Source organism: Suncus etruscus, chromosome 6 (assembly GCF_024139225.1).
Source record: "Suncus etruscus isolate mSunEtr1 chromosome 6, mSunEtr1.pri.cur, whole genome shotgun sequence".
Classification (NCBI taxonomy): Eukaryota; Metazoa; Chordata; class Mammalia; order Eulipotyphla; family Soricidae; genus Suncus; species Suncus etruscus.
Window position 1 is genome coordinate 58,409,692 of NC_064853.1, and position 55,735 is coordinate 58,465,426.

The following is a 55,735-nucleotide window of genomic DNA, read 5'->3' on the forward strand; positions in this document are numbered from 1 at the left end:
CCCAAAAACCAAAAAAAAAAAAAAAAAAAAAAAAAAAGAAACACACACGTTCTTAAGTTCTTAAGTGAGTGCTGGAAATTATAAATGGCATTGAGCTTCATAAGAAGGAATGGGTAGAGTTTCTGTCCCTTTTCCACTTTTTCCATGCTTGAATGACTTAGCATTTTCTTGTCTCAATTCATTTTGTTACTGGGACTTCTGTTGCTTGAATTAAGTTCATGTTTCAAACAGAACTCATTGCTCACACATCAGCAAAGATTTATTCTCTGCTAGTAACCTTGAAAATGTTGAAGGACACTTTGGAAAAGACACAAAAATATAAAAGGCATGAAATAAAGGAACCTTAGACATATGATTAAAATAAGCTGAAAATTCATAAAAGCCAAATTAGATATTGGATGTGGTTTTGCTGTTACTTTTCTTACTTTGAGTTTTTCCAACTTATCTGCATAATGTGTTTGTGTGCACAAATAACATGCTGTCTGAAATTCTTGTAAGACTTCGAAATTTTAGGGGTCTACAGCGGTAGAGCATTTGTCTTGCACGTGGCTAACCTAGGATGGACCTCGGTTTGATCCTATGTTCCATATGGTCCCCCAAACCACAAGTGATTTCTGAGCGCATAGCCAGGAGTAACCCCTGAGTGCCACTGGGTATGGCCCCTTCAAAACAAAAACAACAACAACAAAAAGACTTTGGAATTTTAGAAAACAAGGTAAATTTTCTAAAAAATTTCACTTTTAGATTAAAAGGGAAAATTTGTCATGCTAGCTTTTTGTTTTGTCAGAAAGAATAGTTCTGATTCCTTTCTTCATGAATATACAGGTATGTTAGAAGAAGATAAGTGGAAATATTTCAAAGAAATATCTGTTAGAGGCATAATTAGACATGGGCCAATGGCTTCTTTTCACAGATCAGAAGGTGAAGACTTGTCAGGGATGGAATGGCACATTAATGCACTCTCCTTGCATATATGAGGTCCTGGATATGATCATCAACACACATACCTAAAAGGAAATTTCAGAAGATGAAAGTATAGAGAAGTAAAATGAGAAATAAAATGGCCCATTAAGAATTCAAACTTGGATTTTTTTCCAGCTCCAAAAGAAGAACTGTATTTCACTTCTGGATTAGTATTTTTAGGAGGGATTTTCAAAGGCACAAGGAATAGTAGTTTAGCTCAGTGGTCTTCTTAGGGTCCGGAGTCAAAGGACAAGACTGCACAATTGAAATAAGGCAAAACTTTATTGCATCTATCAATGAGCTACAAACCAATCAATCAGGGCCACCTCCCACTGGAGGCCATCACACCCAGGTGTCACAAGCCAGGTTCTATAGGGCTAGAAGCAGAAAGTCTTGACCTTTAAGTTTAAGTTAAATGGCTGTTGCTTAAGGTGTTTTTAGGGTATTTCACCATGTCCTTTTATGGCTAGATATCTAGGATGGTATATTGAGCTTTATAGAGCTATCTATATCTATATCCATATCTATATATTTATATAGAGGTTTATAGAGCTTTGGGGTCTGCATCATTATTGGTTGTTTTTTTTTGGGGGGGGTGGGATTTGGGTCATACCTTTTGGTGCTGAGGGATTACTCCTGGCTTTGCACTCAGAAATCACTCCTAGCAGGCTTGGGTGATCATACAAGATGCCTGGGATCGAGCCCAGGTCCCTGGTCGGCCACGAGCAAGGCAAATGCCCTGCCACTGTGCTATCGCTCTGGCCCCCTGCATCATTATTGTTGGGGGAGGTATATGGTGGTTTATAGGGCCTTGTGGTCTGTGTCATTATTGTTGGGATAGAAACTTAGCCCTTACATGAAATTTAACCTTGTGAACCTTAAATAGAAACTTAACTTTAGGTTGACAAAATGGAGTCCCTTCTGCTCCAGGCTTCACATTCTAGCTAACTGCCTTGCATCTAGATATAAGGCAGACTTCAATTTCTGGTGCTGCTGTACTGCAGTCTATTGTTTGTACCTGGCAGCTCTGCTCTCTAAGCCGGAAACCTCACCAAGCCAGGTGTTTGTATGACCCCTGCTTGTTACAACAATAAAGGGTGGGGAAGAGAAAGGGGAATAAAGGAAAAGGGGCAGAGGAAGAACAGCGAATGGAAGGAAAAGGAAGGGGAGGAGAGCAGATAGAAGAAAAAAAAGGGAAGGAGGGGGAAATAAGGGAAGAGATAAATGAGTAGATGATAGGGGAAAAATCCTGCTTTGGAAAAGGGGATTTCTTGTAGCATTTCTGTGGTTTCTAAATAAGTTCTCTTGTTGGGTGTTGCTTGTGCACACAACAGGAAAGGAATAGAGTGGCATGCCTGCACTGCTTTAAGTCTGGTAGCCAATGGAAAAGAGGCACTGGGCTGGACATTCAAGGCTTTCTTCCTTCACCTAGTGAAGCACTGGATTCAGTTCTGGGAGTGCTGAAAGCTGAATAGAGTGAACCATTTGTGAAGATTGTCAAAATGTAAGATGATTCTAGATAGGGGAAGGAGTGAGTGGGCTTCAAATATACAGCAAAATGTTAATCATATTGGGTTTCATTTTACTGAGGGTGTAAATCCCTCTCATTCTCCCTCCCACTTTATTTTATTCTACTGTATCCTGAATCTATATTCTGCATAAAAAAATTGTTCTGTTTGGTACGAGAAATAAAGGAGTTTGTTTTTGGAGGGGAACCCACCTGCTGGTGCTCAGGACTTACTTCTGGCTCTGTGCTCAGGGATCATTTTTGGCAGGCTCTGGGGACCATATGGGGTTCTGCAGTTCAAGTCCAGCTCAGCATACAATGGCCCTCTCTGTTGTACTATCTCAATGGCACTCAGAAAAAAAGTCTTTAACATAAGAAATCATCCAAGAATCTACCTAACCTGAGGCTAGATTGTGTCTTTAGTTTCCAAAGCTGTGGATAGGTAATAACATGTATATAAAAGTAATCATGTGATTTGATCTTAACCAATTCACTACTTCTTGGGGGACAAGTGCTTTGTACTAATTCTTAAGGTCACTTGACTTTCTTGTAAGTTTTCTGTCCATTCTGAAAGACATCAGAATGTCTTGGCATCACATGGAAAAAAGTCACACTCATTAGTTAATTAGGGAAGAAATAAGTGAGAAATGAGCCAACAATATTTTAAAATATTTTTCCAGAGTCTGGACACATATTATATATATTAAAACTCTTGCCTTGGCCATGCCCCAGCACAGTCCCTGGCACCAATGTGGGCCCCTCTAGGTGTGATCTCTAAGCACAGAACCAGGAGTAAGTCCTGAGACAGCTTTCTCAAGGTGTGGCCCCAAATTCCTTCTAACTTAAAAATTATAAACGTTTGTTTTTGAGATATCCACTGTGTTAAGTCTCATACAAGTATGTTAATTTTTGTTTTTGTTTTTGTTTTGTTTTGTTTTGTTTTGTTTTTGTTTGTTTTTGGGCCACATCTGGTGACACTCAGGGGCTACTCTTGGCTATATGCTCAGAAATTGCTCCTGGCTTAGGGGACCATATGGAACTCGGGAGGATTGAACCACAGTCCGTCCTAGGCTAGCGGAGTTAAGGCAGATGCCTTACCGCTTGCACCACCGCTCCGACCCCAAGTATGTTAGTTTAATGGGGTGATTGTTCAGTGTTACAGAGAAAACAAAAGGAAACAGTTAAAAAGACTTTGTTATCACATTCTTTAGCTTTTACTTTATTGAGCTATTAGAAACACTGTATACATATGGGCCAGAGTGATAACACAGTGGTAGGGTGTTTGCCTTGCACACGGCAGACCCCGGACTAACCCGGGTTTAATCTCCTGCATCCCATATGGTTTCCCTAGCCTGTCAGGAGCAGTTCCTGAGCACAGAGCCAGAAGTAACCCTGAGTACCACAGGTGTCTCCCCCCGCCCCCAAGTAAAAGAATCACTGTATACACAGCTTGAATTTTCACTTAAAAAATCAGTACCGTGTTATGTTTTTTGTCTTAATTACTATCAATCATTTACTGGTAGAGGCTTTGGATTTTCTTTGTCCAATACCCTAATTGGCAGAACAAGTTAGTAAACATTTCACCTGAAAGATCATTTGGACTTTCCATCATTCATCAACAATCTGTTAGGACTGTGCTTTATATTGTGAAGAATAAAAATTGATGGCAGTGATGTATAAAGATATAAAATGGTAAACCAGAGACTTCTTTTCTCTTTAGGTTCCATATTTTTTCTGCAGAGTTAACTTTTGCTTTGGACTGCTGAAAGTTTGTCTCAAATGTTTGCAGAGTTCTGGAATAGGATTCAGAAACAATTGGACCAGTAAATCACTTTATTACCTCCCCCTCTTCCTCCTCCTCTTCTTCTTTCTCCTCCTCTTCCTCCTCTGCTTCCTCCTCCTCTTTCTCTTCCCCACACTTGGTGTTGCTTGAGGCTATTCATTTTTGTTGTTGTTTTGTTTTGTGTCATACCTGGTGATGCTCAGGGGTTACTCCTGGTTCTTCACTCTGAAATAACTCCTTGGGGACTATGTGGGATGCTGCGAACTGAACCTAGGTCAGTTTGCAAGGCAAACACCCTACCCATTGTGTTATCACTCTGGCCCATGGGTCCTATTTTTGACTGTGTATTTGAGGGTTGCTCCATACAGTGCTTAAGGGATCATGTGATTCTGGGAATGGAAGCAGGGATTCCTGCTTGCAGAGCATATACTCCAGCCCATTGATTGACATATCTCTCTGCATGGCAATATGGGTAAAAAAAAAATAACTCAACAAAATTATATCTTTGGGCAGTTTGGATGTGACTTATTCATTTTGAATTAGCTGAGGCAATTTCAAAGCCACTTTCTTTTAAAATGAAAGTTGAGAGAACCTTCTTTGCTTATTTCCTTTGATTTAGGGCACATCCAGAAATGTTCATGGATTATTCCTGGCTCTGGACTTAGGGATCACTATTGGCAATGTTTGGGGAATGATACGAGACTCTAGGAATTGAACCCAGGTTGGCTGTATGCATGACAAGCACCTTATCCACTGTACTATCTCCCCAACCCCTGTCTGTTATTTCTTATTTTAGACCTAGATCCAAAGTGAAATTCAGTGCTATTTTTTGGTGAGAATATATGCAATGGTGACATTTTCCTGAACAACACTGACACACTTCTGTTTAAGAGAATTAAGTGACTCATTTTGCAAGAAGGCATTCAAAAGCCATAATATGGATCAAACCATATAATCTCATTTCCACTAAAAATAACAACTAATATTTTGTTTTATCCCAATTCTGTTCCATAACATCTATTTAACTTCTATTTGTTTAACTCACATTATGCCTCTTAGGAAACTTTTGTATTGCAAATTATGGAAGTAAAGGTCAAGTGGCAAAGTTATTAAAACATTGAATTTGGAGAAATTCTGTCTCTCTCCTGAATAATAATAGCCTCTCCCTCTCCACAACAGTACCAACAGAGTAAACTAGCAAATTACAGCATATTTAACAGTATAATATTATTTATTGCAATAGAAAACCTCCTAGGGGCCGGAGAGATAGCACAGTGGTGTTTGCCTTGCAAGCAGCTGATCCAGGACCTAAGGCGATTGGTTTGAATCCTGGTGTCCCATATGGTCCCCCGTGCCTGCCAGGAGCTATTTCTGGGCAGATAGCCAGGAGTAACCCCTGAGCACCACCAGGTGTGGCCCTAAAACCAAAAAAAGAAAAAAAGAAAAAAAAAAAAAGAAAACCTCCTACTGTTTTCATATTAAAAATAAAAAGGGCCAAAGTGATAGTATAGTGGATAAGGTGCTTGCCTTGGACCAGCCAACCTGGATCTATCCCTGGCATTCCATATGGTTTCCCAACACTGTCAGGAGTAATTCCTGAGTGCAGAGCCAGGAATGAGTCCTTCACACTGCGCAGTTTGTTCCAAAAAACAAACAAAAAGAAACAAAAATAAAAAGATCTAGAGTTAGAGAGATAGTACAGTGGGTACAGAGGGTGAGGTGTTTGTCTTGTATGTGGCCAACCCCTTGTTTGAATCCAAGTACCTTATCTAGTCTCCCAAGCACTGCCAGGAGTGATCTCTGAGCCCAAGTGGGGGTGAAGGTGGGGAAACCAATTCAGAAGACCACTTTCCAAATCAAAGTAAGTGTGGGTAACATGCTATTTCTGTTGATCAATATTATTTATTTAATGGCTATGAAACAAAGTTAAGTGACTGAAAATAATACACATTTATTATCTCAAGACATTCTGGGGAAGAGGAATCTAGGGTTGACTTGGCTGGGGGCCCTTGGCTTAGGATCTCTCATGGGGCTGCCATCTTGCTGTGTACAGACACTACATTGTCATCTCATGTCTCAACCAGGCAGGGGAAGAGAGCCTTATAGTTTCCCTCATGTGGCTGTTGGCAGGCCTCAGATGATCCATTTCCAAATCCAGTCTTGTGGGTCTTTCCATGGACTGCCCACAGACACAGAAACTGACTTCTTCCAAAATTAGCAATGGTGAGAGAGAGAGAGAGAGAGAGAGAGAGAGAGAGAGAGAGAGAGAGAGAGAGAGAGAGAGAGAGAGAGTTTGTGTATGCTGCACATATGCCATGGGTATGACAACCCATCATGGCTTTCATATCCTGGAAATTAAAAATAAGCTGTGGTGTCTGACATAGGACTCAGAAAGAATTTACATAAGATCACGAATTCCAGGAACCAGGGACGTTGGGTAGATCCTAGAGACTTCCTGCCACAATTCTTAAAATTTTAAACATGGGCCCGGAGAGATAGCACAGCGGCGTTTGCCTTGCAAGCAGCCAATCCATGACCAAAGGTGGTTGGTTCGAATCCCAGTGTCTCATATGGTCCCCCGTGCCTGCCAGGAGCTATTTCTGAGCAGACAGCCAGGAGTGCAGGAGTGACCCCTGAGCACTGCCGGGTGTGACCCAAAAACCAAAACAAAACAAAACAAACAAACAACAACAACAAATTTTAAACATAAAATTTTGAGATAGAAAATATATTGCTGCAACAATTCTTAAAATTTTAAACATAAAATTTTGAGATAGAAAATACATTCCCATAGAAAAAAATACTAAGTGTACAAGAGAGCATTAGTTAAGAAGACTCCCTCAAGTAGGGTGAATCCTTCCCACAACTTACTTTCCCCCTCATCTTTTCCTTTGCTTTTGTATCTGACTTGACCTTCATGCACCTGGGATTGAGAGTTGGTTTGAATAAAGATCGGAGTCTGGCTTTGGGTGAGATAGGCAGCACATAGCAGAGACAGCACATGGCAGAGAGAGGCCATGAGGCAGAAAGGCCATGAGGAAAAAAGCAGATTAACTCTGATTAATATTTTGACTGGCTTGGTATTATTTCTCTGCTGCTACCCTGCTTCATCAAACCCATCCGCCTAAGGGGTTAGAAACACGGTGCCTGGGGCAGTCTCAACCAATACATAGATATTTTTATTTTACACCCTCACATCCGTGTCTGCTCTTGAGCAAACTCATATCAGTTCCTTGCATATTCTCACACTGTTGAATTTCTGTTGAATGTAAAGTTGAAAGAGATACTTCAGAGACTAGGAGTAGAAAGTCACTATCTTCTCCATGCCACTTTGCCAAGGCAAATCTGCTCTGAAGAGATAAGTTTTTTGCTGCACCCCTGAGTGAAATCTGAAGTGAGTCCTACTACTTTTCATGTCCTTCTCAGATAAAGAGTCTCCACTTATTTTTAGTCAAACAGTTTCATATCAGAAATAAAATGCTGAGTAATAGACTCCAAATTTTAGGGTTAAATTTTGTCTGTCCCTAGCCTGGTCTTCTTCAAGCTGGAAACCTGCAATGGAAAAAAAAAATGGAGTTCTTGGGAAATGCCTTGTATTTCTTGATTTTATATTTTTGTATTTTCATCTTCTTTCATACACTGGATATCAGATTCTTCTAATTTCTCTTTCTAGGTAGGGCTTAGGAATGGGAAATAAATGGGGATAGGCAACAAACATTTTTTTTTCATAGTTGATTCCCTTTTTGGGTTATTCACAGATATCCTCTTAGAAATGTTCAGCTGTAGTTTTCTTGCTATTTTTCAATTGTCCCCATTCAGCATTTGCTTTCAAGTGTACTTCAAGCTACTTTGTACTAAAGTTACTTCAGGAAATTTCTGGTTAAGACACCCTCTAAGATTTTCACTCTCAATCATCATCATCTGGTCCTGAGAACCCTCATTCTTTCTTCAGTGTATCCTTTACCTCTTGGAAAACAGATTAAAACTATTCTTGCTCCTTGGGGGTTTTAATTTCTCACTTTATCTTGCTCAGTTCCTTTAAGAGCTACTACTGTATTCTGGGGATAAGCTATGTTTAATGTATCACCCCAGGCATTAAAGTCCAAAAGAGGGGATGTATCTGCTGTTTGATCAAATACTTGTTTTGTATGGGTAGGATGTGAAAAACTTTTCTTGTATAACAGGGTCTCCATATGCTGAGATACCTTTAAAGAAAAAAAAACCATCACAGTTATTAAGTCTATGAATTCTCAACTATCTTAGCATACCATGTTTAGCTGGCAGGACATGGGTTTACCTTGGCAGGACATGAGTTTCAGTTTCAGTCAGGGAACAGTTCCAGAGTTGGGGACCAGAATTCTAAGCTGTGGTGGTGAAGAAGAGGGAGAATTTTCTTTTACCTCCCTAAGTTTTTTTTTTTGTTTTGTTTTGTTTTTGTTTTTCTAGGAGTGTTAGTGGATTAAATGGACTAAAGTTAGTGGATTAAATGGATTAAAGCAGATAAATGGGAGAATAATAATACTTTGAATATGAGGCCTGAAGAATGAGCAATGCATGAAATCTTTGTAAATAAAGAAATAATAAAGCTCTGAGGAATGGACAAGACAAAGCAATTTGAAATTTGGGTTCTAGGGAGTAGAGAGCTAGGCAATGTTCATTTATACAGCCTGAATAGTGTCTGCATTCTTAGTGGAAAAGTCTTCTGTTTGGACTGTAATGATATCTTTCTCCTCAGTAGGTCAAGAGAAGGAAGCCCTTCCAAAGAGGTTTATTTCTGGCTGTAGGCAGAGAGCATAGGTGTTTAACCTCCTGCCCAGCAGGAATTTAGGTATCTTTAAATCACAAGAAATAGGCCACCTTGGCACACTTTGGACAGCCTGTCCCAAGGCCCAGGCCTTTGTTATCTCAGAATTATAATATTAGCTGGGACAACTATTTTCAAGGGGCAACTATTTTCTGATTCTTTTCAGGCTTCCCCTGAACCTATGAGTATTTTAATAAGTTTCTTTCCCTTTCCCCTTTTCAGGAGTCCTACAAAAAAAAAAATCATCAACACCCTGTTCCCACTCCACCAACACCCCACCATCTCTCTTCATGGCTGAATTTCCTAGAACAAGCTCAAAACACAACAGGTCTTCCCTGCCTTGGTCTTGAGATTTGAGACATGAATGAGGCTGCTCTGGGATTTGGTGCCAGGGACCTAATAACCATCAGGCTCCTAAAGAAGCCTGCGCCTGAATTGAACCTGTGAGAATCTTTGTGGTTCAGCTCATCATAACTCAAATCCATAGCTCCCTCTATTCTGATAACATCTGAATCCCCAAAGCCAGCATCTCACACATGCAAAGTATGTGCTTCATCCCTTTGATCTATTCTATAGTCTTCTCTTCCTCCATTTCATTCCTAATCTTTTCCTCCTAGTATTATTTTCTTCTATAATTTTCCTTCCTTTATGGGGTGAAGAGGACCACACCAGTTGTGCTCACAACTTACTCCTGACTGTGCACATAGGTGTCACTCCTGGCAGACTCAAGGGACCATATGGGGTGGTATTGTACCTAGGTCTGTTGGGTACATGGCAAGTACCCTATCCTTAGGATTTATTTATTTATTTACTTATTTATTTATTTATTTATTTATTTATTTTGGTTTTTGAGCCACACCTGGTGATACTACGGGGTTATTCCTGGCTATGAGCTCAGAAATTGCTCCTGGCATTGCTTCTCGGCCTTTTGGCTAAGATTAAGTGTAGAAATTGCTCCTGGCTTGGGGGACCATATGGGACTCCGGGAATCGAACCATCGTCTGTCCTGGATCAGCTGTGTGCAAGGCAAATGCCCTATCGCTGTGTTATCATTCTGGTCCTACCCTATATGATTTTCTTTTTCTTTTTTTTTATTTCTTTTTTTTGGAGTCACACCCAGTGGCACTCAGGGATAACTCCTGGCTCTGCGCTCAGAAATTGCTCCTGGCAGGCTCAGGGGACCATATGTGATGCCAGGATTTGAACCACTGTCCATCCTGGATCGGCTGGGTGCCCTACCACTGTGCTATCTCTCTGACCCCTATGTGATTTTCTTTAAAAGAAAAAAAAAAAGCATGTGCTCAAACGAATAGTATGGGCTTCAGGCTCTTTTCTTGCAACTTGCTGAGATTATTTCTATCTTCCAAAGCACATGTGGTAAACATGTAGTAGTGGTCCCTGATCACAAAGTCAGGAGTAAATTTAGGTGCGACAGGTATGGCCATGCAATACCTCAACATTTTATAGACGAGTTAGTCCAGTAGTATCACAGAAAAACTGATGGGAAAGTTATATAAAAATCCTTAGATACTGACTTTAGTAATGCCAAAAGGAAATATAATAGTTATTTAAAATTGGCTCTTGTTGATTTAAGTCCTGATAATCCCATTTGCCTTTGTGTTGAAACAAACAATATGAAGTAAACTTGTTTGTGCCTCAAGGAGGAATAATCATGGGTGGGAAATTGAGGACAATGGTGAAGTAAAGGTTACACTAGTGGCTGGATTGGTATGTAAACATTTAATGCCTAAAATGACTATATTGTGAATAACTTGGTAAATCACAATGTTATAATAAAATTTTAAAATATTTAATAAAATTATGATTCCAATAAAGTGAATTATTATTACACCAATGTTATACCATTATTATTATACAAATGTAATTTCTTAGTCTTGACAAATAATAACACATTTATTAACTAGGGAATGCTGAGTGCATTCATTGTCCTATCTTTGCAATTTTTCTATATCTAAAATTAATCCTCTCTCACACTGTTATTACTGTATTTTTTTTAACTCTTATCCATTTTTTTTTAAAAAGAAGAGCTTACTAAATTCCTGCTGGTGCTTCAATGAACTCAGTGTGAGTCAATACTTTTCAAAAATATTATTTCCTTTCTCTTCCATCTCTTTAGTTTTTCTTTCAATTTTCTATTTTTTAAAAAAATGTTGCTTTTGGTCTTCCTAAAATGTATTATTATCAGTTATGTCAACTTTATATTGCCTTTTCTTTAAATAAATTAATTATAAATAAATAAATAAATAAAATTAATCCTATTGGGGCTGGACTGATAGTACTGCAGGTAGGGCATTTGCCTTGCATGCAGCTGACTGGGTTCAATTCCGGAATCCTGTATGGTTCCCTAAGAACCTCGAGGACCTAGTAGTATATCAGAGCATAGCCAGGCATAGCCCAAAAACAAACAAAAATTCCAAAATAAGAAAATGGAAAAAATACCAATGCGACATTAATGTATTTGAATTAGGATGAAAGAAATTCTTTGTGAAAATTTTAGACAAAAATGTTTTTTGAAGGACATTGTGAAATTTTAACTCCTGGCATAAACATGTGAAATAAATAGGCGTGGTCCTGTGTAAATTGTGGAAGAATTCATTGCTGCTTCTTGGTTTCACTTTTAGGACAGTCAGTACTCAGCAAGTACCAAGAAAACAGATTGAGACCTCTACTCTCATGGAGTTTCTGTTTTAGTGGGCAGAGGAAAGCAACAGTAAGAAATAAGCATATAATGCATAAGAAAATTATATTATTGGGGCCGGAGTGGTGGCGCAAGCGATAAAGCATCTGCCTTGCCTGCGCTAGCCTGGGATCGACTGTGGTTCCATCCCCAGACATCCGATATGGTCCCCCAAGCCAGGGGCGATTTCTGAGTGCATAGCCAGGAGTAAACCCTGAGCCTCACCGGGTATGGCCCAAAAACTAAAAAAAAACAACAACAACAACAACAAAAAACAGTGCCCATGACCTAACACGTCATTTAAGTCGAAATTGAAACAGTTGCTCAGAACGGAAAGATAACTCAGTGCTGGGAGCGCAAGCTTTGCCTGGCACTCAGCCTTTTAGAACCCTGCTGGGTGTGGCCCAAAACAAAAATACCTTTTTTTATTAAAAAAAAAAAAAAAAGCAGTTGTTCAAGCTATAGACAGAGGGGAACAGTTACACTAGCACTCCGGGGGGCAAAGGAGGAAAATATGGGACACGTGCTGGGAAAAGGGGTGGAGAGAGGACAGCCCTGGTGGTAAGAATGGCCCTGATTCACTGTCACTATGTATCTTAAATATCACTGTGAAAGATTTGTTATTCACTTTGGTCACAATAAAAATCATTTTTAAAAAAAGCGTTGCCCAGAATCCTTCAGCAGAGCTGCAAGGTGAAGAATTTCTTCTTCCTCTGAGAATTTATTCTTCCAACTACTCTCCCCAGTCCGCGCTAGAGGGATGGCACCTTACAGTTCTCTTTAAGGGTCATCTCTTAGTCATCCTTTTCAGGTTCCCCCACTTCTATCATGTTCCTAAACTACAGAGAAGTAAAACTTCATCAAAATGGTTAGATGCTTTCATACTACAGTGAAAAAAGGAAAACATGTTTCTCTTGAACTTCATACCATAAAAATCAATTTAGGGCCCAGAGAGATAGCACAGCGGCGTTTGCCTTGCAAGCAGCCGAACCAGGACCAAAGGTGGTTGGTTCGAATCCCGGTGTCCCATATGGTCCCCCGTGCCTGCCAGGAGCTATTTCTGAGCAGACAGCCAGGAGTAACCCCTGAGCACTGCTGGGTGTGGCCCAAAAACCAAAAAAAAAAATCAATTTAGCTGAAATAAAGGACTGTACCTGTGATAAGATCTTGAGTGCTGGCCCCAGCTTTAATCCCATAGTGCTTCGAAGATGCTGTTCTGTAAGCAAGGGCAATGTTTCTCCATCAATTGCGTGATCTTTAAACACCTTCATTAATACAAACAGTGTTAGTTTTGTTTAAATGTCTTTTTACATTTTCTTTTATAGAAATATATTAATTTTGGAGGATTAAGGAAGATTACTTGAGGGATGACACAAAATTACTAAAGTTTTCATCTTCAATTGCCTTCTCTTCTGCACACCATTGTACATTGTGCATACACTTACATGAATCTTGAATAATCATTGTAATTCTATTTATAGAACCCCATCCCAGTCTGCAGTGATCAGCATCAGAGGTCAGCTCTTGTCTTATTTACTGATGTACCCATATCCTGTGGCCAGCACAATGTTTCTTGAGAAGTCAGTGAACATACAGAAAATTTGAGTAAAGGATTATCACAGAAGACCTCAACTCTCATTTGCATGTGTAATACCTTCTGTTCATTGCATGAATGAAAAGGAAGGAAAATGCAAGGAAGAACATTAATTGGGTGTTACTAGCAGAGCCTATTTGTTCTGATGTGTAGATGTGACCTAGCCTACCTACCTTTCTTCCAAAAATTAGAATAACTTTTTTTTTGTTTTTTTTTTTTTGTTTTTTTTTGGGGGGGGCACACCCGTTTGATGCTCAGGGGTTACTCCAGGCTAAGCACTCAGAAATTGCCCCTGGCTTGGGGGGACCATATGGAACACCGGGGGAATGGAACCGCGGTCCTTCCTTGGCTAGTGCTTGCAAGGCAGAAACCTTACCTCTAGTGCCACCTCACCGGCCCTAGAATAACTTTTGGTAGAAAAATCATCTCTGTAGGTATAGAGATGGTGGTTGGGAGATGCTTCAGTTCTAGAATTTAATTTAAAGACATTAATTTAATTTAATTTAATTTAATTTGAAGACAGCAGGCTATGAATTTCATCTCTGGTGCCACCTGCATGCACTAACCATGATCTAGACACATTGGGTTTTTATATCTGGGAGCTTTCTGTCTGTCTATGATTTCTGGCCACATTGCATCCAGGTGTGAGTGAACATCCTATTAAAGCAAAAACTATGCAGTGAGCATCACAAATAAAAAGGTATAACCAGAAGTCTGACCCCTACAGTGATTGGCCCTGATGAGTACTGTTGGGTTAATCGGTCTTCACCCTAATCAAAGATGGCTCCTTCTTTACATATATTTAAATATATTTATTCCACTGAATAGACTATTCCAATATGTCTCCATCCATTGGGATGGTCCTATTCTTCCCAATAAAGACTGTAACTCAGGCAGTTCTCTGCTTCACATGGTAGAAAGATCACTGGACCCATTTCATCTCTCCTGCTTGGTTTGGATTATTTCCCGCAGCAGCCTTGTTTCCAGACTTGCATCACACCCCTTGGGATTGGGGTGTGAGGAATTATCTACAAGTACCACAACCAAATGTGCAATGTGCCATAGCCAAACAGCTATGTGGTTTTCAGCCATGGTAACAGCATCAACCAACAGAGGGAAGGTATGTGGGATAAAAAAAAAAAGATGGAGAATAAAATGGGGTAGGTTATTGGTGCCATATTTACAACCTCTAATCTTTTCAAAGTTGATCTTTCTCTCTTTCCTATTTGAAGCTCTCTCTGTGTTCCAAACTATAGAACCCAGAGACTCCTCCCTCAGTTTTAGACACACAAAGAATCATAATTAAGGAAACCAAAAGAAAGAAATCAATAAAATTTTTCTAATGTACACCAAGGAACTAAAAATTTTGTATTTTCTTCTCCTGTCCAAACAGGGTGGAAAGGCAATTTTAAAGCAATTTTAAGACACTATTTAAAGGCAATCTCTCCACTGCTACCCTGGCTCCCTCCATGTATAACACTCACTCAGTGTATACTACCCTTGTCTTCAGTCCTCTTCTAGCTGGTGCTTTCTGTGCATTCTTATTGGCATTCAAAAAAGCCTGTGACTTATTTAAACAATAATGAAGATATCCAAGTGCTTCCTCATTCCATTTCTAGATCCTGTCCCAACGGTCTCATTCCCTTTGCCATCTAACCCATCAGAACTCTAGAGTTGGCCATGAGAGGCAACACAAAAGGCTGAGCACATGCTTTGCAGGCAGGAGCCTTAGGTTCATTCTACCGCAGCACATAAACAATGCTGGGAGTGGTGCAAACCAAACAGAAAAAAAGAAAAGAAAAGAAAAGAAAACAATAGAACCCCTTCACAGCTTCTGATGGTCTTGGAGCACCTTTGTCCCCAAATAACTGGTTCCAAAAAGCAATGCTGAGGAGACTTAGAAGGAACTGAAGGAAGAGACTATAGAAAGACTCTGGGTTAAAGGAGATGTTAGGTGTCCTGAGAGCATTCTGTGTTGAGTCATTTCTGATCTTCTATTTCCTGGGACAGCCTTGTGGGTAGGGATCTCCCGTATGATATGCCTTGGTAGTAAACGTTTAAATCAACAGTGTTTGAACAGCTGGTGATTTGCATTTCACCCTCTTCCTTTGTTGATGCTGTTGTGATGCAGTGTTCTTAGTGCGCTGCACTTCAGGTTCCAGTGTCCCTCACACTCAATTGGCATGCTCTTAGTGTGACAGTGTTGTCGAATACCTTTACCAGTCATATTCATGCACATTCTAGTTGCATGTTTATCAGGGGCCACACCCTTGGCTACAGTGCCTAAACAGTTTTTTGTACTTGTGATGCTCCTCTATGCTTGTGCCATTTCACTTTCATATGCACTGGTCTGCAATGTGATCAGAAATTGCTCTTGGGTTTAAGATCAGACAGCAGAGCTGCCTGGACTACATGGACTACACTCAACTACACTGGACCCAGAAGCTCCAAGGACCCAGGACCTCACATTTGCAAAGGGGCAATTCAGTGACCAAGTCATCTCCCAAGATATGACTTTTTTTTTTCCAACCTTGACACATTGATCTATTTAAGTTGGTTGGTGTGAAGTCATCTTACACTGTGTTTTGAAGAGACTTTCTAGTCGCACCTTCCATGCTGTCCTCCCTTTCTTTATGTAGTTGGTGGGAGAGGAAGCTTAAACCCTGGTCTCATGAATGCAAGGCATGAGCTTTACCACAGAACCACATCTCCAGTTTCACTCTCCTCTTCCTTCTGCCCTCAGGGGTAGTAGATGAAGAACATAGGTAACTGATAGCAGCCTTGCCTCTGGCTACTTCAACACTCTCTATTCACCCCTGACCCTATTTCTCGTGACTGGATGTTCTCCCCAACCCCTATGGGGCAGAAATTGATAATTGATGCCATTGCTATGGAGGAAACATCCATCACCACCCCCACACAAGGGGATAGTGTCACAAAAGGGAAGATGAGCTCCAATATAGCTGCTAGGGAAAGCAGCTGGGTGAGCTTCCCTCTCAACTGGGAGGAGAGAGAAGCAGCATAGTTTCAAACACAGGCTGAGTCTATGGAGCTCTAGCTGGGAGATATTTTTTCCTGCCAGCTGCTGTCAGACTAGTGTGTGTCTCTATAGAAAAGCACCAGTTCTTTCTCCTGTACTCAATATATTAAGGATGACCAATGATGACCAAAGGTAACAGACCCTACAGAATTGAATCTACCTGGGGGTGGAGAATTAGGAAGGTGGAAGATTGAAGCAGAGAGGCAGGTTGGGAACCTCCACCCTCTAGGCAAGGAATCACTAAGATGTAAATAAAGCCTAGAGTCAAGTTTTGGAGGAATTCATCACTGATAAGTCTCACCTGACATCACTGCAGACCTAAAGAAGACTGGACCCCCTATTGAGAGAAGCTCCAGCAGGAAGGAAGACTGGGATCTTTGATGACCTCTCAACCCCTTCACCTTGGGAGCCACCCTAGTAATCACCCTAACAACTATTCCCATGTAAGCAGAAATCCTCACATGGGTCAAGTTAAAAACTTATAAAAGTCAATTTGAAATAAAGGAGGTGAGCACAGGTGCTGCCTGGTATATGCCACAGTATCTCCTCTCCTGAGATGTGGACTTGTCTACTTTGATGCTGGGTTTTGTACTATGGCTCACTCTACCTTTGAAGAAGTTTGTACGTACTCTCTCCACTCCCCTCCCGGCCCCCTTCCTCAGTACCTCCTAATAAAACCTGTTTTTTTAACTTCACTGTTTATCTCCTCCTGAAATCCTTTTCTGTGAGGGAAGGTAGAAGGACCTTCTGAAATGGCTGGAGACTGACATTTTTTTTATTTGTCAAAGCAAGGCTCATGGCCCTATATCTCCCCAGGGCCCCCCGTTAGTAGAGAGCAAGCAGAAGACTCCATTTTGGGGCTGCTGCCTGTCTCCCCTCACTTCACATAAGTCACTCCACCAGCATCAATATGATATTAGATTGCTGTCTGTATGGAACTTTATTAATTAATAGCAGTATTGTAACTCATGGTGCCTAAAATAAAAATAAATTTAAAAATAAATTTGAAGAACTATTCAGACGCCTATAAGATAGTACAGGGCTTATGGTTATTACCTTGCATGCTTCTAGCCTGGTTGGATCCCAGAACCACATGGTCCCTTAGAGCCCCTGAGCAAAGTTGGGTATGTTAGGATTTAAAGTTTAATTTAGAATTAACTGTAACCTAGCTTTGATGTGAACCTAAGTATAGCATGACTGGCTCAAGTTTTAAGGAACAAAGACTAGCCAGAACAGCTAATTTCAGGAACTTTGATTGCATGTACCAAACCACTTAGATAAACTAACAACACCCGGGGACCTGCAGTCAGACAAAGTCAAGAGTGCTCAGTGGGAGTCCAAGCCCCTCCCTCCTCTACTACTTCAACTGATGCAAACCCCAAAGCCCTACAAACCAAAATATTTCACTCTAGATATCTAGGTATCTGAAAAACAATAAGAATATTCCTCAAAAACCAGGAAATTGAGTTCCCATATGATTTATGGGAACCATTTTCAGAGATAAACCCTAGTGTCTTCTTCATGCCTATGTTCATTGTAGCTCTATTTACAATAGCCAGAACCTGGAAACAACCCAGATGCCCAACAACAGACTGTGGTATATCTACAAAATGGAATACTATGCAGTTTTCAGGAAAAATGAAGTCATGAAATTTTCTATACCTAGATGGACATAGAAACTATTATGCTGGGGCTGGCGAGGTGGCGCTAGAGGTAAGGTGTCTGCCTTGCAAGTGCTAGCCAAGGAACAGACCGTGGTTTGATCCCCGGTGTCCCATATGGTCCCCCCAAGCCAGGGGCAATTTCTGAGTGCTTAGCCAGGAGTAACCCCTGAGCATCAAACGAGTGTGGCCCCAAAAACCAAAAAAAAAAAAAAAAAAGAAACTATTATGCTGAGTGAAATGAGTCAGAGGGAGAAAGATAGATACAGAATAGTCTCACTTATTTATGTATTTAAAAAAATAATGGTAATAATACCCAGAGACAATAAAGTTGAGGTTTGAAAGGACCAGCCCATGATATGAAGCTTAGCACAAAGATTGGTGAGTGCAGTTAGAGAAATAACTACACCAACAACGATCATGACAATGACAGTGAGTGATAGAAATAGAATGCCTGTCTTGAAGAGAGTCAGGGGGTAGGGGGAGGAGATGGGGACATTGGTGGTGAGAAGATTGCATAGTGGGGGGTTGTTCTTGATTTTTTTTTGTTTGTTTTTGGGCCACACCTGGCTGTGCACAGGGTTTATTCCTGGCTTTGCACTCAAAATTGCTCCTGGCAGGCTTGAGGGACCATATGGGTTGCCAGGGATTGAACCCAGGTCTGTCCCGGGTAAGCAGCATGCAAGGCAAACACCCAAGGGGGCATACTTTTTATGACTGACTACAATCAACTACAAACATGTTTGTAACCATGGTGCTTAAATAAAGTTATGAATAGACAAACACAAAATGAAAGATATTAAAGAATAAAAATGTTCATTTATGCAAAGGGCTTGGGTTTGAGTTACAGTGATTATTTTTCCTCACTGAATTTCTTTTCCCACCTCCAGGAAGTGAGGAATGAGAAGTGACTGAACAAATAGAGGTAGAAGTGAGAAAGAAGATAAAAGGATGGGTCAGTATTTGTATTTTTTACCCCCACAGATTTGTACATGGGGACTACTCCTGACTCTTGTTTAGGGGTAAGCCCTAAATATCTCACAGTGTGACAAAAGAAAAGTAAGGAGAAGACAAGGAAAAGAAAGTAAAAGAATGAGAAGAAGTAAGTAAAATTTTATTACACAAAACTAAGATCTGAAAAGCATTACTGCTGATGTCAGTCACGCAGGATATAGATAAGGTCTTTTCTTGTCTTTCTTTCCCCTTAACATGAACCCAAAGGTCATGACATCAGATTAAATTGACACATTGCTGACTAAAATGGAATCATCACATCACTTGGTAGACCATTGTTGGGACCTGCGTTCTGAACCAGTAGTGATGTCATTTTGTAAAGGCCACATGGTAGGTTTCTCTTCTGTTCTGAACAAAGAGAGATGCCATTTTGTCAAGGCCACATGGTGTATTGAAAACCACATGCTAGGTTTCCACAAACCTATTTCCATTAACACCGACCCAAACTATGGCCATATCAGATAGCCTATCAGGGAAGGACACAAGGGAGCAGTAGAAAGGTACCTATAGACAACAGCCAATTATTTTAAAAATTATCAGAAATCTAGAATCTTCCTATATCCCTTCTTTATATATGTCCCTTCCCTCTTCATGACCTTGGGTTCATCTTCTTCTAGAAATGACCCTGGCCAGCCAGTTTGGAGGCTATTGGCAGACAGATTAAAGTATTTAGCTTTACTCCAGTTGTGTGGTCTCATACTTTGATTCTAGACTCTAAAATCATATGTATGAAAACATAGTACTGACATAAAATGACAAAGTGTCCAAGGGGCTGGAGATGTTGCCCATGCAGTGGGCAGCTCTGAACACATGTGCAAGAGGTCCTGGGATCTACTTCTAGCACCAAATGGACACCCAAGCACCACTAAGAGCAACCCTGAGCAGTAGGGTTGCTAAGTAGGTTGTTAAGAGTAGGCACTTAGCATGCCTGGTATAACCCAAAAGAGAAAGTGAAGAAAAAAATAGTTGTTTCTCACAGTTTTTATCACCAAATTTTTTTATGCAGGTGAGGCCAGTCCCTACACCTCAACCATTCTAACACTTCATTTATTTTTTTAAACTAGCAATGAATTATCAAGTTGAATTATTTGGGTGCCTAAATTTTATGTATTGATTCAACACCACTATGGATTTAAACATGATTTCTCTCTCTCTCTCTCTCTCTCTCTCTCTCTCTCTCTCTCTCTCTTTTTTTTTTTTTTTAGTTTTTGGGTTACACTCGGCAGTGCTCAGGGGTTACTCCTGGCTCTATGCTCAGAAATCGCCCTCAGCAGGCTCGGGGAACCATATGGGATGCCGGGATTTGAACCAATGTCCTTCTGCATGCAAGGCAAATGCCTTACCGCTGTGCTATCTCTCCGGCCCCTAAACATGATTTCTTAAGTTTCAGATCTAATGCAGGTATGTCCTTTTTAGAGTGAAGAACACATTTCCATTATCTTAAAACTACAACATAAATGTCTTGAAAAGCTTTTTTTAAATGTAGATCAATAGGGAATGTGATAAATATTTCTCATTCATTTTGGCTATTTACCAACTTAACAGACTAATTTTGAGAGAAGTCCCACCTCTAGAAAGTCTTGAAGGAACAGAAACTAATGTCAGACACTGCTTTTCTCAGCCTTCCTTGTGTCTGATGTGAGGGCACATGACTTAAACTGCTCCAATAGGAAATATATATGTTGGGGTAGTCAGTAACACAAAAAGGGGGAGATTATTAGGACTCTTCCTTAGCAGCAAGATTAATTTTTGACAGAATCATGATAAAGGAGATAGATTTCTAAACATTGTTTTAAGGTACTGTGTAATTCTAAATCACCTGAGCATAGTCTGAGCAACCAGGAAGACCACTGATGAAGTCATGTACATCATTGGCTGTCCATTTCTGAATATCTTCATCCAGAGATACATTTTCACTGATTATATTCATTGTGGGTGTTCCTTTAAAGTAGAGAGGAAATTATCTTGCAGTATACAATTTCCAGGTGAAAAGGAAGAAGTTAAGAGAATAGTCTTATATGAAGTTATATTACTTTGCTAATGATATAAATCAATGTGTAAATTCCTTAAAACATACCGAGCCAGTGAGACATGTGGTATTTAGAATAACTGCATGAAGGAATGCAATGATTTAAATGGGGTGTTGAGAGCACTCTTTGCTCCAGGCAGGGGTCCTCAAACTTTTTTTTTTTTTGGTTTTTGGGCCACACCCGTTTGACGCTCAGGGGTTACTCCTGGCTATGTGCTCAGAAATTGCCCCTGGCTTGGGGGGACCATATGGGACGCCGGGGGATCGAACCGCGGTCCGTTCCTTGGCTAGCGCTTGTAAGGCAGACACCTTACCTCTAGCGCCACCTTCCCGGCCCCTTGTCTGATTTTTTTTTTTGGTTTTTGGCCCACACCCGGTAACGCTCAGGGGTTACTCCTGGCTATGTGCTCAGAAGTTGCTCCTGGCTTGGGGGACCATATGGGACACCGGGGGATCGAACCGCGGTCCGTCCAAGGCCAGCGCAGGCAAGGCAGGCACCTTACCTTTAGCGCCACCGCCCGGCCCCCTCAAACTTTTTAAACAGGGTCCAGTTCACTGTCCCTCAGACCATTAGAGGGTCTGACTATAGTAAAAACAAAACTTATGAACAAATTCTTATGCACACTGCATATATCTTATTTTGCAATGAAGAAACAAAACAGATACAAATACAATATTTGGCCCGTGGGCCATAGTTTGAGGACCACTGCTCCAGAGTATAGTGAGGAGACAGAAAGAAACTGAGTGGGGAGGAGAAAGACAAATGTAAAATAATAGGTGACAGGGCCAAGCAGACTCAGATGCAGTTAAGGAATAACAGAACTAAACATCCAAGCCACAGAGTTAACAACAATGAGATCATGAGACCCAAACTTTGACAGCCAAATTTTAAAACAGTCTTGTTTTGATAACAGGCTGCGGTGAGGGTGGTGATATTTCTAACTGGCAATATTGGTGGAGGGAGGTTGACACTGGTGGGTGGGATTGGTGCTGAAACATTGTATGTCTAAAAACTCAACTATGAAAAACTGTTTAAATCACAACGCTTTAAATGATCTTTTTTTGTTGTTTTGGACTCACACCCGGTGACTCTCAGGGGATACTGCTGGCTATGCACTCAGAAATCGCTCCTGGCATGGGGACCATATGGAATGCCAGGGATCAAACAGGTTGGTCCTGGGTCGGCCGCATGCAAGGCAAATGTCCTACCGCTGAGCTATTGCTCCAGCCCCTTAAATAAATATTTTTAAAGTATAGCTCTCTCCTTTCTTTTCTTCTTCTAAAGTAACTCTTTATTACAAATAAACAAGTATTAACTGTATACATCAGTGATGGCTAACCTTTTAGAGCCTGAGAGCCCAACCTGCCGCACAATGCCTGGTCCTCCCAATGGCCAGTCTGGTCCTGTTGCCAGGTGAGCTGCAAAGCAGACACTGGCACGGCACACTCGCCTCCCGCCGAGCGGAATATCATAATTGAGGACCTTCCCGCATGCCAGCTGCAGGGCCTTTGCGTGCCACAGCTGGCATGCGTGCCATAGGTTTGCCATCGAGGTTATACATGATTTATAAATATATAAATTCTATTATAAGTAAATAGTTATATATTACAATATATAATTGCAAACATGCTGTCTAGTTGTAGAAAACTTCCTAAATTGCTCTAGATTTCTTCATATCAATGGAAGTGTCCTGAGGATTCTATTTCTCAGATTAACTCATTTTCTATGGTTATGTGATTTATTACTACTCTTTATGCAATCCGTATAAATTTAGCTACATTATTGTTGTGAATATAAATATTTTAGGGGATTATTATGTTACTGACCCTACCCTGATTGGTGATTGTGCCCTACCCTAGGGTGTGACCTGGCATTCTGCCCCCACCCTAGGGTGGTACCTGATTCTGCTTCCACCATTGGGTGGTATCTGATCCCACCATTGTGTGGTACCTGATTCTGGGGGATAAAAACAAGGGTCTGTGGAAGGCGAGGGGCTTTTGGCTGGAACTGATGCTGAGGCTTTGGACTTCAGTCTTGTCCACCGAATAAAGCTAATATTTCCACAAGCCTGACTGTCTGCGAGCTGTTTACCTGCCGTTTCACCTCAGAACCGCCTGCTGAACAGGGTGGCAGACGCTTGCTCTGAGCTGGAGGGGAAAGACCTCATGCTCCATCCCTCCATCAGTAAACCTCTTCAGGGGCTGAATTGCAACAATTATTACTAAGATGGCAAATGATCACTTAGTAAAGAAAGCAGTTGGGTTGGAAGCTACATTAAACACCATTTTGCCAATCTTTGTATTTAGAAATGTGTTTACTTAAAGATTTTCTAGAAAATTATTTAGTATGCATTTTGGGGAAGGCAATGCGTTTTAGGTTACATGGCCTTACAGTAACTACCATTAAAAGTGAACACTTCTGTTGATTTTTTTTACACTTAAGTACAAGAAAGATAAAATAAATAATTTTAAGCAAGAACTCCTTTATTTTGTGCTGATGAAATTAACAGCAAATTTAAAAAAACCATTTAATTAAAAATACTGGTAAGTTTATGGGCAGAGTAATGATGCAAGCGGTAAGGTGGTAGGACGAACTGTGGTTCAACCCCCTGCCCATGTGGTCCCTCAAACCTGGAGAGATTTCTGAGCGTATAGCCAGGATTAACCCCTGAGCATTATCGGGTGTGGCCCAAAAACCAAAACCAAACAACAAACAAAAAATACTGGTAAGTTTCTATATTTTTGTTTTGTTTTGTTTTGGGGCCACACCCGGTGATGCTCAGGGTTACTCCTGGCTCTGCATTCAAGAATCACTCCTGGCAGTCTTAGAGGACTGGTCATATGGGATGCCAGGGATCAAACCTGGGTCGGTGGTATGCAAGGCAAACATCCTCCCCAATGTGCTATCACTCCCAGTGCCTCTATATTCTTTCTCATATCTACTCTCAATCTTTATCTAAAAATCTTGATATACAATGTAGATAAAAACTACATTCATATGAATTTATTTAACCTAAGTATGGCTTTAAGAAAAAAGCATGGTACAGTAATAATATCCAAAGACAATGGGGGGGAGGGAGAGAGAGAGGAGAGAGAGACAGAGAGAGAGACAGAGAGAGAGAGAGAGAGAGAGAGAGAGAGAGAGAGAGAGAGAGAGAGAGAGAGAGAGAGAGAGAGAGAGAGAGAGAGAGAGAGAGAGGTCTGCCCCAGAGGCAGAACAGAGGAAGGGTGGAGGAAAACTGGAGAAAGTGGTGCTTTGGTGGAAGAAAATGTGCACTGGTGAAAGATGTTGGACATTGGATGACTGAAAATCAACCGGGTACAACTTTGTAGCTGTGTATCTCAGTGATTCAATTAAATAACTTATTTATAAAAAAGAAAGACTTAAAGGGCCCGGAGAGATAGCACAGCGGTGTTTGCCTTGCAAGCAGCTGAGCCAGGACCTAAGGTGGTTGGTTTGAATCCCGGTGTCCCATATGGTCCCCCGTGCCTGCCAGGAGCTATTTCTGAGCAGACAGCCAGGAGTAACCCCTGAGCATCGCCGGGTGTGACCCAAAAACCAAAAAAAAAAAAAAAAAAAAAAAAAAAAAAGACTTAAAAAATAAATTTGAAATGTAATTAAGGAAAAGACAAATCAGTGTTTAGTAACTTCAAGACCTCACAGGCTAAGCTCATGTAGCTTCAGACTCACTCCTACCTGTCAGAGAAGCTGGGACTGGAGGGCAAGTTCCATTCTTCTCACTGCAGTTTGCAAACAACTGCTCTGGAGTCTTAGCTTTCTCACCAGTCCAGATCTTTACTTCCTGTGAAGCACCACAAGAATCCCAAGGATTTTTATGGGTGTACTCAGGTTTGCCACAAGTGTTGACACAGGCTTCTGTGGGTTCTTCCTTGGCTTCCTCGAATTTCTGATTGTTGAGAATTTCAGACTCTAGGCCCTTTGCACGTTCATCTTCTTCATGGGGTTTTGCATGTGCCTGGTCTAGGAAGTTGTTTTCTGCTTGACTTTTGAAACTCTGAGTATCATTGTCTAGAACTTTGTGGCTCCTGTTACCTTTCCTGAGACGACGGCATTTCTGCCCCCAGCTCTCTAGAAAGTGTGGACAACTTGATGCTAACATAGGGTTTCCCTGCAGATTTCTCAGAGTACTTCTGTGATAATGCAGGTCACTGGCAGGGAGCATACTCCTGCTGGGATGTGAGGCTGGCCCAGCTGGGATATAGGAGCCATAGAATAGTGGTGTCCTAAGGCTGCCTATTCTCTTGGAATTAATGTTCTCTGTTCTCCGTTGCTGGTAAATGGCATGCATTTCCAATTCCATCCTAAAAACACAATCACATAATTATATAAACCAAGAAAATTAATATTTAATGTGCTTAATGTACATTAATCTTTAATGTAATTTATTTTAATTCCTCCCGTGTCATTTATTCTCCCTAATCTTCCTTAAAATAGCACCTTTGCTTTTGGTAAGAGTCCTTATACTACTTACCAGGTTTGTTAGGTGAAAATAACCTGCACCTTTGCCCTCTTTCTAATCCAGAACTTGAAATAATATTTGAGGATAAAGGGCTTGGTTGATTCTCTCCATAGATATCTACACTCAGTCTTAAGAGCATCTCAAGGATATGGCAAATTTAGCAAGAATAGGGAAAATCTATATATATTCCCCCATGTATATATAAAACAGGGACAAAGATTAACTCTCAAAAGTGTCTGTCTTGGGGCCGGAGTGATAGCATAGTGGTAGGGCATTTGCCTTGCACGCGGTTGACCCAGGATGGATGCAGGTTTGATCCCCGGCATCTCATATGGTCCCCCAAGCCAGGAGCGATTTATGAGTGCAGAACCAGGAGTAATCCCTGAGTGCCACTGGGTGTGACAAAAAAGGTGTCTGTCTTTTTTCACAATCTTTCCCCAAAATCTTAGTGGGTCCCAAGGAAGGAGGTATGAACCCATGTAAATCTCAACTGTTAAAAATTAATTCAAGTGAAAGTGGTTGGTGGGAACTTGGGGACTTAGGTTTGCTTTACTTTGTTTATTGGTCATTACTTTGGACCCATTAGGGCCTACGATGGTCAAATGAACTCTGATGCTATCTCTCTAGGAAATTATTACTAAATTATTATTGCATTTTTATTTGTCTGAATTATTATGGTGGAAGTCAAAGCTAGGTTAGCAGGAGGTTGTCTGATGGCAGAGTTTGAGTGGGTTTGGTAAACTTGATACTTATGTTTGGGTAGAATCAGTTATTATGGAAAAAGGGTCAATAAAACACTCAAATACCTGGGTATTTTATTTGTGAGACATTAAAGTATTATAATATGTGGACTTAGCTTTTTAAAAATTAATTTGTGGTGCTGGAGCGATAGCACAGAAGATAGGGTATTTGATGCTATCTCTGATACTATTTGCATGCAACTGAGCCAAGTTTGATCCCTGGAATTCGATATGATTTTGAGTGCAGAGTCAGGAGTAATCCTGAGTGCCATTGATTGTGGCCCAAAAACAAAAAAAGAAAAAAAAATTTTTTTTGGCTTTTGGTTTTTGGGTTACACCCAGCAGTGCTTAGGGGTTGCTCCTAGCTCCACTCTCAGAAATCGCTCCTGGCAGGCTCGGGGGACCATATGGGATGCCGGGATTTGAACCACCATCCTTCTGCATGTAAGGCAAATGCCTTACCTCCATGCTATCTCTCTAGCCCCGAAAAAAATATTTAATTGAATTTGTTTTTATTCTTAATTGACCAGTATTGATGTCTCTTTTTGTAATATTTCTGAAATATGTTTCACAAGTATTTAATATATACAAACTAGTCAGTATATATGTCTACATAATATGTATTTTATAAAATATATATCACTTATAAATATATAAATTGTATTTAGAGTGAATATATGGTAAATTTTGGGAGAAGAAATATGGCAGGAGAGATAGGTCAATGGGTTGCAGTATATTCTGTGCTTGTAGGAGCCCTAAATTCGACCCCTAGAATGTATATTTCCTAGAGAATTTTCAGGAGTGAACTCTTAGCAGCAAACATGAGTAACCTCCAAGCCATGTGGTACTAAAACAAAACAAATAACATTTTTTTCAAAGGACAATCAGCCAATAAGTGACAAATAGCATTTATTTAGAAAAATGTAAGATAAGCTATGGTAAAGAAGTATGTTCATGATGATAGCGATATATGTATTTCTGGGTCCTTTTGTAGCACCTTTTCGAACATCAAAACAAAGAAACAGTGGTGAATGCAAGGAACTATGGGTTCTGCTGTTTTTTTGATTTTTCCATGTGTAGAAATCTCTAGCTGCCCAATCTTATATACATGGGTTTCTAAATATCAAGGCCAACAATATATAGGAATATAGTAAAACATGTAAAACAATAGTGCACACATATAATGAGTGAGTGCACCTATGAAGGTATCTGTTTAGATCAATATTTATCATCCATCTAACACAAAAAACACCAAAATAGGATATCAATAAAACAATACTGTTACTTTACCTGGCAGTATGCTGCCTTTGAATCACTTCATTCCTTCTGGTCATTGCTCTTATGGATTCAGGTGGTAAAACACCCCAGCCTTAAAAAGAAAATCATCATCCCACCCCACAAAAAATTTAATAGCACCAATGTAAAAAGTCAAATACCATAGAATCATTTAAAATCCTATATTTTAACAAGCAATAAAACACAATGGTGAAAACAGTACACATTAACTACTATTCATTTCTGCACAGTAATACCATGATAAGCCCAAGATAGTTTTTCTTCTTTAATTTTGGGTCTCCTGGTTTCTGATGTTCTTTGCCATCTTTCAAAAGGGACAGGGATGAAATGAACTATGGTTGCTTAATTTGTTTCAGAGAAGTTGCTTCATTGCTGCAATGAGTAGATTAACTAAGATATGGAATCAATATAGGTGTCCAACTGCAGATAAATAGATTATGAAGATGTGGGAAATATACACGATGGAACACTATGCAGCTGCAAAGAATGATAAAATCTTGAAATTTGCTGCAACTTGGTTGGAATTGGAAATATCACATGAAATGAAGAAAGAAAGAAGAAAGACAAACACAGAATGGTCTCACTTATCTGTGGTATATTGTAAGGTGAACCTAGCTAAAACCTTAAACATAGGTGCTCCCCCAACTACCTCTTCCCAGTAATCTCTTCCTTTGATATGTAAAAGGCCACTGAATAATTATTGATTGGTTTTGGGGCCACACCTGGCGATGCTCAGGGTTACTCTTGGCTCTGTGCTCAAAAATTGCTCCTGGCATACTATGGGGACCATATGAGATGCTGGGAATCAAATTGGATCTGTCCCGGGTCAGCCGCATGCAAGACAAATGCCTTACCATTGTGCTATCTCTCCCGCCCCTGAATAGTTACTTTTTTTTTTTTTTTTTTGGTTTTTGGGTCACACCCGGCGGTGCTCAGGGGTTACTCCTGGCTTTCTGCTCAGAAATAGCTCCTGGCAGGCACGGGGGACCATATGGGACACCGGGATTTGAACCAACCACCTATGGTCCTGGATCGGCTGCTTGCAAGGCAAACACCGCTGTGCTATCTCTCCGGGCCCGGATAGTTACTTTTATATCTTACTCAAGCTTCCCCTTCCTGGTATTGGGATTTGGTTTGAATAAAGAGAAAGCAACTACTAATAACTTTGTAAGCCACAATTCTTTAATTAAATTAAAAAATTTTAAGTAGAAACTGATGACTTTTTAAAATTGTAGAATAAAAATAGCTAGTTGATTTTCAAAAAAAATGATTAAATGCTTCTTGGTACATCAAAATAAATGGAAAAAAAAACTACAATGATTTCAGAGGATAAATATTGTACTTTTTGGTACATTTGAGGAAAATTATTTTTTTCAAAATAAAAGATTTGGGCAGCAATTACATTCTTTTTTTTTTTTTTTTTTTTTTTTTTGTGCAACACCAGGGTATGCTCAGGGGTTATTCCTGGCTATGTCCTCAGAAATCGCTCCTGGCTTGGGGCACCATATGGGACACGGGATTGAAACAAGATCTGTCCTGGGTCAGTTGAGTGCAAGGCAAACGCCCTACCATCGTGGTATCTCTTTGGCCCCATCAATTACATTCTTTGTTAGTACTAGTTTTTCAAAATGTCTTGAAATAGTGGCAGAACTCAAAACTCATGTCTGCATGTTTCGTTGAGTATTTCTTTTTTCTTTCTCCGGACACTAAATCCCTTTAGATTTAACACATGTTTCTCAAAGCATCTATAGTGAAGGGCCATTATTTCTTTTTAAATGTTCAATTCATCATGGACCAGTGGAATAAAACAAACTTTTAGAAAATAGAAATGAAAACAAAGAGAAATGCAAGCAGAATAAAAAATACATATTAGATTAATAGAAAGTTAATCCTAACAAGTTGCTCTAAATTTCTCTCTTGTGTTTATTTGCTCAAATACTTCACAAAACAAATCAGATCTATAAACCACACTGACAATAATGGACTTATATATTAAATATAGATTTTATTTTTGCACTAGCAGTTTTATGTGTATAAATGTGCACTGCATAACAAGAAAGTAATTTAATGCTTAAACATAGTTTTCTTTGTTGAGGGTGCACACCCAGTGATGCCTAAGGGTAATTCCTGGTTCTGCACTCAGGATTCACTTCTGTGCTCAGTGCTCAGAGGATTATATAGGACACCAGGGATAGACCTCAGGTCAATCTAGTACAACCTACTTTACTGTCTCTCCAGCTCCTTAAGCATAGTTTTATGCTTGCTTTGTGCAAAGTTGGATCAACAAACTCCTACTATCAACCTATTTTGAAATAAACCATACTGTCTTAATAAAATTCTTTGTCATTTGTGCATGACAAAGACTGGATAAAGTGACCTCTAAAAATCCTTCTAACTTGAAAGTGGCATATTTTTATAGTCCAGCAGCTTCATGATATTCTTTATTAAACAGCTGGCATGCATGAAACCAGCAACCCAGGGCATATTTCCCAAGGTGGAGGAAGTCTTCCCCCAAAGTTCAAGTTTCTTTATCTTTCTGAAATAGGTGGACATCAAAACAGTGTTAATAATGTAATAATGTGCCCACTGCTCAACATCGTATTCTGGAGTGAAATCTTATTTTGAGAACGTATCTTTTTTTTTGATTTTGGGCCACACCCGGTGATGCTCAGGGGTTACTCCTGGCTATGCGCTCAGAAATCACCCCTGGCTTAGGGGACCATATGGGACACCGGGGTATCAAACTGCAGTCCGTCTTAGGCTAGCGCGTGCAAGGCAGATGCCTTATGCCCTGTGCCACTGCTCTGGCCCCTTGAGAACTTATCTTACTATTTTACTTACCAATCATTCTATTGGTCTGAACCTACCTTATTTTTTTTTTTTGCTTATTCTTTTGCACATCAAACTGAGAGGAGATATCTAACTGATGGCCCAGGAAAGGTGGTAAACCTTTCCCCCTGTGACCAAATGTTGGTATTTTCTGAATGCTTCTCTACTGAGTGACTAAGTTGCAATATAATGTTCTCTGGTCTATATTTACCTGATATCTGTAAACTTAGATTATAGATTTACTGAGTTCTTACTGCCAGATGAGGTTTAAATTTGGAATCAGATTTTGAGACTTTTCTTTGGTCTTTAGACCATTCAAAGGGTGTGTCAGTTTCAAATATGACCCTATCTTGGACATTCAATCTCACTGCAATATCTTAACTGACCTGGAATCAACTATTAATGTTTTGTGTAATATTTATGCATACTATTCCTATCTATTAAGAGGTATGGGAATTAGGGAGCAGCTACAAGGAGAAACTCATGAATATCTGAACAGATGCATCACTATTGACAAAGTTAAAATGGTAATCAAAAATCACCCTCTCCCCATAAAAGCAAGGCTCAGATGGATTCACTAATGAATTCTTTTAAACCTTTCAATATGGAGACATATACCCTAATCATGAATTGGGACAATTAACATCATTAAAATGGCAATACCCCCCAAAGCATTGTACAGATTTAATGCAATCCCTCTAAGGACACTCATGTCTTTTTTTAAGAAGTGGATCAAATACTCCTGAACTTCATTTGGAACAATAAATGCCCATGAATAGATAAAGCAACATTTAGGATAAAGAAGACGGGGAGGCATCACTTTCCCTGACTTTAAACTGTACTACAAAGCAATAGTCATTAAAAAAGCATGGTAATGGAATAAGGACATACCTTCAGATCAACATAATAAACTTGAGTATTCAGAGAATGATCTCTGAGACTTACAATCAATTAATATTTGATAAAGGGTCAAGAAAGACAAAGTGGAGCAAAAAAGCCTCTTCAATAGTGAAGTGTTGGGTCAACTAGTCAGCCATATGCAAAAAAGTGAAGTCAGGACATTAGCTAACACCATGCACAAAGGTAAAATCAAAATGTATTGAAGACCTTGATATCAGACTTGAAACTGTAAGGTATAATGAAGAAAACATAGGCAAAACACTCCATGACATTGAGACTAAAGACATCTTTAAGGGAGAAACAGCATTTCAAAGGAAACTCTGACTATGATACATAGACCACCATGAAATGGGAGAAATTATTCATTCAATACCCAACAGATAAAGGGCTAATATGTAAGGTATACAGGGTACTGACAGAAGTTAACAACAACAACAACAACAACAACAAAATAATAAAATTTAACCCCATCAAAAAATGGGGAGAAGAAATGAACAGACATTTCCTCAAAGAAGAAATACAAAAGACACATGAAAATGCTCCACATAATTAATCATCAGGGAGATGTAAATCAAAACAACAATGAGGTATCATCTCACACCACAGAGAAATACATCACAAAGAAAAAGAACAACCAGTGCTGGCATGGATGCGGGGAGAAAGGAACTCTTATTTGTTGCTGGTGGGAATGCTGTCTAACCCGCCTTTCTAAAAATAATATGGATATTCCTCAAAAAACTGGAAACTGAGCTCCCAGATGATCCAGCAATACCTCTATTAGGGAAATGCCCTAGGAATACAAAAACACAATAAAAAATGCCCTCTGCACTAGTATGTTCATTGTAGCACTATTTACAATAGCCAGAATCTGGAAACAACTCAGGTGCCTGACAACAGATGAGTGTCTAAAAAATGGTGATAAATCTATATAATGGAATAGTATGCAGCTGTTAGGAAAAATAAAGTCATGAAATTTTTCTATGATGAACATGGAGACTATTATGCTGAGTGAAATGAGGCAGAGGAAGAGAGATAGACACAGAATAGCCTCACTCATATGTAATATTTGAGAAAGTAAAAGAAAATATGGTAATAATACCTAGAGATAATAGAGGTGTGGGCCCAAAGATCCAGCCTCTGATATGCAGCATACCACAAAGGTTGATGAGTGCAGTTAGAGAAATAACGACACTAACAACTACCATGACAATGATAGTGAGAGAAAGAGATAGAATGACTGTCCTGAAGACAGGTATGTGGCAGGGGAGGAGAAAATGGGGGAACATTGGTGGTGGGAAAGTTACACTGGTGAAGGGAAGTGTACATTCAAAGACTGACATCCAACTATGAATGTTTTTGTAACCATGGTACTTTAATAAGGAAATTATTAAAGAAATGGGCAACACCCAGAGACTTATTTCTGGTTATGCTCTATGCTACCACACCTAGAAGGCTCAGGGGACTATATAGGATTCTCGGTATTGAACCTGGGTCCCTTGTATGTAAGACAATCACTTTATCTGCTGTACTATCATGCCAACCCCCAAATCCTGTTATTTTTAACCTTCAAAATAATTACTGATTGCAACCACTTCTTACTATTCCTACCGTCACCTTCCAGGACCAATCCACTATATTCTTTGGCTTTTTAGCCATTTAGTATTTTCCCATTAATTCCAATAAATTCACCCCCCTGACTTTGATCCTATTGAGTTTGTTCCTGACACAACAGGTAGTAAGATCTTGATAAAATGTTTATCACCTGATGTCACTCCTGTATTTAATTTTAATTTAATTCTGTATTTAATTCAAATTCTTTTATTTCTATTTGTGATATTGAATAAATGTTTTTTAATATACAATCAGGTCCTAAACAAACTACTCTGGGGGCCGGGTGGTGGCGCTAAAGGTAAGGTGCCTGCCTTGCCTGCACTAGCCTTGGACAGACTGCGGTTCGATCCCCCGGTGTCCCATATGGTCCCCCAAGCCAGGAGCAACTTCTAAGCACATAGCCAGGAGTAACCCCTGAGCGTTACCGGGTGTGGCCCAAAAACCAAAAAAAACAAAAACAAAAAACAATAAACAAAAAACAAACTACTCTAATACACTTTATCTCTCATATCTCATCTTTTCATGACCACTACTTTTTTCTTTCTATAAGTTAAGATAGATAATATTGCAATTTCTTATCTATTCATTCATTAGCAAATTGATATTTGGAAGTACTAACCTACTTGGTCACACAGTGGTGAAACCATGATGGAAATCTAGGAAGCAATAGCAGAAATTGTTAATGAAACTTAATGATTATTCATTTTCTTTTTAGCTACAATATTATGTTTGAAAAACATCTTTAGAGCTAGAGTTTCAAATGATAAGGGACCATCAGGTACATCTGCTGCCCTCATGTTTCAGAAGCAATCTGACCACTCAGTTTTGTCTCTATAATATAGTGCATTTGATGCAAACCTAATACAGCCATTTGGCTCACAGTGGCTCTACAGATGAGAATCATCTATTTCTCATACCTGAATAGACACGACTGGCCAACATGTTTGGCATATTTGCATTTTGTGAAACAGAAGATCCAAATGAGGAAGGAACATAAAACTGTCTCGGATCAGTTGGAACTGCAGTAGAGGACAACAGATCTCTAGGAACAAAAATAGATAAAATGGATGTGGAATTATACAAAATTTCCATTGTACACACTGTAGATTTTTATTTACTCTCTTAGAAGATTTTATTCATATCATCCCAAAAGGAAACATAAACTTTCTTAAGTCTCTATAGATCTAGGAGAAACATGGTAAGAAAGATTTTGGAGAAAGGTGATTTCAGTTAACAAAAGAGAAATCAAGACTAAAAAGTTTTAGGGCTGTCTGGAAAGTAAGAGATCTAATTAAATCAATGTCACTCTGATTTTCCATGACTAACACACTGTTATAACCACATTTATTTATCTTTTCGTAGTTATAATTTGACTTGGCTCTTGTCATCTGGGAGTAGCATCTGACCACCTTAGTAGATAACTAATTTACTTTTTTCTTTAGTACCACAACTTCATTTATTTATTTATTTATTTTTGTTTGCTTTTGGGCCACACCCGGTGATGCTCAGGGGTTACTCCTGGTTACGAGCTCAGAAATTGCTCCTGGCTCTGGGGACCACATGGGATGCCAGGGAATCAAACTGTGGTTCATTTTAGGTCAGCCACGTGCAAGGCAAATGCCTTACTGCTGAGCCACCGTCCAGCCCGTCCCAACTTTATTGTTATAAAGTCTTTACTGAGAAGTCTTTAGAAGTGCAACTTTGGTATTCACACTCTATGAACAAGAATAAATAACAGATTTTATTTTCTCCTCAGATTGTCTAAGAAGCCTAAGGAAGGGATAGTAGAATACTGCCAAAATGTGCAAACAAAATACTAATAATTTTGACTTCATTGAAAAGGAAAAATTGTTATCTCACAAGAAATTCATGATAACTAATTGTTATGGATAGATGTTCCTGTCTCTCCTTCCCATCCTCAATCCACACAATTTAACAGTTTTTACTATCCAAATTTTACTATATTTAAGATAGATTCTTTATGGAGAATAATTAAGATTAATCAAATTCTTTTTTTGGGGGGGGCCCGGAGAGATAGCACAGCGGTGTTTGCCTTGCAAGCAGCCGATCCAGGACCAAAGGTGGTTGGCTCGAGTCCCGGTGTCCCATATGGTCCCCCGAGCCTGCCAGGAGGTATTTCTGAGCAGACAGCCAGGAGTAACCCCTGAGCACCGCCGGGTGTGGCCCAAAAACCAAAAAAAAAAAAAAAAAAAAAAAAAATTTTTTTTTTTTGGTCATACCCGGCAACGCTCAGGGGCTACTCCTGGCTCTACACTCAGAAATCGCCCCTGGCAGGCTCGGGGGACCATATGGGATGCCGGGATTCGAACTACCGTCCTTCTGCATGCAAGGCAAATGCCCTATCTCCATGCTATCTCTCCACCCCCTAGATTAATCAAATTCTTGATGGCAAAGTCATAGTCTCTGAAAAAAAAAAAGGAGAAATCAGATATGCATATACTCAGAGAAAAATGCGTTTTCTCTGAGTACAGTGAGATGATCTCCTTATAGCTGTGAAAAAAATATCTCACCAGAACCAGTTTTGTGAGCACTTTTGGACTCCAGAATATGAAAATCCATTTTTATTGTTTTTTTTTTTATTTGGTCACACCTGGTGGCAATCAGGGTTACACCTGGCTCTGCACCCAGAAATCACTCTTGGTTCAGGGACCATATGAAATGCCGGGGATTGAACCTGTGTTTGTCCTGGGTCAGCCCATGCAAGGCAAACACCCTGCTGTTGTGCTATCACTCTGGCTGATTTTTATTGTTTGAGTCAACCAGTCTTTGGTGTTTATTTATGACAATCCTAGCAGACACTACCAATGTTTGTGCCTATGTAATTCCTGTCACATACAAAAATGCTGGTTAGTTATTTAATGAGTACCTGCCTGATGTTGGGAAGCAGATGAGAAATATGTTCAAGATGGGGTGAAAAGAGTTGTTTGATCTTGAAGATTGCACCATATTTCACCCAAATAACAGACAATGAATCCTCAATGGAGTTAACATCATCCTAAAACTTAATGATCACCCCTTTTCTCCTTTGGTTGGAATAATGTATTGGGGAGAATACCTATCCACAGCTGGAGGTTCAAAGGCTGAGGAAAGCAGTGGGATCTTCTGCTGTCCAGAGACTGCTATCAAAGGGTTCATGGCCATCATTGGATTTATCATCAGTATCTCTCGCCACTGATGGAGTTCTAAAAAAGAAACAGAAAATAACTTTATTTTCTGTGACCTAGTTAAATTCTTGGAAACATTGAAAGCCTTTTTATAATTTCTTAGTACTTGGTAAAACCAGTTGCACCAGGATTTTAGTTATAAAAAAATCAGATGCAAATGTAGAACTCTGAGTTTTATCAAGGTGACCTTGGAACTTGTTGCAGAGTTCTCATACCAATTAGTACATGTGATAAAATGAAACCAGCCCAGCAAGATTCCAGAAATGGCAGCATTTTTTTATAACTTCTTTTGATTTTAATATTTTCAGAAGTATAAAAGCATGTATTTTCCCATATGGTCTATCTTTGAAAAGATTACTGTTCAATAATAAGATTAAAACAGAAAAGAGGGGGAAATTTTCTTAATGTCTGAAAACAAATCTTGTTAGGATGAATACAAGCTGACTTCATTAGACTGTATTTAATTAGAACCAGCACTAATTATATCAAGGATATATAAAAAGAGAAAATTGTAACTTATTTTCAGAAGCTTGTCATAAATAGGGATTGTGAAATGCGTTTTATCATTAAAGAGACTATATTTTGTCTTACATTTTCTTGTTAATGCAATTTGAATATTGATTTTCTCAATTTTAAAAAGTACTAAGCAATTGATTCTCAATTGTTATATTAAAGAGGCCTGAGATACTAACAATTGTACTTGAAACACAAGAGAAATTAGGGAGAAAATATTTCACTTTATTTTTGGTTGGTTAGTTTTTGGGTCACACCTGGCAGTGTTCAGGGGTTACTCCTGGCTCTGCACTCAGGAATCACTCTGGGCAGGCTAAGGGGTCCAAATGGGATGCTGGGGAATAGAATCTGGGTAGACCTTGTGCAAGGCAAACACCCTACTATCTGTGCTATCGCTCTGGCCCCAATCTTCCACATTTGGATATAGTGATCTTTTTCTTTTGCAAAGAAAGACTTTTTTATATTATTCTTTAAATAATTAACACATTTATATGGTTAAAATCTAAAAAGTGTAATATCATTTAAAACAGCTAACATTTCTTTTTTTAAAAAACAGCTATCACTTCTATCATTTTATTTTATACTACCAATCAGATTGGAAAATTCCAGTACATAAGCCACCCTATGTAGTACATACATTTTTCCCACTTTATTATATACTTTTTAAAGTTCTGTGTTTCTATGGAGGCAGTGAGCATGACCTGACAGAATCAAGTGTCACAGTTGTATTAGAATGAAAATATCAGTGAGGGCAGCTGGCTACAGTGAGAATGCCAAAGAAGGATAAATGGGTGCACAGAGGATGTGGACTGGCAGCTCTGGTGAGAACACTCGCCTGCAGTTTGAAATGTCCAGTTGTCCACATGCAATTTGGGTTCAGTCACCTTTACCCAGTTCATTGAACGATAAAGCAATATAGAACATAATGTGATGTTCCAGTTTGAAATACTATTGAGTGGGACTTATGTCATGAACTAATGGAACCAATTGAATATACTCATGGATGGTCATCTTTAATGTTATTAAATACTGTTCTTCTTTATGTCCCATGCAATGCTCCAAATAAGCCAGGCAAAAGGAGATGAGAAAAGGACAAGGACGAGAGACAGGTGCAAAGTTTCTCCAGAGTAAATTCTCCCTAAGAGGCCAACTTCACCTCCTTCTCTCACACTCCTATGGATATAGGATGGCAATTAGTCACCCAAAAGAGATGACAATGCCTTACTTTGGGATTTCCTTAAAATAGTTTTTGAAATAAAGATTTGAGCATAAGTAACTTTTATAGGTGGAGAACTCAGATAAGAGAATGGGAAATGAGACCAATAAATAAAAATCAATAAGTGGTGAGTTAATATGTGGATTAGCACTGGGGTAAATGGGCCCCAATCCATTGTGTGCTGTCCAGTGAAGGAAAGAGTTGATCATTTTTGATCATTTATACATCAGTTTCTGTGGGCCATTGGTGGTGAGAAGTCCCCACCCCCATCTATGTCCTGCTTACATGAGTTAGCAAATGCCCGTGTGTGTAAGAAAATCTTCAGACTGTAATCTCTATAGCTCCAGGTAACCTAGGAAGAGGGTTAAGAGGTGAATGGTAGCACAGCAAAAGTGTCTAATGTTATTAAGACAATGTGTTTACCTTCTAAAGTCATTCCACTAGACAACGGGAACAGATGCCTTTCTTCTGCACTACCAGGCTCACCAGGCATAGGCATGCTTCTGTGAGGTTCTGTTGGCTCCATTGTCTGCAACAACTCAAGCAAGATTTCATTATTTACCATAAGTCACACAATCTGGGCAATAAGAAAGGAAGTGAAGGCTATTAGACAAATAAAGGTGGAAAAGGAAGCATCAGAGACAAAGCTCATCTAATTACATTCCTTTGAGGTGCTAGTGGTAACAGAATAACCCCAGAGTTTCAAATACACAGGAAATGAGATCTAATGCTGGATCATATACTTCGCCCCTCATCTGAGATATGGCTTGCTTTCTTCAATAGTATCAAGGGATTGAGTGTAGTACAATATAACACACTTTTATGCATAGTACCTATAATCGAAGTCCCAGGCTCCAAAACGAGGATTTGGTGAGACTCGGGTCTGGAAGCAAATGTCAATGCAGGAAATAATCCACTCAGTGCAAGGGTGCAAGAACAGGTTGAGGAAATCCAACACTCAAGCCAGGAATCCTACCACACAAGCCTTATGCTCTTCAGAAGGAAAGCAGTTTAGTGGAGAAAGACCAAAGAATGAGCACCTTCCTTCTTCAAACCCATACTTTTATTCACAAGAACCAGGTCACACTCTAGGGTGGAGAAGGAATACCAAGTAGGAATTAATCCAATAATCCCATCACCATATCACACCCTAGAGTGGAGTAGAAATACTGATTAGGATGGGACAAGTAAACCAACAGTTTCTATGACAGCTTATTACTCTTTATAGATTCAACAAATTTTACCTAAAATATCCCCACAATCTCAAAAATGCCCCTCCATTGGAATTGAGATTCCTAGGAAGGAAGAAACTTTTTGTCATCTGCCACGCCTGAGTGTAATGGTTCTGGGTTCCACTTGGCTCCCACTGTTTCATATTATCCTTGTAATTAAGAAAATTTTCTTTTTTATCCATCACATCTATTGATGCTTTAAATTGATTTTTACAACCATTGCCTGGGGAATGTGCCTCCGTCTTCCCACCATACATGCATATACTAAAACCTAATTTTCAAGGTTTCGGAGGTGGGGTCTTAAATGAGGTGATTGGATTGTGATAGAGGTTTCTTCATAACTGGTATTAGAAAAGAGGCAGTGGGACTTAAGAAGGCCTTGACCCTTTTGACATGTGAAAAGAGCTGTAATCTGCGAGTGAGTCAGGAGTAAAGTTTTAACCAGATACTGAATCTGCTGGTATCTTTCACACTTCCAGAAATAAATATATGCATTTATGAATAATCCAGACTCAAAAATTCTATTATAATAGCCTGAATACAACAATATACTTTTCATGATATTCTGCTACAGCAACCTAAGTACATCAATATACTCTTAATGACCATTATATTTTGTATTCCAAGTTACATGTATTATAAAGTGATATTATTGAAGGCCACATCCAGCAGTGCTCAAGCTTTATTCATGGCTCTGTGCTTAGGGATCACTCCTAGGGAATAATGTGGGATGCCTGGGATTGAACCCAATTTGGCTGCATGCAAGTGAAGCACTCTGTCCACAGTACTATCTCTCCACCCTTATAATAGTATAGTTTTATAGATATACTTTTTTTGTTTGTTTTTTTGGGTTTTTTTTTGGGGGGGGGGAGCCCACACCCGCTCATGCTCAGGGGTTACTCCTGGCTCTGTGCTCAGAAATTGCTCCTGGCTTGGGGGCCCATACGGGATGCTGAAGTATCAAACCTTGGTCTGTCTTGGTCTTGTCTGCAAGGCAAGTGCCCTACTGCTGCACCACCACTCTGGTCCCAAATATACATATTTTTGAGATTTGAACACAGTATGTAATCCTAAGAGATATATACATATATACTTTTATAGGTGCATATATTTGTATGTAATTTTATTTTTATTTATTTAATTAATTTATTTTTTGTTTTTTTGGGCCACACCTGGTGACACTCAGGGATTATATCTGGCTATGTGCTCAGAAATTGCTTCTGGCTTGGGGACCATATGGGATGCTAGGGGATCCAACTGCATTCTATCCTGGGTCAGTCGCGTGCAAGGCAAACTCCCTACCACTGCACCACTGCTCTGGCCCACATTTGTATGGAATTTTATATTATCTATATAGACTCCAAAATTTGTATTTTATTTTGTTATTTGAGAGGAGAAATTTGGGCCACACCTGGCAATGTTCAGGACTACTCCTGCTCTAGAGTCTAAGGAATCAAACCAAAATTGGCCACATGTAATGCAAATGCTTTAATCCCTGTACGATCTGTATGACACCTTAGACTTCATTTTTCAGAGAAGTGTTAGATTAATAGAAAAACTAACTATGGTTGTAGTGATAGTAGAGTAGGTAGGGTGCTTACTTTGCACACAGTTGACCCAGTTTGGTCCCTGGCACCACATATGGACTTGTGAGCACTGCAGGAGTGATCCCTGAGCACAGAGTCAAAAGTAAACCATGAACCCAGTTGAGTGTGTCCCCCCAAACCTGACCAGATATATAGTTCTTATATATCTCTTCCCCTTCACATGCACATTTTCTCTTACTATCAATATTAATATGCACCAGAGCAGTACAGCTACAACTGATGACCCTATATTGACACTTTATTACCACTTAATTCTATATACAGCATCCTTTAGGATTCATTCTTAGTGGTATACATTCTATATACTTTGACAAATGTGCGTCAGGTATCTAATGTTACAATATTTTATATGGTAGTTCATTGCCACAACCTAAATTATGTTTTAAAGCCAAAACTGTCATTTTCTTTCAAAGAATATTCTAGGGTTGAGCAGACTGTTTCTTTTATCAGCCAGGTCAGTACTTGAAGCTGCAAATCTGTTTTTACAAACTTACCATCTTGAGGGTGGGAGTATCGAATCATAGGACCAATCAGGGGATTTTAAATATTCACTTTTACATTTTCAGGGTAAACTCTTCTATTTTAGTAACATGTGAACAAATTGGGAACCAAGGTCACTTTGCTGCGACAGATAAAATGCTATTAAATCCAAGTACAGACTGGCTATCCGTTTTCAGTCCAGTGTGTCTGTAATCCCCAATGCTGGCATGCATTGCTGCTTAGGTTTGCATTCAGCCTGGATTTCCCTGACCCTGAACCCTAATCCAGGATGCCTAGCACTTTAGGAGGATAAAGATTCCTTAATCTCTGCTTTCAGACTATTACCCTCAATAAACCCCTTCAGGCAGCACGTAGTCGATTTAGCTAGTGCTAATTCTGTCTCAACTGATCAGGACTGGAGTATATGACATGAACTCCATGAACTAAAGCCCTTGCCAAATCAGCAAATATTTACTAAGTACTTGCCTTGTGCAGAGTAGCCAGGTTACCAATTAATTAAATTCTATTTCAGTATTTCATGTCTTTGCATACATGCCTATAAACCCATTAGATATTACAAATTTGTGTGCATATTTGGATATCTACGGTTGAGACTATCACTACTCATCATAGTCAGTACAGTTTAAGTTTAAACATTTATAGGGAGTGTATTTTGCTGCATTTATGGTACATGAATTCTCTGATTATAGATATTAAAATAAACTCATTTGAAATCAGCTTCTGTATTTGGTAAATTCTTACATTTGAAAGATAAGGCTCATGTAATTAAATCTTTATACAATTCTAAGAAAAGTAAATATAAATTCTTAAATAAAAACTGGAGAGACCTTGATCTCTTTAAGATATATAACAATTCTTAGTGGCTCGACACAAGCACTATTCTAGGTGCCTGCAGAAATGTGGGTTCTGAAAAGCAAATTAAATGCTAAAACATAAAATACCTTCTTATACATATTTTCAGGGTTTTTTTTTTTGTTGTTTTTTTGTTTTTTGTTTTTGTTTTTTGTTTTTTTCGGGCCACACCCATTTTATGCTCAGGGGTTACTGCTGGCTAAGGGCTCAGAAATTGCCCATGGCTTGGGGGGACCATACGGGACGCTGGGGGATTGAACCGCGGTCCTTCCTTGGCTAGTGCTTGCAAGGCAGACACCTTACCTCTAGCGCCACCTCGCCAGCTCTTTTTTTTTTTTTTTTTTTGTGGTTTTTGGGTTACACCCGACAGTGCTCAGCAGTTATTCCTGGCTCCAGGCTCAGAAATTGCTCCTGGCAGGCACGGGGGACCATATGGGGTGCCGGGATTTGAAACAATGACCTCCTGCATGAAAGGCAAATGCCTTACCTCCATGCTATCTCTCCAGCCCCCCATATTTTCAGTTTTTAAAAATAACAAATGAAAATCACTTTTAAAATTAAGGAGAACAAGAGATCTACCCATGGGCCCGGAGAGATAGTACAGCGGTGTTTGCTCTGCAAGCAGCCGATCCAGGACCAAAGGTGGTTGGTTCAAATCCCGGTGTCCCATATGGTCCCCTGTGCCTGCCAGGAGCTATTTCTGAGCAGACAGCCAGGAGTAACCCCTGAGCACCGCCAGGTGTGGCCCAAAAACCAAAAAAAAAAAAAAAAAAAAAGAGATCTACCCAAAGCTGTAGTAATAGAGATCATGCCAATTTCTCAGCTGAAAACACATTTTTAATCCTGTAAGAAGTGCTTTTATAAAAAATGTTATGCAATATGAAATAGTACAAAACAATTGTGTTACTTTCAAAATGGATTTGTTCATTGAAATAAGATTTAAGGTAAGACTAGATAAAAATATTGGCATAAAATATTGACTAGTTCTAATGATAAAGATATATAATTTATTGAAATGATTACAAGATTATTGTAACAATTATTTTGAGTATAAGACACTTACATTTAAAACATATTTTTTGTTTTGCTTTTTTGAGCCATACCTTCTGTGCTTAGTGCTTACCTATTTCCTGGCTCTGTGCTCAGATATCACTCCTAGGGTCTTGGAAGACCATATGAGTACCAAGGAGTGAAACTGGGTTGGGCGAGTTTAAGACAAGAGCTGTACTCTTTCCCTGGCCTATGTTTAAAATGTCAATCTAGATGTGCATCATGGTTTTATATATACATATGTACATATGTATATATACACAAATATATATGTATTATATATTATACATTTAATTTTATATATAGTTATATAGAATATAACATGTTATATATAATATGCTATATAGATATAATATATAATAATTATATCTATTATACATTACGCTAGCGACATTGTCTTTTAAATTCTGCATATCTGAGGTCACCTTTAGCCTCCATCCACAGCTTTTGCAAGGTTTCTATTACTGGGGATTTGTTTCAACCTCTCAGGGCCTTGCCCCAGAGTTTATGCTTTTGTGGAACTCCCCACCTACCCCAGTTCATGTGTCTGAGCCGCCTGCTCTCTGTTCCTCAGAATCGGAATGTGTCCTCCCGTCAATATCGCATGAAACCAGAGCCCGCCGAAAGGGCCCGAGAGGCTGTCAAATACAGCTTACATTAGCCTCCTCCATTGTGAAACCTTTCTTTGGGGATTTTTGATAATTCAGGCTGCGTTTTGGTTCTTTTGTTTGGAGGCGGGGAGAGGGAGCACACACAGTGGTATTCAGCAGCCACTCCTCGGCCTGAACTCAGGTTCTCTTCTCGGCACTTTTTCTCAGCACGCAGATCAACAACTTCAAATCTGCTGGTTTTGCAGAGGATTTTCTTGGATCCTTTTTTGCAACCTACATCCAAGTCTCTCCTCAAGGTCCCTTTGACTCTGATCTCTGTATCTTTCTCCTCTTCATTTTGCCAGATTTGGTAAGAATTGATGAATTTTCCAGGGTCGAATGACACCACTAACACCCTATTCTAGAAATCAGATAGACTTCATTTTTGTTTTATTGATTAACGTATTGATTGTCCACACCAGTGATGCTGAAGGCTTATTCTAGTTCTGCACTCAGGGAACACTCATGGCTGTCTTTGGAGACAATGTTAGGCTTTGGGACCAAACCTGAGTGGGCCCATAGCATCACTGTCAGGCAAGCAACCAAATGGCTCTACTATGGCAATGCTATTGCCCCTCATTTTGGTTTCAAATACCAATAGATACTTTCCCTGTTATTCGGGCACACTGTAAATGAAAGAAACTCTCACGTCAGCTGTAGATACTGGTGCTAACAGATAATCCTGCAGCAGGAGACACTGGCCCTACAGTGCATCTGACTTGAACTGAATGCATATACTTTAGCCCTCTTGGAACAGACTACAAGGCCTCTCCTGACCAGAGGAGTGTAGCTAAAGATTGTGATACATGCTTGTATCTTATGCCTGTTTCTGTCTTACTGTGAAAACTCACTGTCATTAGGATCTTCTGATATCTTCTTAAAAAATGTAACATTCTATGAGAATCTGGAAATATTGTAATGAGAGGAGAGAAACTTTTGTTATCATTATGTGAGCAGAGATTCATCCCCCCCCCCTATTTGAATCTGGCCAAATTGATGTGCTATTACAATTTGTAAATATCCTGTATACATCTTTCAAGAGAGTGTAAAACAGGACCCATTACATATGAATCTGTGCATAAGTAAAAGTGAAATTCAAACAGTATTCATACAATTGAACTGAACCTTAGATATTTTAAGTTATTTTAAGGAATGTCCTAGGAAATATTAGTGTTAAGAGATTTTCCCTGATTATCACTGCACACTTTTCAGTTATTTTTGTGATTTTTTTTGTGTGTTTTTTTTTGGGGGGGGGTCACACCCAGCAGCGCTCAGGGGTTACTCCTGGCTGTATGCTCAGAAATTGCTCCTGGCAGGCTCAGGGGACCATATGGGATGCTGGGATTCGAAACACTGTCCTTCTGCATGCAAGGCCAACGCCTTACCTCTATGCTATCTCTCCAGCCCCTGTGATATTTTCTAATGTGACATTTAATATAGTTAACAGTGCTTAAAATAATCTTGTTTTCAGGAGTAAGAGAAGGTTACCAGATTAAAAATGCAGAGTAAAATTGTGAAATAGCAACAGATATTCCAGACAGACAACTAAACTCTTTGAAGATAATAAAATATTTTACAAAATATGTAAATAGACAACATTGTACTGGTTTTCTTTTAAAATCTCTTTCACATTTATTTAAAAATAAAAACTAAGGTGAAATAGTATTTATTGATTTAAATAGCAAGAGCAGTATGTTTTTTTCAGTAGTCAAACAAGATTTTATTAGTTAACAAACCACTAACAATGGATCAGTGAAACTTTAGCAAGAATAGCTAAGTCCAAGTATTTTTTAAATAAAACTTTATTTTCAGAAGCATGATGTGACTTATTTCAATTTTTATGTAGTCATTGATTTGGAGAGGAATTCATTTGATGGCATTTATACAAGATTATTTCTTACTAGACTCATATAGGCCAACTTGTCTTTTTAGATAAAATTATTCTTTTGTTTTACTGTGCAAACATTTTAATAAGAACAGATAGCCTCAATCAAGATGTAGATTGCATACTTACATTCTCTGCCAATTCTTCTTGGTTTTGACATGGAAGAATCATTCAAACAAAGACTTTCTGTCGTTCAGTTCCAGAAGCCTTGCTAGTTGCAGGTTGACAAATACATCTGTAATTTAATTTCAGAAACTGTCTCAATTCATCTTGACTTAGATATAAAAAACTTGACTAACTTGATGAGTTATATTCCATGAAAAGAAACATTGTTTCTGATATTCTCAATAGATTAAAGGAAGAACATTAAACCTCAGGAGTATGTACTGCAGCATATAAAATCCTGTCTCAGAATTAAGTATTTAGTGTAATCCTTCCTTAACCTTTAAGGTGCTTTGCGGGCATTCACTTACTGCTGCTCTTCAATTTGACACCAATTGTAAGATACTGTGTGAGTAAGAAATAAGCTTTTCTTGTTGAAGATGGACTTATTTCATATTTCCAGGAGTCTAGGGTGGAAAAATTAAAGTATTGTAAATACTTTATAAATTTTTTAAATAAATTATAAATATAAATAAATTATAAATAAATTATAAATTTTATAAATAAAATTGCAAAAATGAACAAAGATGGCAGCTTATTTAGGAAAGAAACTCCTTAAATTGTCAACTATCCTTACATACTCAGAGAAACAAAATTATATTTTAGGTTTGTATAGAACTGTGGTCCATTAAAAAAAAAAGTAAAGAAAAGAAAACAGAACTTTGAAATTGGGGAGCTGTTTGTTAGAGAACTGTTTGTATCCTTAGAAATGAATATTCGGGGCTGGTGAGGTGGCGCTAGAGGTAAGGTGTCTGCCTTGCAAGTGCTAGCCAAGGAAAGACCACAGTTTGATCCCCCAGTGTCCCATATGGTCCCCCCAAGCCAGGGGCAATTTCTGAGCAGTTACCCAGGAGTAACCCCTGAGCATTAAACGGATGTGGCCCCAAAAACAAAAAAAAAACAAAAACAAACAAACAAAAAGAAATGAATATTCACTTTAATTCATTTTTTAAAATTATAACACTATGATTTACCAAGTTGGAACATTCACTTTAATTTCTAGTAAACTAAGAGTATAAAGTACTAGACTAAGTATTTAATGTAAAAATATTAAAGTTATATTGAAAGTAACTTTCCAGTTTGAAAGTAACCTGCTCCTTTATTGACTCACAGTTTTATCATTGGTCATAAACATTGTTGTAAGAAATATCATATGGGGGCCCGGAGAGATAGCACAGCGGCGTTTGCCTTGCGAGCAGCCGATCCAGGACCAAAGGTGGTTGGTTCGAATTCCGGTGTCCCATATGGTCCCCCGTGCCTGCCAGGAGCTATTTCTGAGCAGACAGCCAGGAGTAACCCATGAGCACCGCCGGGTGTGGCCCCCCCCAAAAAAACAAAAAAAAAAACAAAAACAAACAAACAAACAAAAAAGAAATATCATATGGGAATTTTTATTTTACTCTAGGGTTACTGTTCAGAGAACAATTATTAATATCAGGCAATTAAATAAATACCAGACCAGTTAAGCTTCAGTTACATCTATATTTACTTATGAATATAAATAATAAAATAACTTTTATGAGATGTGTGACCTGTCCAAGTTATTGAAACCTCTCTGAGTTCTTTTTTCTCTTTTAGCAAAGCCTTAGAGGTTTCCTTAGAGGTGAAGACAACCATATGGACAATGTGCTTAAATTGATCCCAAGAAGTACTTGCTATTGTGTCAAGCATTATATAAAGTACTCTATTGGGAAATTGTTCATAGTCTAAGGATAATAATAGTGATTGTGATTTCCCCCACAAGAAATCAGATCTCCATGCCAAAAAAATCTCAGTAATCATGTAGCTAGTGAATCTGGCTGCTTGAAGGACTGGGGCCATATTTGTAGTTTGCCTTAAATATACATTATTGTGGCCAGAGCAGTGGCACAAGCCACAATGCATCTGACTTGCATGTGCTAGCCTAGGATGGACAGCGATTCGACCCCAGGTGTCCCATATGGTTCCCCAAGCCAGGAGCAATTTCTGAGCGCATAGCCAGGAGTAACCACTGAGCGTCACTGGGTGTGGCCCCAAAATAAAAAAAAAATAAATATACATTTTTAAACTAGAAATTACTCATGCCTCACTTTGTTTCTATAAAACTTTCTCCTTGGCTTGCTTTATTTATTTATTTATTTAGGTTTTTCTTTTTTATTTTATTTCATTTTATTTTATTTTATCTTTTTATTTATAATATATTTATTTAAGATCTTGATTACAAATATGATTGTGATTAGGTTTCAGTCATGTAAAGAACACCCCCCTTCATCAGTGCAACATTCCCACCACCAATGTCCCAAATCTCCCTCCATCCCACCCCACCCCTACCTGTACTCCAGGCAGGCTTTCCAGTTCCCTCATTCATTCACATGATTATGATAGTTCTCTGTGTAGTTATTTCTATAACTGTACTCACCACTCTTTGTGGTGAGCTTCATAAAGTGAGCTGGAAGTTCCAGCCCTCTTCTCATTGTCTCTGAGGATTGTTGCAAAAATGACTTTTATTTTTCTTAAAACCCATAGATGAGTGAGACTATTCTCTCTCTCTCTCTCTCTCTCTCTCTCTCTCTCTCTCTCTCTCTCTCTCTCTCTGACTTATTTCACTCAGCATGATAGATTCCATGTACATCCATGTATAGGAAAATTTCATGACTTCATCTCTCCTGATGGCTGCATAATATTCCATTGTGTATATGTACCACAGTTTCTTTAGCCATTCGTCTGTTGAAGGGCATCTTGGTTGTTTCCAGAGCCTGGCTATTGTGAATAGTGCTGCAATAAATAGATGTGTAAGGAAGGGGCTTTTGTATTGTATTGTGTATTCTTAGGGTATCCCTAGGAGTGGAATAGCTGGGTCGAATGGGAGCTCAATTTCTAGATTTTGGAGAAATCTCCATATCACTTTTCATAAAGGTTGGACTAGAAGGCATTCTCACCAGCAGTGGATAAGAGTTCCTTTCTCTCCACATCCCCGCCAGCACTGATTGTTCTCATTCTTTGTGTTGTATGCCAATCTCTGTGGTGTGAGATAGTATCTCATCTTGTTTTGATTTGCATCTCCCTGATGATTAATGACAAGGAGCATTTTTTCATGTGCCTTTTGGCCATTTGTATTTCTTTTTTATCAAAGTGTCTGTTCATTTCTTCTCCCCATTTTTTGATGGAATTAGATGTTTTTTTCCTTATAAAGTTCTGTCAGTGCCCTGTATATTTTGGATATTAGCCCCTTATCTGATGGGTGTTAGGTAAATAGTTTTTCCCACTCGGTGGGTGGCTCTTGTATCCTAGGCACGATTTCTTTTGAGGTGCAGAAGCTTCTCAGCTTAATGTATTCCCATCTGTTGATCTCTGCTTCCACTTGTTTGGAAAGTGCAGTTTCCTCCTTGAAGATGCCTTTAGTCTCAATGTCATGGAGTGTTTTACCTTTGTGTTGTTCTATATACCTTATGGTATCAGGTCTTATGTCAAGGTCTTTAATCCATTTGGATTTTACCTTTGTATGTGGTGTTAACTGGGGGTCTATGTTCGCTTTTTTTGCAAGTGGCTAACCAGTTCTGCCAGCACCACTTGTTGAAGAGGTCTTCCCTGCTCCACTTAGGATTTCTTGCTCCTTTGTCAAAAATTAGGTGTTTGTATGTCTGGGGAACGTTCTCTGAGAACTCAAGCCTATTCCACTGATCTGAGGGTCTGTCTTTATGCCAATACCATGCTCTTTTGATAACTATTGCTTTGTAGTACAGTTTAAAGTTGGGGAAAGTAATGCCTCCCATACTCCTTTTCCCTAGGAGTGCTTTAGCTATTCAAGGGTGTTTATTGTTCCAGGTGAACTTCATAAGTGTTTGATCAAATTCTTTGAAGAATGTCATGGGTGTCTTTAGAGGGATCACATTAAATCTATATAATGCTTTGGGGAGTATTGCCATTTTAATGATGTTAATCCTGCCAATCCATGAGCAAGGTATGTGTTTCCATTTCCGTGTGTCCTCTCTTATTTCTTGGAGCAGGGCTTTATAATTTTCTTTGTATAGGTCCTTCATGACTTTGGTCAAGTTGACTCAAAGATATTTGAGTTTGTGTGGCACTAACGTGAATGGGATTGCCTTCTTAACGTCCATCTCTTCCCTATCATTATTAGTGTATAAAAAGGCTATTGATTTCTGTGTGTTAATTTTGTAGCCTGCCACCTTGCTATATGTATCTATTGTTTCTAGAAGCTTTTTGGTAGAGTCTTTAGGGTTTTCTAAGTAGAGTATCATGCCATCTGCAAATAGTGAGAGCTTGACTTCTTCCTTTCCTATCTGGATGCCCTTGGTATCTTTTTCTTGCCTGATTGCTATAGCAAGTACTTCCAGTACTATGTTAAAGAGGAGTGGTGAGAGTGGACAGCCTTAGGTTTTTCAGCCACACTCGATGACGTGCTTAGAAATCATACCTGGCTTGGGGGACCATATGGGATGCAGGGAGGATCGAACCGCAGTCCATCCTAGGCTAGTGCAAGCAAGACAGATGCCTTTTGGCTTGTGCCACTGCTCTGGCCCAGCCTTGGCTTTATTTCCTTCCTAACCTGCTTATCTTATTGTATTATTATGCATTAGTATGCATTGAAAATTCTTTGCTGACAGCACTCTATAAGAGTTTGTATTGGACATGGATGGAACTGGGTGGGGTCAGGATAAGCAAAGGAAAAAGTTGATAAGAGAAAGACAAACCCCAGATAATCTCAGTTATAAATTGTGATGATATCTCAATGACTAATGATAAAAATCTATGATCAATGGTAAAAGTAATATATTTTAAATTCTTGGTTTGAATTTCCTTATTGATAAGTGATGATGAACACATTTTTATTTGCCTATAGGCGATCTACATGTCTTCCTATGAGTGATGCTCATTTCCTGTCCCCATTTTTGATAGAGCTTTTGAATTTTTAAGCTGATCTTTGTGATCATATATATTTACATATATCTTTTATATTTATACATATCTTTATGTAATCTTTTATCTTATCTATTTAATAAAAATATTTTCCCATTAGTTAGCTATCATTTAGCTTACTCTATTTCTTTTGCCATACAGAATACTCTTTAATTTGATGTAGTTCCACTTGTTTATTTTTTTATTTTGTTGTCAGTGATAGCAGGTTATTAAAGATGCTTCTAAAGTCCAAATTATGTAGCATTCTCTCTATATTATCCTTAATGTACTTTATAGTTTCTGGTCTGATCTCAAGGTCTTTGTTCCACTTTGAATTGACTTTAATGTCAGGTATGAAATAGGTATCGAGCTTTAATTTCCTTCACATAATTATCTATTTTACTTAGAGCCATGTATTAAAGAGGCTACCTTTATTCTATTTCATGTTCTCAGCTCTGTTATCACAAATTAACTGTCCATACATAAAGAGGTGTTTCCTGGAGTATTTGATTCTGTCTCATTGATCAGAGAGTCTAACGTTATTCTGTACCAGGCAGTTCTGATCACTATAGTACTATAAAGTCACATTAGATAATGAGACACATCTACATTTCTTATTCTTCAGCATGTCTTCAGGTATTTGCGGTCTCTCTGACATATCTTGATCCTTAAAGAGCATCATCTGAATTTGATGGAGATTGCATTGACTCTAAATAATAGCTTAAGTAGAATAGTAATTTTAACAATACTGATTCTTCCAATTCGTGAGCATGGAATACTTTTCCAGTTTCTAAGCTTTTCTTCTGTATCTTTATTAAGTGATTTAAAGTTACTATGGTATAGATCTCCCATGTCTTTTTTTGGGGGGTGGGGTGGGGGTGGGGGTTGGGTCACATTCGGTGGTTCTCAGGGATTACTCCTGGTTCTATGCTCAGAAATCACTCCTGGCAGGCTCAGGGGACCATATGAGATGATGGAAATCAAACTAGCATGGGAAAGACAGCCAAAACCAGGGTTTTTGGGTCATATGGCAGCTAAATTTTGAATTCATTGAGAGCCTTCCATATTGTCTTACATAGGGGTTGGATCAGACAATCTTCCCACCAACAATGGATGAAAGTTTCATTATTATCACAAACAAAACAAAACCCAACAAAAAGTATAACAAAAACCAAGCAAACAAAAACACTGGGAACAATCTGTTGATGGTAAAATAGTGAAGAAAAGGGAACTCTAATTTACTCCTTCTCATAGGAATGTTATATGTTTCAATACCTATGAAAAACAGTATGGGGATATTTTAGAAATGTAGTAATGGAGCTGCCATGTGGTCCAACAATTTTATTTCTTGGTTTCTACCTCATGAACACGAAAACATTCATTCCAAAGAATCTATAAATACCCATTATTAACTTCAGCACTTAGCACAATGACTAGGCTATGTAATCAACCAAGGTTTCCAAAGATGAATGAGTGAATAATGAAGGTGTGGTATACATACAAAATGGAATACTGTAAAGCTAAAGAAAGGATGAAATTATACAATTCACTGCAATTTAGATGGAACTATAGTATATCATGCTAAGCAAAGCAAGTCAGAAGAAGAAAGACAAATAAATGATCTTACTTACCTGTGGTATATAGAATAGCAGGACAAGGGAATGCAAGCTATTGAAAGGAAGCTTACATTATATTACATTACTAGATTACCCTACTCTATATTATAGGACTGAGGAGGATAGGGGAAGAAAGAAATTGATATGTAAAAGTAAGAAGGGGCAGACAAAAAGTAAAGAATCAGGATTAGGGAACTCAGACATATGGGCATTGTAAAAGTGTGATAGATATATATATATGCATATATAACATATTTACATATATGTGGTATATGTGTAAATATATATAAATCACAGAACAAACAAAATCATAATGTCCAAACCAAATACCAAACCACCTTTCAAAGAGCAGTCTTAAGGGTGATAGGGAAACTGGGAACATTGGTATAAGGAAATTGATAGCAGAAACAGGAATGATATTGTGTGCCTGAAACCCAGCTGTGAATCAGATTTTATATCATGGTACTTTAATAAAAATAAATTTAAAATAAATTTAGTTCATAGGAATCAACTTTATAGAGGTAAAATAAGTCAATGAAAAATCTAAATAATTTTTTTTTTTTTTGGTTTTTGGGCCACACCCGGCATTGCTCAGGGTTTACTCCTGGCTGTCTGCTCAGAAATAGCTCCTGGCAGGCACGGGGGACCATATGGGACACCGGGATTCGAACCAACCACCTTAGGTCCTGGATCAGCTACTTGCAAGGCAAATGCCGCTGTGCTATCTCTCCGGGCCCAAAAAAATCTAAATGCAGAAGGTCATCGGTTCGAATCCCGGCGTCCCATATGGTCCCCCGTGCCTGCCAGGAGCAATTTCTGAGCACGGAGCCAGGAAAAACCTCTGAGCACTGCCGGGTGTGACCCAAAAACCACAAAAAAATAAATAAAATAAAGTTAAAAAAAAAGAAATAGAACAAGACAAAAGAAATGGAAATATATTCTTATTCATAGTTTGGAAGAATTAACATCTTTGAAATGACGATTGTACCCACAACATTATACTTATTCAATGCTATTTCTATCAATAGTTACATGTAATTCTTCAAGAACATGGAACAAATACTATTAAAATTTGTATGGAACCAGAAAACTCTAAAAGAAAAAAGGCAAACCAAGGCAAATCTGAAAAAAAAAATAAGGAGAGGGAATTTCCCAACTATAAGTTATACTATACAACTATAGTAATAAAAACCTGGTATTGAATAAGAGTAGACCTCCAACCAATGAAACAGAGTTGTAAGTTCATAAATAAACTTTCAGAAGTGTTACAGTTAATTTACTACCATCAGCGAGGTTCATGAAGTGGAATAAAAAAGTCTCTTAAAAAATGCACTGGAGAAATTGGTTAGCCAAACTCAATAAAATGAATCAATACCTGTCTTTCATGCTATATACAAAAGTTATCAAAATGGTTGAAGACATGAGAGGCATCATCATCATAGTTTCAGCATCAGATTCAGTATCCTTTGGACTCACAGCCTTTGCAGAGTCAAGTTCCATTTGAAGCTCAATAATATCCTTTACATGGGTTTTATATTGTTTGACTGCCTTTTTTGAAGAAATAAAAATTGACCTTAGAATTAAAAAAAACAAAACAAAACAAAAACCAAAAAAGAAAATGGGTGAAGACCTCAGAATTAGACAAATTCATAACATACATCGAGGAAACATAGGCAGAACTCTCTGTGATATTGGCTTTAAAGTCACGTTCAATGATTTAAAGCCACTGACTAAAGAATGAAAGTTAAAATAAACAAATGGGTTTACATCAAACTGAAAATTTCTTAATTATGAAAGAAACAAGGAATGAAAAATTTTAAAACATTCTGCTAAAGGAGAGCTCATGTCCAAGATATATAGAGCACTGACAAAATTCCACAAGCAATTCCATAAAAATGGAGAGTTTCTAAACAGATATTTCCCCAAAGGAAACATATATTTGTTCAACACATATAACAGGTGTGATGACACTTCACACCAATGCAAATGGCCTACTGCAAAATGTCTAGTAACAGCCAGTTGATTGGGGAAGGGTGAAAATTTAACCTTTATTTACCATTAGTGGGAACTGAAAATGTATCGTTCAGTCTTTTGGGAAAAAACATGGGGACTTGACAAAAAACATTAAGAATAGAATTTTTATATGGCCCAGATATTTCATTCCTGTCTTCTAGACAAAATACAGGTAGGTTCATTCTGAAAAATAGAGGCACATCTTTATTCACTAAAGCACTATTTATAATAGCCAAAGCCTGTAAACATACAAGAACCCAACAATAGATGACTGGATAAAGAAATTTACACACACACACACACACACACTCATACTTGAATACTACTCTGATCTAATAAAAGGTAACATTTTTCAACTTGCTGCAACTTTTATGGTACCAGTGGGATTTTGTGTTAAGTGAAATGAGTCAGAAAAAGGACAAATACAGTAGGATCCCTCTCCTCTGTGAAGAATAAAGAAACAAAGAAGGAATAGCATGGAGGTAGAACATTTGCTTTGCATGCAGAAGGACGGTGGTTCGAATCCAGGCATCCCATATGGTCCCCGAAGCCTGCCAGGTGCGATTTCTGAGCATAGAGCCAGGAGTAACCTGGCTGCTGGTTGAGCGCTGCCGGGTGTGATCCAAAACCAACCAACCAACCAAACAAACAAACAAACAAAAAAGAAATAAAGGAATGGAATAGAATGTGACTAATGAAAACAGATCCCAAAGTTCTGTTTATAGAACTGGCCCTGCTAAACAAAGGGGAAAGGGTTCAGGAAAAAGATGTAGGGGCAGATGATATTGAAACTTTGGTGGTCGGTGTGGTAAAGTAACATATGCCTAAAAATTGTTATTATGAATGCTTTTGTAAATTATTATCCCTCAGTAAAAAAAAAAGTACTGTATTTTCCGGCGTATAAGACGACTTTTGAAACAAACAAAAAAAAGTCAACCGAAAATCAGGGGTCTCTTATACTCCAAGTATATTCTGAAAAAAGTTTCAATATGCCGCTAAACGAAAATTGTCTGAATATTGCCACAAAACGAATTTTCCAACTCGATCCTGCACCAATCACTGCAAGGCTGCTTGGACCGCCTCTCTAACTCAGCCAATCCAAGCAGGCTTTTTATGCATGCAAATTAGACAATGTTCTGGACCCGAATCTACACTGTAAAAAGCCTGCTCAGATTGGCCAGAGTCAGAGAGGACGTCTATTACAGTATAACCTTTGGACCTTTGCTTGTTGTGATTGGCTCACTGTGGAAGATACAGTTGCAGCACAGAACATTCTGTCTTATACAGCAAATATAGGCCTAAACCTATGTTTTAACTGCAAAATTAGGGGGTCATCTTATATGCCTGGTCGTCTTATACGCCGGAAAATACGGTAAATGGTTGTGTGTGTGTTTTTTTTCCTATAGA

At 38.8% G+C, this 55,735-nt stretch overlaps 1 protein-coding gene across 1 annotated transcript; it reads right to left on the reverse strand.

The window, feature by feature from the left end:
• Positions 1 to 8,260: 8,260 nt before the first annotated feature.
• Positions 8,261 to 36,112, reverse strand: SAMD7 (sterile alpha motif domain containing 7). The gene is made up of 7 exons (XM_049774464.1): positions 36,027 to 36,112; positions 33,868 to 33,992; positions 27,605 to 27,683; positions 24,791 to 25,416; positions 20,884 to 21,005; positions 12,910 to 13,020; positions 8,261 to 8,458 (listed from the first exon to the last, which is right to left on the reverse strand). The coding sequence occupies exons 1-7, from the start codon at positions 36,110 to 36,112 to the stop codon at positions 8,261 to 8,263; spliced, it is 1,347 nt and encodes a 448-aa protein (XP_049630421.1).
• Between the last annotated feature and the right edge of the window lie 19,623 nt (positions 36,113 to 55,735).

Coding starts and splice junctions, on each gene's coding strand:
- SAMD7 (XM_049774464.1), bottom strand. CDS start 36,112: ATGGCCATGAACCCTTTGATAGCAGTCTCTGGACAGCAGAAGATCCCA. Junction 33,993..36,026: donor GAACCTCCAGCTGTGGATAG/GTATTCTCCCCA, acceptor TTTTGTTCCTAG/AGATCTGTTGTCCTCTACTG. Junction 27,684..33,867: donor GGCCAGTCGTGTCTATTCAG/GTATGAGAAATA, acceptor TTTCTTTTTAAG/GCTGGGGTGTTTTACCACCT.